The 56,191-nt window shown below is 28.4% G+C and overlaps 14 protein-coding genes, 1 long non-coding RNA gene and 1 other non-coding gene across 17 annotated transcripts; 6 read left to right on the forward strand and 10 right to left on the reverse strand.

The window, feature by feature from the left end:
- Nucleotides 1-3,329: 3,329 nt before the first annotated feature.
- LOC142646113 (uncharacterized) lies at nt 3,330-5,843 on the forward strand. Its single transcript, XM_075824223.1, has 2 exons — nt 3,330-5,127; nt 5,310-5,843. Exons 1-2 carry the CDS (start codon nt 5,039-5,041, stop codon nt 5,524-5,526), a joined length of 306 nt encoding a protein of 101 aa, XP_075680338.1. The 5' UTR covers nt 3,330-5,038; the 3' UTR covers nt 5,527-5,843.
- A 3,292-nt stretch (nt 5,844-9,135) lies between these two features.
- Nucleotides 9,136-13,143, reverse strand: LOC113795300 (glutamate receptor ionotropic, kainate 2-like). Its single transcript, XM_027345498.2, has 2 exons — nt 10,561-13,143; nt 9,136-10,471 (listed from the first exon to the last, which is right to left on the reverse strand). The coding sequence occupies exons 1-2, from the start codon at nt 13,039-13,041 to the stop codon at nt 9,224-9,226; spliced, it is 3,729 nt and encodes a 1,242-aa protein (XP_027201299.2). The 5' UTR covers nt 13,042-13,143; the 3' UTR covers nt 9,136-9,223.
- A 167-nt stretch (nt 13,144-13,310) lies between these two features.
- On the reverse strand, nt 13,311-16,435 carry LOC113795248 (uncharacterized). Its single transcript, XM_027345443.2, has one exon. It carries the CDS (start codon nt 15,905-15,907, stop codon nt 13,400-13,402), a length of 2,508 nt encoding a protein of 835 aa, XP_027201244.2. The 5' UTR covers nt 15,908-16,435; the 3' UTR covers nt 13,311-13,399.
- A 764-nt stretch (nt 16,436-17,199) lies between these two features.
- TRNAP-UGG (transfer RNA proline (anticodon UGG)) lies at nt 17,200-17,376 on the reverse strand. Its single transcript has 2 exons — nt 17,341-17,376; nt 17,200-17,235 (listed from the first exon to the last, which is right to left on the reverse strand). It is a non-coding gene; the product is annotated as a tRNA-Pro (tRNA).
- A 197-nt stretch (nt 17,377-17,573) lies between these two features.
- Nucleotides 17,574-19,219, reverse strand: LOC113795406 (uncharacterized). The gene is made up of 2 exons (XM_027345590.2): nt 18,904-19,219; nt 17,574-18,823 (listed from the first exon to the last, which is right to left on the reverse strand). Exon 2 carries the CDS (start codon nt 18,794-18,796, stop codon nt 17,615-17,617), a length of 1,182 nt encoding a protein of 393 aa, XP_027201391.2. The 5' UTR covers nt 18,797-18,823; nt 18,904-19,219; the 3' UTR covers nt 17,574-17,614.
- Nucleotides 19,220-19,336: 117 nt separating this feature from the next.
- Oscillin (glucosamine-6-phosphate isomerase Oscillin) lies at nt 19,337-20,675 on the forward strand. Its single transcript, XM_027345601.2, has 2 exons — nt 19,337-19,632; nt 19,689-20,675. Exons 1-2 carry the CDS (start codon nt 19,463-19,465, stop codon nt 20,398-20,400), a joined length of 882 nt encoding a protein of 293 aa, XP_027201402.1. The 5' UTR covers nt 19,337-19,462; the 3' UTR covers nt 20,401-20,675.
- Nucleotides 20,676-20,991: 316 nt separating this feature from the next.
- fzr (fizzy and cell division cycle 20 related) lies at nt 20,992-23,562 on the forward strand. Of its 2 annotated transcripts, XM_075824220.1 has the most exons (5): nt 20,992-21,122; nt 21,249-22,006; nt 22,087-22,404; nt 22,467-23,090; nt 23,165-23,562. In XM_075824220.1, the coding sequence occupies exons 2-5, from the start codon at nt 21,356-21,358 to the stop codon at nt 23,297-23,299; spliced, it is 1,728 nt and encodes a 575-aa protein (XP_075680335.1). In that variant the 5' UTR covers nt 20,992-21,122; nt 21,249-21,355; the 3' UTR covers nt 23,300-23,562. The 2 variants fall into 2 exon arrangements, with proteins under 2 accessions (XP_075680335.1, XP_027201347.1); XM_027345546.2 differs by lacking the exon at nt 20,992-21,122 and having other exon boundaries at nt 21,159-22,006.
- Nucleotides 23,563-23,691: 129 nt separating this feature from the next.
- Nucleotides 23,692-26,220, reverse strand: LOC113795336 (uncharacterized). Its single transcript, XM_027345535.2, has 2 exons — nt 25,126-26,220; nt 23,692-25,064 (listed from the first exon to the last, which is right to left on the reverse strand). Exons 1-2 carry the CDS (start codon nt 26,104-26,106, stop codon nt 23,838-23,840), a joined length of 2,208 nt encoding a protein of 735 aa, XP_027201336.2. The 5' UTR covers nt 26,107-26,220; the 3' UTR covers nt 23,692-23,837.
- A 227-nt stretch (nt 26,221-26,447) lies between these two features.
- Nucleotides 26,448-28,696, forward strand: LOC113795358 (uncharacterized). Its single transcript, XM_075824218.1, has 2 exons — nt 26,448-26,743; nt 26,810-28,696. Exons 1-2 carry the CDS (start codon nt 26,578-26,580, stop codon nt 28,495-28,497), a joined length of 1,854 nt encoding a protein of 617 aa, XP_075680333.1. The 5' UTR covers nt 26,448-26,577; the 3' UTR covers nt 28,498-28,696.
- Nucleotides 28,697-28,994: 298 nt separating this feature from the next.
- Nucleotides 28,995-29,654, forward strand: LOC142646111 (uncharacterized). The gene is made up of 3 exons (XM_075824212.1): nt 28,995-29,064; nt 29,127-29,375; nt 29,639-29,654. Exons 1-3 carry the CDS (start codon nt 29,018-29,020, stop codon nt 29,652-29,654), a joined length of 312 nt encoding a protein of 103 aa, XP_075680327.1. The 5' UTR covers nt 28,995-29,017.
- Nucleotides 29,655-34,414: 4,760 nt separating this feature from the next.
- LOC142646114 (uncharacterized) lies at nt 34,415-35,673 on the reverse strand. The gene is made up of 3 exons (XR_012847109.1): nt 34,921-35,673; nt 34,760-34,865; nt 34,415-34,484 (listed from the first exon to the last, which is right to left on the reverse strand). It is a non-coding gene; the product is annotated as an uncharacterized LOC142646114 (long non-coding RNA).
- A 2,113-nt stretch (nt 35,674-37,786) lies between these two features.
- LOC113795438 (ankyrin repeat domain-containing protein 49-like) lies at nt 37,787-38,619 on the reverse strand. Its single transcript, XM_027345623.2, has one exon. The coding sequence runs from the start codon at nt 38,519-38,521 to the stop codon at nt 37,895-37,897; it is 627 nt and encodes a 208-aa protein (XP_027201424.2). The 5' UTR covers nt 38,522-38,619; the 3' UTR covers nt 37,787-37,894.
- A 57-nt stretch (nt 38,620-38,676) lies between these two features.
- On the forward strand, nt 38,677-41,583 carry LOC113795427 (uncharacterized). The gene is made up of 3 exons (XM_027345612.2): nt 38,677-39,053; nt 39,115-39,237; nt 39,302-41,583. The coding sequence occupies exons 1-3, from the start codon at nt 38,756-38,758 to the stop codon at nt 39,514-39,516; spliced, it is 636 nt and encodes a 211-aa protein (XP_027201413.1). The 5' UTR covers nt 38,677-38,755; the 3' UTR covers nt 39,517-41,583.
- On the reverse strand, nt 39,505-41,344 carry Gabat (4-aminobutyrate aminotransferase). The gene is made up of 3 exons (XM_027345577.2): nt 40,819-41,344; nt 40,572-40,725; nt 39,505-40,487 (listed from the first exon to the last, which is right to left on the reverse strand). Exons 1-3 carry the CDS (start codon nt 41,342-41,344, stop codon nt 39,656-39,658), a joined length of 1,512 nt encoding a protein of 503 aa, XP_027201378.2. The 3' UTR covers nt 39,505-39,655.
- A 344-nt stretch (nt 41,584-41,927) lies between the features above and the next one.
- Nucleotides 41,928-44,100, reverse strand: LOC113795369 (putative methylmalonate-semialdehyde/malonate-semialdehyde dehydrogenase [acylating], mitochondrial). The gene is made up of 5 exons (XM_027345566.2): nt 43,841-44,100; nt 43,540-43,776; nt 42,387-43,467; nt 42,240-42,313; nt 41,928-42,172 (listed from the first exon to the last, which is right to left on the reverse strand). The coding sequence occupies exons 1-5, from the start codon at nt 43,952-43,954 to the stop codon at nt 42,071-42,073; spliced, it is 1,608 nt and encodes a 535-aa protein (XP_027201367.2). The 5' UTR covers nt 43,955-44,100; the 3' UTR covers nt 41,928-42,070.
- Nucleotides 44,101-44,228: 128 nt separating this feature from the next.
- On the reverse strand, nt 44,229-45,828 carry LOC113795237 (protein-lysine N-methyltransferase SMYD4-like). Its single transcript, XM_075824221.1, has 2 exons — nt 45,795-45,828; nt 44,229-45,701 (listed from the first exon to the last, which is right to left on the reverse strand). The coding sequence occupies exons 1-2, from the start codon at nt 45,811-45,813 to the stop codon at nt 44,239-44,241; spliced, it is 1,482 nt and encodes a 493-aa protein (XP_075680336.1). The 5' UTR covers nt 45,814-45,828; the 3' UTR covers nt 44,229-44,238.
- Nucleotides 45,829-56,191: the final 10,363 nt, after the last annotated feature.

Consider the following 56,191-nt stretch of genomic DNA (forward strand, 5'->3'; position numbering starts at 1 on the left):
CACAGAAAAATAAAGTCGTAAAATATACGGCAAAATTCATAACATTTTTGGGTTTTAACGTCATCCACAAAATGTTATGGTTTTTTCTTTTTTGTATTTCTGGGCAAAATCCATGAAATATTGAGGCAAAAACTCAAATATTTTTGGCCAAAAAATCATGAAATATTCTGGAAAAGACCTAATATTTCTTGGAAAAATCCATGAAATATTCTGGAAAAGACTGAATATTTTTGGACAAAAAATCATGAAATATTCTGGTTAAAAATATTTTTATTTACAAAAAAATGCGAAATAAAAGAGAAAAGAAAGATAAATTTAGCCGACTAAGGTGGCATAAAGATCATTTTTAAATTCATAAACAAAAAGTAAACAAGTTAATCAGTGAATAAAATGATAAAAAATTAAGATTATTGGCCAAGGATAGATTGAAATTCTCCGATTTGTTTGCTTTATTTTCCAGATTATCGCTCAAATCATGGCTATGTGATTTCTAATAATTTCCCATGAATGGATGAATCTTCCTTGGTTGCCCTCAGTTCACCACTGATGCTTGCTTGAGTTCCATATCGCTTCCGATTTCTCGTTCGACCGTTGGAGATTTCCTTATCCAGCCACAACGCTTTCTATTGTTTTTTCCATGCTTTGAGCCGTTACACGAAATAATATTTTCGGATTCGAAAAATAGTCAAATGGCAAACGAAAAACAAAAACTTCGTTTAAAAACAAAAATGCTGGATTCGAATTATTTCATTTGTTTAATTGAATTATTAACAATGTTTCGAATGTTAGCGAATTGTTTCAAATTTCAAGTTCAATTGTTATGGCTCAATCGAACAAACATCGATTTACCAAATCTTTTCATGAATCGATCATGAATCCAATCTGATATTGAAAAGCAATTTTAGGTTATAAGTTGTTTACGAAGCCAGCGTGGACAACAGCCACTAGTTTTGGCTTCATGATCAAATTGCCACATCTGACCCCTTCATATTTTTTAACCAAATTAGATATTAGTCAATTCGATTGGAACTCATCGTAGACAAATGGAGGAAGATCCAATCCAAATGAAGGAAGATCCAATCCAATACCTTCTTCTTTAGCCCTATTGAAAAAAATTTGCTTAGGAAACATCCATTTTGTCTGTATGATTATTCTGTCCGGAAGATAGGATAGGATAGGATTCCATTCTCATTGAAACGTGGTTTCAAATCAATCATTTTTTGTAGATCCAACTTCGCAAATTCATTGCAAACGCGATATGTTTGGCCGAGTGTCAAATTGTACATATTTTATTATGAAATTTTGATTAATCCAAAAATGAAAAAATTTTCTAAGTCCAGAAATTTTTCATGAAATATTGAGGCTAGCAAAAAATCCATGAAATATTGAGGCAAAACAAAAAATCCATGAAATATTGGGACAAAACAAAAAATCCATGAAATGTTTGGGCAAAACAAAAATCCATGAAATGTTTGGGCTGAGTATAAGATTGGCCAAAAATCATGAAATATTCTGGAAAAAAATCCTAATATTTCACGATTTCAGTTTTCCATAAAATATTGAGGAAAAAACCATAACATTTTGTGGATGACGTTAAAACCCAAAAATGTTATGGTTTTTTGGCAAAAAATCGAACTATTTTACGTTTCATTTTTCTGTGTGTAGCATAATCACGGAATAGCAACGAAATTCTAATTGTTTTGGTTGACAAAAAAATGGAAAAATGAAAATTCCATTAAACTTTTCAAGAGAAGAATCTTCTTGTTGAAGAATCGTCTTATGTAAAGTATCCAGAATGAATCCAAATGAGTAAAAAAAGGTGAATGATCCATTCATGATGAATGTTTTTCCGCCATCGACTATTGTTACATTTCTCAATTGATGATGATCATTATTCATCTTTTAAAAAATAATAATGATGGATAACAATCATCATAATCGTTGTTTACCGTATGTGAATGATGATGATACATTCATTTTGTTTGTTTGTTTGTTTGTCTGGTTGGTTGATGCACTTTGCATAATTATATTTTTTTAGGTGAGGAGTTTCAAAACTGAAATGAATGTTTCATGTTTCTATGAAACATGCATCCTTATTGTTTGTTTGTCCATTGTGTTTTGTTTGCTTGTTGCTGGGAACTTTCTCCAGTTTTTTGCTGTTGTTGCTGTTCCTTGATCTTTCTATACTTGCTTGTTCAATGATTAAGATTGAATTTGCTAACGAATTCTTGGAAATCTAATGTTGAATTGGGTAGACGAAGAAACTTGCAAAAAAATTTTCCAAGTTTGTTGTTGTTGTTTTCATGGATTTTAAATTTTAACAACAACAATTGAAAAATCAAATTTTAAAAACTTTTTTTTCCACCCAAGCTTAATTTCGATCTTTTTTGTATATTCCAAACAAAAATTTCCGGAAAATTTAAGAAATTTCCCGTAATCATTATTGTCACTCATAACTTTAACTTAATCAATTTTACTTTTTTGTTTCGATAATTCCTGTTTAATGAGGAACATTGTTTTTGTTTTGTTTTGTTGGAAAATTTCTTCATTTTTTTCTCGTTCTTATGATTTTGTTTACCCAACAAATAATAATGATGATGATGATGATGAATTCATTTGCATAATCGAATGGAAAACAACAACAACAAAAACAAAGAAATAAAACTTTTTTTTTAAACCAAAAAGTATCTAATTGGGGGGAAGGGAATGGAAGGGTAGAAAACTTCTAAAAATTCTGTTTTTTAACTAACTAGTTTGCTGTTTTGTTTGGTTTTTTGATTTTTCTGGGGAAGATTCTCCAATCATTTGAGAGATTTGAAAACTTATTGAAATTCTCATCATTCTGTGGATATAATCTCTCTCTCTCTCTCTCTCTCTCTCTCTCTCTCTCTCTCTCTCTCTCTCTATGTCTCCCCTCTTGTTCACAGATTCACATTGTAGATTCTAAAACTGGAAAGAATTTACGAAAATATTTCCCCAGAGATAAATTTTCAACACACAGGAACAATAATAATGATGATTATGATCATGATGATGATGATGATGATTTGAAATCAAAGTGATCGAACTTTTATCTATTTTTTTATCATTGATTTTGTAACTTGAATGGAAAAACAATAAGTTTGAAAAAATAAAATCCAAGAAATTTTCCCGGAAACTACAGAATTATTCAAATAGTACGTATTATGTAAAATTTGGAATTTTTTTCTGAGTTCAGCCTGAATAATCCTATTAAAAACTTTCGAAAATTTTTCCTGGCAAATTTCTCAATATTTTGTTTTTTTTTCATTGTTGTTGAAATCTTCCTGGTTATTTTTGGAAAAAACTAGTTAAAATCCATTCATTCAACAACAAAAAAGAACAAAAAAACGAAAATCCAGGTTCATTCATAGTTCAATCAACGGGGTCATTCATAGATTGACAACAACCGCAACAACAACAAAAACGCTCTTTTTTCAAAAATCTTTTCAAGCTTTTTAAGTCAAACTAAGTCAAAAACAACCATCGATTGACCAAGAGAGAGAAGAGAAAGAGTTGTAATGCAAGGTTTTTTAAATCTTGAATTAAAACTGGATTTAAAAATGGATGTATGGTGGTGTTGATGGATTGAATTGAATCTTCTCTCAAACCAAAATTCAGATAAAATCTTTTCTAAATCAAGTTCAAGTTTTTCTTCATGGTGGTTGTATTGGACTTTGAATTGTCCATCTTTCTCTCTCACACACTCTAAGTCACCAAAATAAAGGTTCAACGACCTTTGTATTCGTGAATGAACGAACTGGTCGTTCACAAATACAAACACACACACACACCCGGGTGACTTGTAGACCCAATTACCAAAAAATGAAAAAAAAATCTAGCCATCATTATTATGCAAAGTTGTAATACTACCGGGATGATAATTATTTCAAATCCAGGTCAAATGGTGATTTTTTTTCTTCGTCTTGATCGTAAGAGAGAGAGAGAGAGAGAGAGAGAGAGAGAAGGACCAAACCAAAAAACAACAGTTAAGGGGAAAAAGTTTTACAGAAAAAACCCGGAAAAAAATCAATCGGGACCCGAATAATATCTTTTCATATTTTCTTCTATGAAAATGTTGATGATGACCAGAAAGTAAAAGTTCAATAATCTTTAGAACCGACGATCAAATCAAAATCAAACCAACCAGACAACCGGACACAGGGGGATGTGAATGGGTGGGTGGTTGTTTTGCTACGACGACAAAATAAACAAAAATGTAAAAATCGACCCTATTTCTACTCCAAACACCATATATTGGGTCGGTCTTGGTCGCGTCATTTGACCTACAAACACGATTCTTTTTTGGTTTGGATCAATCAAGGCTTATAAGCTTGATGATGATAATAATTTCGATGAACTTTGACCTCGTTTTTTCTACTCGTCTAACCAATCAACCATTCAGCAACAACAACAACAAACCTACCGTCTAAGTTATTGCCCCACCACCACCACCACCAACCACCACTATCATCATAATCATGCCATCAATGCCATTGCCACCAAAATCAAACCAAACCAAACCAAACCAACAATCATCATCATTATAATCATCATCATAGCCAGAACAAACTTGACCTGAAACTTGAATATATTTTTTGATATAAACCATTTTGGTTGATAAAGAAAAAAAAATCTTTTTTTTTCCACGAAAAAGAGAAAGAGAGAGAGGCAAATAGTCAGTATACGGTGGGGAAGTTCAATCACAGAAAAAAAACAACAACAACAAAATCCAGCCAACAAAAATCTGTTATAAAATAACAACGAATCATCAGATATTTCGGATACAAATCGAAAACAGACATACCTGGCGTAACTTGGTGCTAGAAACAATCATCAAATTTTTCATTTTTCAGTTGTTGAACTTAGATTATTTTTTTCCTGTTATTTCCAAAAAATCGCTACAAATTTTCGAAATTTGATCCAAATCATCTTTATTCCCGACAAACAAAAACTCCACTTTGATCATCATTCAAGAATCGCTTTGATAAAAGGCAAAATCAAAAACAAAACGAAAAAAATGTCTTTATTTGGTTCAAATAATTTATATCTAACATTATTTGTTGCTATGAATCAAGATTCAAAAATTGTCAACAATACATTAAATAGGTAAGTAACAGTACAGTAACCCTTTTCATATTCGGGAAAGTTTCCCAGAAAATTTCCAAATAACAAAAAAAATATTGATAACCACCATATCTTATCAATATTGCCATAAATTTTCGTTTTTTTTCTTTAATTTTTAAAATTATTTTTTCTCCTTCTCTCTATCCCCTCCATCTCCTCCGTAGTTTTCCATCGTCAAATTCAGCAACAACAACAACAAAGAATGGAACCAATTCATCAAATGAAAATAATAATCAGAATCAAAATTCAAATAAAATGATGATTCATAAACAAAAATCGAAAATAATCGATTGTTTATCTAGTTGTTGTTGTTGTAGTTGTCGTTGTCAAAATAGTTGTCATCAAAAAAATAGTCGAAAAAAATATTCAAAGCATTTTTGAAATTGAAATTCCGTAAATTCAACCATAATTTGACACAAAAAAAACCTGATTGCGCACGCTCAAATCGAATTCTTATCATCAAATTATTTTTCACATGCATATTTACGACGACAAAAACAACCTTGAAGATCAAAGAATTTTAAATTCATAAATCGAATCGATAACGGAAAAAATAGACAAAACAAAACACACACACTGAATGGCCATTAAATTTAATTAAATTTTTTTCAAAAAAAAATAAAAATTCCATCACCCAACAACAACATCTTATTCTCTGCTCTGCTCTACTCGGTTATCATGAAGGGAGAGGGGGAGAGGGGGAGAGAAACAAAACAAGACAAGGTCCAGGACTCTTGGAACATCTCTCTCTCTCTCTCTCTCTCTCTCTCTCTCTCTCTCTCTCTCTCTCTCTCTCTCTCTCTCTCTCTCTCTCTCTCTCTCATAACAACCATTGTTGTTTTTGAAAATTCTGCTGCTGCTGTTGTTTGTTTTTGTTATCGTTGTTTTTTTTCTTCCGAAAAAATTCATTGCCTTTTTTATCCACTTTTCATTTGCATTTTGTAAATAATTTTCGTTTGTTTCCTTGGTATAGACTGAAATTAATAAATTGATAATAAATTTTAAATTTTAATTTTTTTAAAATTTTTTCAAATAAATTTACAAAATTAATTCATTCTGTCAAAAGGTAATATCAAAAAAAAGTAATGCGCATGCCCATTGCAATATGTATCCAATTTTTTTGATTCGTCGTGGTCGTCGTCATTGGCTACAGTATCGATTTTGAAACACATTTTTTTTGAAGGAAGGAAACTTTCCAAAGAAAAAAGCCTGTTGTTTTTGTTTCTGGAATATTCCAAATGTGTCAATATTTGGCGCCACCACCATCATTTTGAATTTCATTCATAAATCATACACAATTTAGTTATTTAGTTTAATTTTTTTCTAAAACTTGAAAAAAACTCGAAAATTTGCAATGAATTTTGTTTGAAAATTAGAAAAATTGAAATTTTTTAAACAAAATAAACAAAAAAACCCTTTTGTAATTCTGTTGAGTTATTTCTTCCAAATAATTAATTAACAAAACAGAAAACATTCATAGAACCGGAAAATGTTTATATTTACACTCATCAACAACGCTAAACGTTCCATTTGTTTTTTTTTATTTGGAATTTTCAAAAATCCAAAATAAAATTCAAATCACGAAATAAATAAATATAAAAAAAAAATTCAGTCATCGTTAATTAAATTCAATAACAAAAACAAAAACAAAATTAGTGAAAAAAACGCATAGAAAGATAAAAATTGTCATTAAAAATTCTTAGCAAACAACAACAACGTATTCAGATTCAGATTGTTGTTTTATGTTTCTTTAATTTTTTTTTCGAAAAATTCTATTCCGGTCGGTGGATGGCCAGGTTGTTCTTTTCCCAGGTTGATTTTTTTGGCAAAAGAAAATCCACAAAGAAAAACTTTTAAAAATTTTAAAAAATCACGTAATCAAGACAAGGCTAATTTCTTTGCAAACTTTGAACAAAACATAAACAAAACAAAAACCTTGTACGTGAAAATTGATGAAAAATTCAACAAGCCTTAAAGGCAAAACAAAAAAAATGATAAAAAATTTTGATTGCATCCACATTATTCAATCAAATGTGAATTTTTTGATTTTTAAATCCGAAAAAAAATCTCTGAATTTCTTGATGAACATCCCATTTACACCTTGAAGCAGTTATCATTTTTTGAAAAGTCTTTTCGAAAAAAATTTCGGTCAAATCATATGATAATGAGAACAAGAATGAATGAACTGAATTTTTCTTTTTTTTCACAATGAAAATCAATCATTTGGAAAAGAGAATTAAGTTGGAAAAAAAAATTCTGTGAAACGTGTTTGTTGTTGTTGTTTGTTGTGAATAAAACTTATTCAATTCCATTAGCTTTATTGAAATGTGAATGTGAATGAATATAGTTGGATGTTTAGATGAAAAGAAGGGCAAATAACTATAGTGGGTAGAAAAAAAAATTCATCTCATAAATTGATGAAAAAGGTCGAAAATCTTTTTTTTTTTTGGTGCAAACATGTGTAGTGAATACAAACTTACATCACACACACAATGATCATCATATGTGAATCCATAAATTATTTTCTTGTTGAATGTTTTTCTTATTTATAACAATGATAATGTGGATGATGATAATACAATTTGACATTCAATGATTATCATTGTTTGTTTGTTGTAGAAAAAGAATTCGTGCCTAAAAAACATTCCTAATTCTTCATTTTTTTTTTATAGACGGATGAGTGGATGTTTTTTTCGAAAACAACCATTTTCAGTACATAATTTCTGTTAAGAATCCATAATCAAATTGAAAAAAACAATAACAGAAAAAGTTTGGATTTTATCAAAATTTGATTAGGAAAAAAATTAATTTTTTGGTATCGATTATCGATTGAATCAAACTTTTTTGGAAATGAAATAAGAGTCCAGATCACATGATTCAATTATCAATTATGTTTCCATTTGTTTTTCTTTCAACTTTTCTGTTCGAGTTTCATTGATCTATTGGGAGAAGAAAGAAAAATGAAAGAAAAGAAATTAGTTAATTATCTTACCTTGTTTGATTATCGTTGTTTTTTTTTGAATTTTGGTAAATATCGTGTCGCCATCTAATGGCAGTATTTTTCAAGAAAAAAAATCCAAGATTTTCTTTTTGATTTTAATAAACTTGATTTGAATTGAAATGATAACTGGACGAAAAATTCATTGGAATTCAACAATGAGGATCATGAATATTCAAAACGAAATGATAATGATGATAATCAGTTAATTGGAAGAAAAAAATTGATTGATGATTATTAATGATAAATTTCTTCTTCGTTTTTCTGATGCAGTTCTTTTCGGAATGATAAATTCAATTGATGATGATTTTATTGCTTTTTTGTTTGCCAATTGATTTGATTTTCGCAGAGATACATTGTATCTAATTCGATCATGTAATAATAATGTCTAGACATTAATTTTGTTGTTATTATTATTGTCAATTTGTCAATTAAAATATCCGGTGTCGATGAACTACTCTACTTGTTGGTAGAGTTTTTCAATACACAAAAAATACATTGTATCAATATTATCATTTTTGTTGCTGGTTGTTGTTGGTTGATGATTATTGTTGAATGTTTCATATATAAATCGAAAAACATTTGGTCATCAAAATATCATTTATCGTTTGTTGATTGATTTGATTTTTGACTGAACAAACCACAAGCAGCTAAATTTCATATGATGAATAGTAATCGTAGCAACAGTTCGTTCAATGATAATCGGTCAACGAATAATCGTTCACAACAGCAACCAAATGGACAACAGCAACGAAATGGTCAACCACAACAGCAACAACGTTTATCAAATCAACGATCAAACGATTCGATGACTAATCATGGTGGATCAACTAGAAATCAACATCAACGTAATGATAGAACCAATAATGATGAAATTTTTTTCCGTATGACCGAAGGTACATGGCCAAGACGTAAATGATTTGATGATTCGAACAATCAAAAAACGTTCGAATCGATTGTTCGATATCGAACAATCGATATCCGATATCCGAAGGAAATTCAAATTTTTTTTATTCCAAATCAAATTTTTTTTAAAAGCCAAAAACAAAAACAAACGATTAAAAGAATTTTTTCATTATCTCAATACATATTATATGGTTGTTGTGATTTGAATGATGTTGGTGATCCAAATGCCATTTTACTATTATTTTGATTATTATTTAATTTATTTAATGATTTTGTTGAATTCATCGATATTAATGGTGACATTATTGATGGTGAATCTGGATTCATTGTTTTATTACGACGATTTGATGTTGGTCGCATACGTAAGGGTGATCCATAATCAGAGTTTGGTTGACCAACATTATCAATATTTTCAGTAATAGCTGTTGGTGATGGTAGATAATAATTATTATTATCAAATTGTGCCATTGAATTCGATGTAAATGATGATGTTTTTGAAAATGGTCTTGTACGTTGATGTTGATGATATGTTGATAATCTTGGTGAATCATCATTATCATTATCATTTTGATTTGAATTTGGTTGATCCAATGTAGTCATATTGATTGTTGATGATGATGGTTGAAATGCAGGACGTGATGATCCACCACCCGTGCAAATACGAAACATTTCCAACCAGATTAATTTCCCAATTGATTCACGTTCATCACGTGCAATTTTTAATGATTTCCATACAAATTCAATAAAACCACACGATAAACCAATAGCAACACCAACAGTTAGTACAAGAAAAACACCACCAAGATTTTCAATTTCTAATTCAGCAGCCGATGTAAATATAACATCATCAGTACAAAGACCACCACCTTTTTCAACCCACCAACGTTTTTTCAGTTGATACAATGTACCACGATCCTGTAATACTGTGATTGCATTCGAAATTGGTGTACGATATGGTGAATCAGGTGGTGTTGCAATTCCATAACCTTTATTATCCAACCAATTACCAACCTGTATTAAATCACAACGTCGTTGAATAAGATATTCGATTGTTGATGATTCAGCTAAATATGCATAACCACCTTTACGTACACGTTCAATAGCATCGGTAACTTTATTAATATAAACTTCAGGATTAGCTTCCATCGTGTTAAACATTCGTTGATAAATAGTATTATTTGATTGTGCAAAAAATTCCCATGTTGAACCACCTTTACGACAACCATAAAGAATTGATGTTTGTTTAGCTAGATCTTCAACCGATGATATTGCAGGTGCCATTCTTGACAATGTTAATGATGCAGCTAAATTAGCTGTATAAGATGATATAATGATTAATGTAAAAAACCACCAAATTGTTGCTAAACAACGTGTTGATAATGCTTTTGGTCCTAAATCTGAACCTTGTTGCATAAGTGAACCCTATTTTCGTTGTTTTTGGAAATAAAGAAAAAACCGGGTTAAACAGGGAATTATTCAAATTCATTTTGCTTTTGCAATAATACACTTACAATTGTAAACCAAAGACTATTACCAATTGAAAATTGATTACATAATTCAATCGGGTCAGGATCACAACCATGTGGTGCTTCCCATTCATATGGTGATATTCTTGACATTATCCACAACATTAATGATATACCTAAAAATGCACTTGCTAAATATAACCAAACTTCAACGGAAAATGGTTTTAAAAATGAAAACATTTCCGGTTCAGGTGCACTTGGTTTTTTAAACAATATTGCAATACCCAGATTCATAAATGGCATTGTAAAATCAACTGCTGTTTCACGAAGATAGGTGGCAGTTAAATCGGCTATAGCTAAATCTGCTTGATGACGAATCAATTCACCAAACATACCATTCCATTCACCAGTTTCTTTATCCGGACGACCATATTGTCCATCTTGTGATATTTGTATAACATATTTAAAATCACTTTGAAAATCTTGTCGAAATACTTGTGCAATTTCTTGTAAAAGATCAACACAAAAACCATAAAATTTATCATTACCAGAATAATTTTCATGATCTTCACGTAATGATACATATGGTATTGATGATGGTGGTACGGTTATTAATAATTCTTTAAATTTCATTGCTTCTAATATTTCACGATATGAATCATAAAATGTATAATTCGATAGTGAAACAATTCCACCTGAACGTGTCCATTTAGCAACCGTTTTCAAACCATCAGGTTTTAATTGTAAAACATCCAATGTAAAATTAACCCTTAAACCTTGATCATTAAACATTATTGATCCGGTTACACCACGACTACGTAAATTTTTCATATAATCAATAATATGTATACCTAATGGCCATGGTTGTTGATAATATCGATCTTGATTATTATTATCATCATTAACACTTGAACTAGAAGGAGAATTATTTGTTAATAAATCACATTCAACAAATGGTTCAACAATCAATTCTGGTTGTGATCGATCTAAATCATCTAATGCACGTGCAAATAATGTCATTGCATCATAGATTAATGCTTCATCTGTGCTTAGTTTTTTCGTCGTACGTAATCCATTATTACCGGTAGCCAATGATAATGATGGATAAAAATCACCTCCACCACCACGTGCAAACAGTTCATCAGTTGTACCTAAATTTATTTCCTGTCCTTGTGCACTGACCACCGATAATGCTGTTATATTTGGTAATGGTTCAAGATTTTGAAATTCATTTAAATCATACATATGCAAATCCATTGTAATAACGAAATAATTATCATATTCACTCATTCTTTTCATTTTTCTTGCTTCACGTAATATATCTAGTACACGATCAAAACGTAAACTTAATATAAAATTATGTTCCGATGATTTTATTTCTTTCCATAATTTCATATAAACATATTGTTGCATTTGTTGTTCTAAATCATCTAAATTTATTGACCATTTTTGTTGTTGTTGTTGTTGTTGCCGTTGTCGTTGTTGATAATGTAATAATTGATCTTGTTTCATTGGATTATATGGACGATAACGATTACGATGATAATATGATGCACCACGATTTATATTATCGTTGATTGTTGTTTGATTATCTTGTCGACTACGACGACGACGTTTTTGTTGTTGTTGTTGTTGTAACATTTTTGTTTGTAATCTTGCCATTGCATCAAATTCAACAAAATTCAATACAGATATTTTCATTTTTGGCCGTCCTGGTTTGGATTGATTAGCTAATGTCAGAAGATCTTTACAACGTATTAATGCATCATCACTATCATAAATTAATGTAAATGATTTCCATGAACGTGTTTCAACAAAATCTTTTAACGCTTCAGATAATTCGGTTGCATCTGGATAAATATTCAATGTTAAATGATGAATATTTGTTATTGTTTTTTGTTGTTGATAATTTGATGTTGGTTGTCGTTGTCGATAGGTTTGTTGTTTTTTTGCTGAAGATGATGAAAAACGAAAACCAGTTTCAGCATTACCCGATACGAATGGATCCATATAGAAACCACCATTTGGACCACGTATCAACATTGATGCTGGATCATCAAAAATCAATGATGATGATGATGAATCTGGTTTTTGATTATTTGGTTGTTGTTGAAAATTTATATTATCAATATAAGCAGAACGATAATCCCATTGTATCGATAGATGTGGTATATGTAACATATCCGCAGTTGAACGTGCAAAACGATTTGCCGAATCGGAACGTGATGTTAATATTAGCCATACTTTTTCTTTTAACATTTGACATGTCAATTTTGCAGCACGTAAACTATCTCTTGATTGAATAAATTGTGATTTTATCGTCAAGTTTGTACGTGGTAGAATTTTTTTATCATTATTAATACGATCAATAATATCGTGTAAAGCTTTCAGTAGATGATGATCATCTTTTTTAAATATAGCACCAATATTAATTTGTGGTGGTAATGCTGATGTTGATTCGATTTTATCGATTTTTATGAAAATATTTACCGATAATAACAGCAACGAAATCAAACGTAAATCCATTTTTTTTTGTTCAACAAAACACTTTAACCATCATGATGTCCTGAATCGCAAAAAGAATCAAAACAAACAACCAAAAACAAACGAAGCCAAGAATATTTTTTTTAACCTCCGAAATGATGATGGCATTCTATTTTTACCCAAACATGTTTTACGAACGAATGATTTTTGTTTTCACTCTCGATTCCTTTCATGGTTTTTTTCGTGGATTCTATTTTTAGAATCCGAAATTTCGAAACAAAACAAAAAAAGTAAGTCAATTCTACCAATGATTCATACAATGTTTTTAATGATTCTTTTCTTTTATTTATTTAAATGTTAATAAAATAAGAATAGAAATTTTGTACAAATCCTGAGTTTCCTAACACATTTTTCCATTCGAATCTGATGATGGCGGTGATGGCGATGATAATAATGATGTTAATTCAATTGTTGTACATGTCGATGGATGATGTTTTGTAATTTGGTTGGCAGTTCCATTTGTAATAATGATATCACCATTTGTATCATTATCATCAATATTTGTTACTTCTTGATATGATCCGGATAATGATGAATTTATTGATGAACATTTTGATTTTACTGGAATGGATTTATTTTCCTTGGTGATTGTTTTCGATAATTTTTTCCAAACAAATTTCACGGTTCGATTTAATGGTTTGGTGAATGAATATCTGATTATCGATGCTAATAATAAACTTATTAGAAGATTAAGTAAAAATTCTTCAAACATTTTCCAATGATTGAATACAATTGATTGACGACGTTTTGAATCACGTACCATAATCACTAGATAATGTATTAGATATGATTGAATCGATAATGATTTTAACCATTGAAATATATTGGATTTTGATGGAAAAAATTTTCCAATTACATTTGAATTGCCGAGAAAAATGATCAAAATAATTAACCATATTGACCAAATAAAACGATAAAAACCAAGTATAATACTTGCTGCAAATGGTTTCCAATGTAATGATTGATTGAAAATTATGACAAATGAAATCGATATGCTCATAATCAATATGATTGCCATTGAAATTTTAATTCTTCGCGAAAGATTTGGCCATTTATTATCATTCGAATCATCATCACCAGTATTCATTGTTAACCAATAACCAAATAGTATTCCAAATAGATATGGACAAAGATAAAATAATGGTGAAATATTTAATGAGAAAAGATTTTCCTGAAAATCCAATTCCGAATGCATTGTACCAAGAATCATTTGTTGAATATTTTCATTATATTGATAATAAAATGATGATATTATTGTACATGTTGTAATCATTGTAATCGAAACAATACTGATTATAATTTTGGATGATAATTTTATTCGTTGAATCAAATATATAAACGGTATGATAAGTAAAAATAGTTGAAATTCAACAGCAAAAATCCATAAATGCGATAAACATTTATTTTGTGGATTTAAATTCATTATAAATAATAATATTTGCCACCATTCATTACGACATTCATTCAGTTGATCCGTTGATAAAAATGATTGTGGTCCATTTGAAATCGAAGGAATTATTGTAAACATTATGATTAATAACGTAGCTAAATTTAACCATCTTTTTATAAAATGATAAAAAAATTGTTGAAAATTTATTCGAGAATTTTTATTAGATGAACGAAACAATCGATATGATAAACGCAATGATTCCAGAAACAGCATCGATTCCATTAATGGCCAACCAATTAACATTAATTGTATTGGTGATAATTTATTGAAAATTTCAAATAATTTTAATGATAAACGTATTGATGATTTCCATGTAAATATATAAGTATGCCAATAAATGATTAGAATAATATTAATCAAACGAATTGTATCGATAATTGATTCAATTCGATCATTTTGTTGATTGTTTGTAATATTTTGTCGAAAATATCGTCGATCAATGATAATCAAAATGATGATTACAATGGCAAAACTGGTAATGAATATTGATTGTCGAATGGAATCACCATCATTATCATCACCTGAATGATGACAATTTTTAACTTTGGCCAATAATTTTCGATCATCAATTAAATATTGAATATCTTTTGATGTACATTGTGATGGAATACAAAGACTAATGTACCAACGTGCTGCTGGTAATAATCGTTGATTTTTTTCCAAATTCATCCAAATTGTTTCATTTGATTGATTTAATGAAGAATCATTCGCTTCTACTAATTTAGATTGGTGCTTGTTCATCATTGATGATGATCGTGATAATCTTGTTTCAATCATACAATATTGTCCACGAATTTTACCCGTATCAATTGCTAAACATTGATCATATGAACCAAAATTTGATAATGGTCCGGATAACAATCCAGAATTCGGTATAAAACCATTTGAATCAAACATTTGAAATGCCCATAATTGTTGTTCATTTAATGAATTTAACCATTCAATTAATGACCATTCACATTGTTCAGATAGATCATATTGTAGTTTAATTAAAATCCTTAATAAACCATTTAATGGTTTGGTAATTTGTTTGAAAATTTCTTGATAACCATCATATTTATGATGATCATCATGTTGTTGTTGTTGTTGTCGTCGGTTAATAGTTGAAAATTCACGAAATATTTTCGAACGTAATAATTCCATTTCATATGATATTGATAAAACATGGCTGGATATTGATTCTTCTTCGTCGTCATCCTCGTCTTCTTCATCATCATCGATGTCTTCATGATTTTTACCATCAACACTTGATGGTGATTTATCCATGATAATATTGGATCGATGTTGTTTATCATCATCATGATGATGATCAATGGAATTTGTTTGTTTCACTGAAAAAGAATTTTCTTGACCATTGACAACAAGCACTAACCAAATGAAAACTATTAGGATTTTCATCGTTAATTTTTCGTTGAAGAAACGCTGTTTTACATGAAACTTTCAAATATGGCACACAAAGGTAACTAAAATTCAATTTTTTAAAAAAAACTTGACCAGCAATCAAATCAGATTACCGGATTTGATGATGATGATGAAATAAAGATGGGAAAAAACCAAATGTTGTAATCAAAAATTGAAGCAAGATTTTTTTTTAACCAGCCAACCAACAGGTTGTATGAATGATTAAATTGAATTGGAAAGAAAAAATATATTTGTATTTTTCTTGATCGAGGAAAAAATAAAGTTTAGATGATGATGATGATAAGTAAATAAAAATGATCATCATTATGAACATCAGGATTTTTTTTCTTTTTTCATCATCTGCGATCATAATCAAAGTTTTGCCATAGTTATGCCAAAGTCGTGTATTCGTCTTCGTTTTCGCGGTTGTAAACGATCGATTTTGTTCATATTTTTTTTTTTTTTTTGCTAGAAGTTTCTCTTTCTCTCTCTTATCGCGAATTTCTTCTCAAATTCGACACTTTTCAATTAATTTGCAACTTTTTTTTTCGAAAACAACAAAAAAAAATTGAAAAATTTCACAAAAAAGGTTGAATTTTATCTTGAATTTTATCTCGAATTCTTCAAACGAACGAATTTTCAACGAACAAAAAACAAAATCAAAATCAACCTGTCAATACCAATCATCATCATTCAAATTGCCCAAAATTTGATTTTTGATTTTTGATTTTCCATATTTATTTGTTTTTTGTTGTTGTTGTTGTTTATGTACTTACTTACCTTATACTTATAATTATCATAATTATCATCATCATGAATTACGTCAAAACATTTCAATTCAAAATTTGAAATTTTTGATTTTTTGATTTTTCATTGAAAAACAAAACAATTTTTCTGTTTTTTTTTCAATTAAATCAATTCTTCGATCAATTTTTCAATCAAAATGAAATGTTTACCTCGTCATTCATTCATTCATTCATTCAATTACCATCCTTGATGTTTGTGCTGTGATTGAAAATCTGATGCTTAAATGATTATGATGATGATGATTTGAAATATGGAAATTTTGATGATTAATTAATGTATATCGTTAATTAATTCATAATATGAAAACCGTTATCAATCCGACAATCTTTTTTTCCTAATCTTTTGATCTTTGCAATGAAAAAAAAAAATTCATTCGAATTTTTATTACCTTTGAAATTTTTCCATAAGAAATTCATTGAAAATGATGCTAGAAATGCAATCAAAAAGAATCAAAAGGTAACCAAAAAAATATATAAACCAAGGGGCCCAGCCGGGATTTGAACCCGGGACCTCGCGCATATTTGATGGATCCAAATCTTCAATGGTCAGTTTTCCGGTCATTCATCAATCATTCGATTGAGAATCAAGAGAAACCAAGACTTTTGAAGAGAATCACATTGTTGCCCAAAGCGCAAATCATACCCCTAGACCACTGGGCCCTACACGATATTGATGACGCCTTCATCAGAATATTTATTCAGCCAATTATCGATCGAAACGAAAAAGAGAAAAAATCAATCGAAGAGAGAGAGAGAAAGCATCAATCGAAGAGAGAAAAGTTCAATCAAAATATCATCATTTTGCTGTCGTCAGCGTATTTGCTGCAACCAACCCAAACAAAAAAGAGAAAAATTGATTTTGGAAAAAAATGATAAAAATTTTATTTCTTTTTTTGGTTTATTTTTGTGTTGAAATAAATTTTCGTATAGCATCTATTAAACGAATAGGTATCATTGATGTTGGTAAATGTTGTTGTTGTTGTGTTAATGATTGTGGTGGTACTATACAAGCCGGTTTTTGTCTTAAACAACGTAAACGTAAATTACTTGGACCTGAACTATTATGATTATTACATAATGATGGACAACGTGGATAACATTTAAATAATTGTTCAGTTTCACGATGATAATTTAAATATTGATGTTGATGTTGTTGATGATGTTGATTATCATAATCATCATTGATATCATAATTATCGATAATTGAAAAAAATCTCATTAATCTTTGATGTGATAATGGTGGTTGTAATAACGGTAGTGGTGGTGGTGGAGGTGATGCTTGGGTTTTTGGTTGTATTGGTTTTGGTAAATGACGATTAAATAATTTTACCGTTGAAGATGATCGTTTTCTTGATTCATTTGGTTGTTGTTGTTGAGATGATTGTTGTTGTTGTTGCGTTTGTTGTTGCGGTTGTCGTTTATAAATATGAACATAATCATCAGGTGCAATATAAACTGTTGGTAAATTATCAACAGCATCGACTTGATCGTTATTAATTATCGGTGATGGCGTTGGTGGTGGTTGCGATTGTTGTTGTTGTTGTTGTTGTGATTGCGTTTGCGGTTGACGTTTATAAATATGAATATAATCATCAGGTGCAATATAAACTGTAGGTAAATTATCTACAGCATCGACTGGATCATTATTTAATATTGGTGGTGGCGTTGGTGGTGGTGGTGGCAATAATGGTGGGGGTGGAGGTTGTTGTTGTTGTCCAGTTTGTTTATGATAAATATGTTGATAATCATCAGGTGCAATATAAACAGTAGGTAAATCTTGTAATAAATCTTGTTTGTGATCAATTTGATGTTGTTGTTGTTGTTGTTGATGTCTTAAATGACTTATTGATTTAGTTCGACGATTATTTTGTTCAATCAAACGTGATGATGTATGTTGTCGTCTTAATGATTGTCTTGGTTGTCTTAAATGTTGTTGTTGTTGTTTTGTTTTTGGTGTTATTATTGGCGGTTGTTGTTGTTGTTGATGATGATGATGATTACTTGTATGTGCTGATTTTTGACAATTACGATGGCTATGACAACGATGATTATTACAATTACCTCCTACACCTAAAGGCATTTGGGTGTTATTGAAATATCTGATTTTCTATATTCAGAAAAAAATCAAAATCAAAATCAATTGATTACACACACAAATCTCAATCAAATTGTATATGGTTGATTTACCGAATTTATAAATAAATCTTATCCAATTGTTTCGATTTTCGAACCAAAAATTAATTACATAATGTAATTAAGTAAAGAATTTCCGAAAAAAAAATCCATTCAGATACGGGATTCATTTGAACTTTGATTCAATAAGTGTGTGTGTCATTGAATCCATTGAACAAACAAACAAACAAAGAGAGATTTGTTGTCTTGCCAAATACAAAACCTTATCAATTGATTGATTGATTGATCGATCGATTGATTGATTAATTTGATTAAAACATTGAATGACACTTGTTGTTGTTGTTGTTTTTCTCTATATTCAAAAAAATATTTATTGCTTTGTTGATGAAGATAATGATGATGAGCAGTAATGGCAAAAAAAAACCAGATTTACGACCACCAGTACACAATGTTAAAATCAAAAAAAAAAAAAAAATGATAAACAAATTTAATGAGGATGTTTTTCATCCAAAAAAATTGAATCCAGTTGTTTGTTGATTTTCGATTTCTTTTGATTGAGTTAATTTGAGTTGTTTTCCCTGTGAGAAATAAAGAAAAACAAAACATTAAAAAAATGAAATTAATTATTCAGGATAATTATGATTTGGTTTCAGAATGGGCAGCCAAATATATTCGTAAACGTATTCGACTATTTCAACCGGGTCCAAATCGTTTGTTTACACTTGGCCTGCCTACCGGTTCAACACCATTAGGAACATATCGTAAATTGATTGAATTTTACAAGTAAGTTTTTTACGTAAATCTTTTTTGACAATTTTCTTAACTAATTGAAAAAAAAGACAAGGAACAATATCATTTAAATATGTTGTTACATTTAATATGGATGAATATGTTCATTTACCACGTGATCATCCTGAATCATATCATTCATTTATGTATGAAAATTTTTTCAAACATATCGATATACAACCGGAAAATGCACATATTTTAGATGGAAATGCTAAAGATTTAGATGAAGAATGTGAAAAATTTGAAGAAAAAATAAAAAAACATGGTGGTATTGAATTATTTATCGGTGGTATTGGACCGGATGGTCATATTGCATTTAATGAACCTGGTTCAAGTTTAGCATCACGTACACGTGTAAAAACATTAGCATTGGATACAATTGTTGCTAATGCACGTTTTTTTCAAAATGATTTATCCAAAGTACCTGGACAAGCATTAACAGTTGGTGTTGGTACTGTAATGGATTCACGTGAAGTAATTATATTGATTACAGGTGTACATAAAGCATTAGCATTATCAAAAGCAATCGAAGAAGGTGTTAATCATATGTGGACAGTATCAGCATTTCAATTACATCCAAAAACATTGTTTATTTGTGATGAAGATGCAACACAAGAATTACGTATTAAAACTGTTAAATATTTTAAAGGATTAATGCGTGTACACAATAAATTGATTGAAGATGATGATATTATCGATGATGATAATCAAAAAGGACCACGAAAATCATCAACATCAATACAAACACCAGTGGAAAAATAAGAATTTATACAAAATTGCAAAAACAAAAGGAAAACAACAAAAAATCCATCCATTTCATTCGAATTCCAAAAATAACTATCGATAGTGTAATCGATACATCGAGTGTTCATCACATCTATCGATAGTTGTATGTTTATTCCGGTAGAATTTCTGTATCCGACGAAAGAATTCTAAATTTTTTTTTCTTCAAAATTTTCTCTAAATTTCCTAATCCAATTCCAATAAATTTTCAATTCAAAAAAAAAATTAAATCCCAGCATCATTTAGATTCAAAACTTTGTGTGCATCCTCAATCAATTTATTATTCAACGAAAATAAATAAAGGCGTGGTCTGGGATTTATTTCAACGGAAAATCATCTCGCCAATCAATATCCATCCATGGATGGATATTCATCATTGAATCATTGGACTCGACCAACAAAAAAAAATCCACTACTTTTTACATAGTAGTAGCAAAAAAAATAAGTTGATTAAAAACCACCAATCTCACAAGCTAACTAAATAAAAGACCACTAGTTAAAATGTTCGTTAGAATTTTTTTTCAAAGCAAAAAAAAAACAAACATTTAAATCCCGAAATCTGAGAAACAAAATCGAATTGCGCATGCGATCATTCAACATTCGATAATGCCACTACTTTCTGTTATGTGATAATCCATCATGATAATGATGATTCGGCGTGTGTTATGCGTTATGCGTAAATTGATGAGTGTTTTGATCTGGTAATTCTGTTATTTTTGTTTTGTTTATTTTTGATTTTTTTTTGCGTAATCTTTGATTCAATCTATTGATTGTATGTGTGTGTGTGTATTTCGTTAATATTTTTCTCTAATTTTCCATTTGATTAGTTTATTTAGATAATAAAATTTGTGATGATTCATTGATATTCTTCGAAAATGCAAAATATTAACTGACAATTTTTGAATTTCGAAACGTAAAAAATCATTTGAGCATCATGGATACCGTTATAAAATCGGCATCAACATCGCAACAATCAAAATATGATTGTGATCCATATATAATATCAACAATAATTTCACCAACATCATCATCATTATCAACGGATACAACAACAATGAGATCAGTATTTACACCACCATCGATATTATATTCACCACCATTAAAATCACCCACACAATATTATCGTTATCGAACAACACCTGAATGTTCGGATCGTTTTATACCAATACGTGAACCACATAATTGGAATTTACGTTATAATATGATAAAAGAAACAACAAGAACATCAATGATGCGTTATAAACAAAAAGATTCATCATCACAATCATCATCATCATCACCAACAGGCCCAGCAGCAACAACAACAACAGCAACAATGAATGGTCAAACAGCAACAACAACAAATACTGTTGGACAAGGAAATGTTGTTGGCCATAATGGAACGGGTAATAATATCGGTACGGTTCCTGGCAGTAATAATAACAACAATAGTTCAGGTCAATCAGATATGTTTCGTAATGGTCTTGCATATCAATGTTTATTGAAAAATGAATTATTAGGAGCTGAAATTGAAGATATTAATGAATATAAACAGATTGAAGAACGTAAAGTATTAACACCATTAATGAATCGCAATGTTTTTCGGGTAAGTAATGTTTTTTTTCAAATAATAAAAAATGAATGATCGTTATTATTTTCTGTTTCTGCTTTTTTTAAAAAATAAAGTTTCGTACACGTGAAATACGTAGCGAACCAACAAGTCCTTATTCATTATCACCAATAAGTCCAAAAAGTCAAAAAATGTTACGATCACCAAGAAAAACAGCAAGAAAAATATCTAAAATGCCATTTAAAATATTGGATGCACCTGAATTACAAGATGATTTTTATTTAAATCTTGTTGATTGGTCATCAACAAATATATTAAGTGTTGGTCTTGGTTTTAGTGTTTATTTATGGAGTGCATGTACAAGTCAAGTAACACGTTTATGCGATTTTTCATCAACCGGTAATTCAATCACATCAGTCTCATGGTCCGAAAGGGTAAATAATTAATTAACGAATTTAGTTTCTTTTTTCAATTGAAAAATTCTAATTATCATTAGGGACATTTGGTCGCTGTCGGTACACAACGCGGGTTCGTGCAAATTTGGGATGTAGCTGCATTAAAATGTATCAAACAATTTGATGGTCATTCATCACGTGTTGGTTGTTTAGCATGGAATGGTGATTCATTATCAAGTGGTTCACGTGATCGTTATATAATTCAAAGAGATATTCGTTCATCATTATTAGCTGAACGTAAATTACTTAGCCATCGACAAGAAGTTTGTGGTTTAAAATGGTCACCAGATAATCAACTATTAGCATCTGGTGGTAATGATAATCGAATATTTATATGGAATCAATCATCAAATCAGCCGGTTCAAACATATACTGAACATTTGGCTGCTGTAAAAGCAATTGCATGGTCACCACATCATCATGGTTTATTAGCAAGTGGTGGTGGTACTTCAGATCGTCATATTAGATTTTGGAATACATTAACCGGACAGCCAATACAATGTGTTGATACTGGTTCACAAGTTTGCAATCTAGCATGGTCAAAACATGCATCCGAATTAGTTTCAACACATGGATATTCACAGAATCAAATTCTTGTTTGGAAATATCCATCATTAGTTCAGTTGGCTAAATTAACTGGCCATACATATCGTGTTTTATATCTTGTAAGTCATTTTTTTGTTGTTGTTATAATTGAAAATCAATAATCATTTTTTTTCACCAACTTTTCCATATTTAGGCAATGTCACCGGATGGTGAATCGATTGTGACCGGTGCCGGTGATGAAACATTACGTTTTTGGAATGTATTCTCAAAAGCACGATCACAAAAAGAAACAAAATCAGCATTGGATTTATTTTCAACTATTCGTTAATTAAGAAGAATAACAACAAAAGAAGAAAAAATAATATATATTTTTAGCATAAAAATCATCGTTATCGGTTAAATCAAATCATATATTATATAATACACATTGTCTCTAGTTTCCAACAAAAACAAAAACAAGCACACACACATTTGATGATATTCTTTAATATATATTGTCTAAAAACTTTCTTTTTTTTCGATTCAAAAAAATTTTCAAAACAAAAAAAAATATCAAATTAAATAATGATTCAATCAAAATTTTATTCTAAAGCTATTTTGTATATATTTGGGTTCAATGTTTGTCACTATAGTGATTCGAAGTCTCGCTCGCTTAGCACGGGTAATATTATAGTCATTCTTCAGATGATCAAAGTTGGTTATTGATCAGGATAACAAGGATTCAAGAATTTTTCAATCGTTTCCTTTATTTAGAATTATTTTAATAATGAAATATGATTATGAATGAAACAAATTTTTTCAAAATTGATTAAATAAAACAAATTATTATGCAAATTTTTGTTAGAATTTTTTTATCATCATTGATTTCATAATCGAGTATGTTTGGATGTTATACGCATTGAATTTGATGAACGTTTTGGTGTTGGATGACGAATTGTGTTTGTCGATGTTGTTGTCGTCGATGATGATGATGGACGTTGATTAGATTCGATTCGAACTAATGGTTTTTTTGTATAAACCGATGTTAATGATACATAATCAGAAAGATTATCATCATCGTCGTTATCATCATCATTCGAATTGGTAACAATTGAACGATTTGATGATATTGATCTATTAATGATTGGTATTCGTGATTGTTTATTACCAGTTGTTGTTGTTGAATTTTGATTCTGTAATGAAATTAATTGTTCATATACTGATGCTAAATATTTTACACGTTTTCGACGTATATTTTCATCATCATCTTTATCATCTTCATTAGCTTGATCATCATTATCATCATTGTTGTTGTTGTAATTACGCAACGGCGTTGGTAATGATCGTATCATTTTCATTGGTAATCGAACATCAGTATTATTAGCATTATTATTTCGATGATTTTCTTTGCCATCAATACGTTCCGGTATTGTTGTCATTGGAGCTTGTGTATGATAAGCACGTGATAACAATGTAGATGATATGATTGAATTGGAACATGAACGAATTGGTGTCGGAAGACGTGGTTTTTTCTCTTGATGATCATGATTTTCCAATTTTGACGCAACAGTAGTTGTAGGTGTAACAATAGCAATCGGTAATTTTGTCTGATGAAATGTTTGACTTGGTCGTCGTTTAAAAATTAATGTCGATTTTGAATTATTACGTCCAATTGGTGATACAGGCAATTCGGAAATTGTTTTTTCATCCAACGGAACAATTGATCGTGGTGACATTGAATTATCATCAACTGATTTTTTGGAAGTTTTTGGTGTACTATTTGGTGCAGTAGTAGTAATAACAGGTGTTATCGATGATGATTCGGATACAGATGATGGCGATGATGATGATGAAACGCGACGTTTACGTTCACTATTTGGTGTCATCATTATTTTTTTAAACAATGATTTTAATCCTTTATCCGTTGATTTTTTAATCGATGCTGATTTTTTTAATGATTGTTTAATAAGTTCTTGTTGTTTTTTATCACGTTTTAATAGATTTTTTGGTGTGGTAGCCGCCGATGTTTTAAGATGATTAAATTTTTTCAATTTTTTCTGTATCGATGGTGATTGTGATGCCATTGATTGCATTTGTGCATATAATTCGGCCAACTATTAATCGGAAATTTTGGTTAAAGATAAAATTACAATTTAGAAAAAGAAACAAACAAACCTGTCGTTCAGTATAATCTTTAGCTGAATAATGTTGTTCAGTTGTTGCACAGAATTTGGTTGTTGGAAGTGCCGATAAATTTGTTACACTAATCATATTCTCCGGTCCAGACGTTCGTTTTTGTAGACGAATATGATTGGAAAGATAAATTACAGCATCGTTGATTAATTTTTCAGGTGGTTCAAAAATTAGCCGTACATTTTGTATCATAATCGATAAACATTGTATTGATTCTTGATTGGCAAGAAGCATATTTTGTACAGTATTTGATTGTTGATGTGAAGAATTTGTCGATGATGATGATAATGATTTTGATGTTGTTGTCATTGACCATTGACAACGAAAAATAGATGGTGAAAATATTGTTGCCAAATTTTCAATATTCATACGATTTTGATTCGAATGTTTAGCAATATTATCGAATAATGTTAATAATTCATAAAGAAAATTACGATTCGGTGCCGGTAATAATAATATTAATAAACGTATTGTATCCAATTGTTTTTGTCCGGATTCTAATCGTAATGATTGTAGAAAAAATTTCTGCAATTCATTTGTCAATATTGATTGTGGTAATTCGGATACAAATCTTTTCAATAGATCACAACAATCATGAACAGAATATTTTTGACAATCAATTTCGATTGTTTGTCCGGATGAAATCATTGTACGTAATTCTTGTTGCCGGGATCGTACACCAGATTTACGAAATAAACCTTCTTCAATAATTTGATCTGGTTTGGAAATATAATCAATCAATTGACTAATCGAACATATACCTTCGAATGTAAGTGTAGCACCGAATATTGTAGCCGATTTATCATTATTATTTGAATTATTATTATCATTATCGTCATGATCGATAAAATTCAATTTAAAATCAGCATTTAGTAAACGTGCCAATTCGGTTGCTATCATCGACCGATAAGCAACTACGGATATTGATGATACTTTTTGTAATGTTGGATGTAGATTGATCATCTTTGATGGATTTTTAATTCTGGCAAAAAAAATATTGATTGATTTTTAGACGAGCAAACAAACCAAACAAACCAAAAAGAAAAAAGCTTGCTGAATACGGTTTGAAAATGACGAAACGAGGCAACGAGGAGGAGGAGGATAGATAATTTTTTTTTTTGTTTCATTTAAAAAATCCAAACCGTTTTACACATGCGTAAATCGAAACAATTTTTTTTAGCGCGCGCTCGCGCGCGTTTTTTTTTCTGCTATATTTCGATTTTTATGGCAGCACATAGGCGGCAAATTTTTCAACGGTCAAAAAAAAAAAAGAAAAAATCTTCTGTCTGTCTCTGTCTGTGTGTATGTTTGATTTGTGTTTTTTGAAGCCGTTTTGGAAATTCGTTTTTTTTTTCTATTTTCATTTTGACTTGATCATCGTTATTTTTTGGACGTTAAAGAATTGATTATTGATTGATCTACTGAAAATTAATCATGGCCGAAATTCAAGATAATGAATTGGATTCAACAATTATGAATGATGATAATGATAATGATGATGGATTGAAATCGAATGTTTGGGAATATGAAGCACCACATTATTTTGATTTTAATAAAATGGATAATCAACAATCGAATGATGGTGATGATAATTATTTTTGTAAGTTTGTAAATTGATTTTGTTGTTTTGTAACTAATTTTTTCTTTTTTTTTCGGATACAAAAAGTGGTCAATCACGAATACAATGATGATAATGATCATAATGCCGAATCAAAAGAAAATGTTATGGATGAATCATCACAATCATTTTATCAAACACCGGATTTAAAATTGGCCAAAACAATGTCAAATGTTGTATATGAATTACGACAAACACCATTACGCCGATTACATCAAAATGGTAATCTACCATATCGGGAAACACGGTCAAATGTTGGTGAATTTAATAAACGAAAAAGTTATTCACATCGAAAATCAATGAAAACTATTCGATTTGATAAAGAATTCGAAACACAAACATTTGATTTTTCACAAATGTCTGAAGTATTGGATGGCGTAACAAATGATAATGGTGATAGTGGTCAATTGTCAAATCAAGAAAAGATTACAACAGATACTGTTGATGATAAACAAAATTTATCGGCAAATAACGATGAAACAATAGCTGACAAACCAGATACCAATGGTGCTATTAATGAAGATTTATTGTCCGAAAATGAAGATTTATTATCCGAAAATGAAGAACCGGAAGATAATTTCCATGAAATATCTACTGATGATTTGGAACAGCCAAAATCTTCGATCGTTGATAATGTTAATGAACGATCTGAGATTGATTTAAATCCTGATCAATCATTCAAACGACAATCATATTTGGTTACAAGTCCGGTTGTTCGTATTGTAATTGCTGATAATGAAAAAGAATGTTTACCCGAAAATATAGAATCGACTGATATAATGAAAACACCATCACCAATGAATGAAGCTGAACAAAGAAAATTAAAGATTAAAAATCGTAAACCAACACCAATGTTTGGTATTTTACGTAATAAGAAAAATACCGAAACTACAACGAAAAAAATGGTAACAATAGACAATGATCGTTCACAAAAATATTGGAAAAGATTTTCACGTACATTGAATCAAGATGATGATGGTGGTAATACGAATGATAAAACAGCTATTGATGAACAATCTGATGAAAATGAAAAACCAAAAAATGTTGCTGCTGTTGTTGATGGTAAAGAAAATCGTAAACAAGGTACAATCGAAGATTCGAAGAAAGATGTTACTCCACAACCAAAAAAATCATTGACCACTAATAATATTTCACGTAAATCGTTATCAATGGCTACAATAAATCGATTATCAACATTACCACAACGTATTCTTAGTGAACGTAAATCACAACGTTATATGTCGATGGCCGAACAAACACAACGTTTTTTACATTCAGCCAGACAATATCAACCAAAAGGTGTTTGGCAACGAAATAAATTAACCAAACCACGACCACCACGTTTGTTAACTGCAATTCGTTCTGAATGTCGTCGTAAAATTGAAGCTGAATCAAATCGTATTGCAACATTAACATCATCATCATCGATTGAAACAACTGATTCGGAAGCAACAATTAAATCAGCCAAGCCAATTCCACCGAAAATTCCATCCATCCAACAACAATTAAAAAAACCAATTAAACGTCAATTGACTAAAGCTCGTACACCGATTTTTTGTACTGATTATCGTTCAAAAATCTATCAACTAAAACATCGTAATGATCAACAGGATGGTAATCAACCTGCAGGACAATTTCGTGCACGTCCAATGCCGGATTTTAAAAAAATTCAAGCTCGTGCTGCTGCTGCTGTTGCTGCTCAAGCCATTAATAAAAACAAGAATAACAAAGTGTAATACTGATTTTTCTCGTATCCATCAATCAAATTGGATTTTTTCTGGACTTTTTATAAATTTCTCTATTTCGTCGTTTAATTATCACTTTTCGGGACTTTTTATCTTCCACAATGGACATTTCTTATTGTAATATTAATGAAATTAACAACTTTTTCTAAAAATCATTTTCTACTTTTGACAATAAAAATTTAAAGAGTTTTTTTTCTTGAAAATTTTAAAAATTTTTCTTTTTCATTTCGGTATTTTCCGGTTTGTTTGTTTGTTTGTTTTCATTCGCTACTGGATGGCAGCACTAGTCCAACGTTTTTTTTTCGGAATTTCCTTCGATCGAAATTTTGTCAAACAAAAATGCAAAATTATCAATTTAATTAATTGATTCCTAATCGATTGATTGATTAATTAATCAAAAATCGATAATAGAAAGATGAATTGAATTGAATTGTCAATGGATTCATTCATTTCAATTTCAATTTCAATTTCAGGATTGTCCACCAATTCGAATGTTTTGTTTTTCTCAACGATGAACATTCGAATATTTAGTCTTCGAATCTTTGTCAACTATTTTGAGTAAGAATTCCTTGTTTGTTTACGAATTTTAAAATTATCTTTTTTTGTTCTTGTTTCCATAGATTGATTGGATTTACATTTGGCCGTTTAGATTGGCAACATCGTTATTCATTGATCAAAAGTACGATTCTAATCATATTGTTCATCTATTCATATAGACTCATCTATCAATCATATCAAAATGAATATGATCGACAAGAAATATCGAAAATTACACCAAATTTATTTGGTAAAATGATCGAACAAATCAATGATACATTATTTTTTATATTATTTTTATCATTCTATATATTCTATATGATAAATGGAAAGCGATTAATTCAATTATTTAATTCATCATTATTCGAAGATGTTTATTATCGATCGAACAATAATAATTTCCATCATCAATTCATATCGATTGTGTTTTTGATTGTTTGCAATCTAAATAGTTTATCCATTTATTGGGCATGTAGTCCACAGAATAATAATACAATCATGATGATGAAAGAATTTCAAATAATAACCATATCAAAATGTTTAGAATTTTATACATTAATCATGATCCTAATGAATGAATCATTAACATATTTAGTGGTTGTTTATTATAAATTTGCCATACGGCAAACAATTCAAAAAATATTGAAACAAATTCAATCCAATATTATTGATGAACGAGAATGTTTATCAAGAATTCGATCATTAACAACAATCAACGAAAAATTTAATCAAATTTGGAGCTATCCAATGATTACATTTGTGATTGGTGAAACATTTTATCTAATAATGACACCATTAAGTTATTATTTAAAACAAATATCATTCGCACAATTTATTGTATCAAGTTTACATTTTATTGGTGGTTTTTTTTGGATTTATTTCGATCTAAATATTCGATCATTATTCATTGAGCTTGGTAATGTTTTTCGTTCGAAAAATCATCATCGTCAAGATCAGATAATGATGACAACATTCAGATCAAAAACAATGAAAAAATTATTGAATCAATTAAATCAATCGATGGATAATGATGAAACATCAATGATACGGATTATCGATCAAATTTCCTCACTATGGCAACGATCAAAAATTACCAAACAAATTTATCATTATGAAATGATTGAAATTTATAGTGAATATTTTCATTTACAAATATATAATATTTGTATATTTGATTGGAAATTTTTTCATACAATCATATTGTTTGCATTCAGTTATTTCGTTTTGATCATACAGACAAATTGATTTTTCTTTTTCTTCTTCTTCTTCAAATTTTTTCCAGATGTTTGAAAAAACAAAATCATAATTCAATCTTTTCATGTCCGAAAAAGAACAAGAAAAAAGCCTTTTTTCAATCGAAATTCATAAATCGCAAATCACACAGTGAAAAAAAACCTGAAAATCTGTTTTCGATTTTTCGTTCGAGTCGAACCTCGAACCAAACAAATACCGAATGTAAATCATTAACAAATGTCCATCTGTGTGTCCAAACATGATAATTTCTTTCTTTTTTTTTGTGTGCTGGCCACACCAGTCAAAATTCATTCGAAACGAAATAATAATAAAATATTGATCATATTTGTTTGCATGTTGCTTTTTCTCGAAAATTTACGACAAGAAAAATCAGAAAAAAAAACCAAACGTTCCATCCATCCATCACACCAACGATTGATCAATGGGGAAAAACTCTTTTGTTGTTGCTTGCAATGATTATATTTCCTTACAGGTAAAGATAGAAAAGTAATCATAATAATAGCCAGCAGGTAAAAAAAACGAAAAAAACTTTCAGGTAAAATTTTCAGGTAAGATGATGGACCATAAACACACCATACACCAACCATTTCAACACAAACAAACCTAACTACCTACCTACCAACCAAAAACGTTCGATTCGAACACAAAAGAAAAAGAATTATCCATTATGATCAACAACAACAATGGTCAAGGTTCAAGGTTTTCTTCTTCTTATGCTTCTTGTTTTTTCGTTTTCTAATTTGATTTCGTTTTTTTTTGTCTATCAAACAACAACAATTCTGTCATTTTTTTTCGAATATGAATTGGAAAATTATAATCTTCTTTTCTCGTTTTTAAAGGCGAGAAAAAAAATTGAAATTCTTTTTTTTTTGTTGTTGTTGTTGTGTGTGTTTTATTTCTGGTTGTTGTAAATCGAATTGAATCCGATCATAAATGAAAATGAATCACAAGGTTTTTATTGATTTTTTTAAAAATGATTTTATGATAGCTTTTTTCACCGGCGGGGTGTGCTAATTATCATTAATTTTAGGTCAAATGAATTTGAAACAAAGTTTTAAACAAAATTCTTCAAGAATTTTTGAAATTCGAGAACAACACAAAAGAGTTGTGCCGATTTTTAGTGGCCAAAAATAAAGCTAGCGCAATTTCTGTTTTCGACAAAAATCATTCAATGTCATATTCTCATCATCATCATCAGCTTTTCGGGCGATATAGAGAACACACACCGAAAGAAGAAACAACAAATTATACCAATTTGTTGAATGAATGACACACACACACCATCATCAAAACCAGCAACCAGAAGAACCTATAACGAAAAAAAAATCAGAACCATATTTATGAAAAATTTATGGTAAACTAAATTCATCAAGGACACATCACATGATGATGACATGATGACATTAATTTTATCAAAAAAAAAACCAACGAAATATTCAAACGATGCATATTTCCGACAATATAGGGTTGTTCGTGGAAGAAAAAATGAAAAACAACTTGATCGATATGAAGAATGATGATGATAATATTCCATTCAAGGAATGAATCTGAAGAACTTTGTTTTTTGTTTTTGTTGGATGGGGAAAAAAGGTTGAAGGGTGACTTTTCTTTTCTTTTCTCTTGGCATTTAAACATCTCTGATTGGTTTGGATGTTTTGGAAAAGGAAAAAAAAGGGGATGGCATTCAATGTTTTGATATGCGGTTTTTTAAACAAATTTTTTTTTCGTTGTTTATCATTTTTACCCGCAAATGTCTATGTTTATGTTTGAAATGTTGGTGGTGCTATAGTTCAAACCCGGCTTTTTTTCCCCATAGTTAATAGTTGGTCGGTTACCGCCCGAATTTTTCTTTTTCGTAATCTGAAAAACCCAAAAAAAAAAAAACATTATGGCTGCCAATTTGATGATCAGAAAAAAAAACATTTGACCTTGGACATTCTGACTGATCATGGTGATTGTGCTGATCATGTGCTTTTTTTTCGTTGGCGAAGACCATTCGGCGCATTCGCTGATCCATTATTGACGATGATGATGACCCTTTCCCTCTGCATTTTAATGTTTTCTGTACTGCATTCTGACCGTTTTTTTTTGTCTTCCAAAACACAATATTCTATTTGCTGCTGTTGTTCGGTTTGCTTGCTGTAATAGTAAATTTTCGAGTCGAAGGTTGGCTGGCTTGGTTTGTTTCAATGCTTTGCCTGATGGCTTGTTGTTGTTATTTCCCAAAAAACAAAATTATCGTTCAAGGTTAAATGTAGACAAAAAAACGAAACGAAATTACACTTTTCTTAGGTTTGTTTTTATGATGGACAGAAAAAGCAAAAATTTTTGCTTTTTTTCGGTTGGCAACGGTTCCTCTCTATGCTTGCATGATGAATACACTTTTCACAAAAAATGGCGTGTTTCGTTCGGAGGCCTTCAAATGTTTTACTTTGACTTCAAAATTCAGCTTGTTGTTTTGTTGAAATTTACGAAATTTCGTTCATCAATTTGATTTGTTTACTGTTTTTTTTTTGTTGGTTGGATTGGATTGGGTCGCAAACATATTCTGAGGGAAGATAAGAGGGAATAGAAAGGCAATTTGCAGCCTTTTTGGCAATGATGATGACCGATTTGTCTATAGACAGAAAAGAAATTTTTTTTTGAATGAAAATTTGTTCATTCCGAATTGATGATTTTTCTTTTCGTTTTGGCGGGCTAAAAATCTGAAAAACCAAAAAGAAAAAAGATTTTACATTAATGTCACATGTTTGATGGTAGTGATTTGAGTAAAGTAAAAAACGTTTCAAGGTTTTACCTTTGTTTTTTCTTCTTTGGTTACCACCGTTAACTTTTTTTCTTCTTTTTGTGGAATAATAATTATCATCTGCTGTTTCAAAACGGTCATTGTATTTAATGATGATGATCAAACACCGCGCAACAGATCATCTTCAGTTATCTTGGCAATAATTTTGTAGAAGAAAAAAAAACCATCTGCCATCATGAATGAACAAAGAGAGGAAAGCAAAACTTTTTTCCGGTTACACAAACAAGACCAAAAAAAAACCAATTGAAAATTTTTACCTGAAAAACCTTGATTGAGATTTGAGAAGTTTTTCGTTCGAATTCGAATTCAAACGAAAACAAAAAACTATTTCAACACACCCACAACCGGTTGTCGTTGATTATATTTAGGGTTAAAATGGTTATTATTTTACTCAAGTTTTTGTTTTGGATCCAGAAAAAAAATTTTCAAATTTTTCATTTAAAACAAAATTAATGGCCAAACCCAAACCCAATGAAAAAAATCAATCAAGATTCCCTGTTGTTTTGTTAGATTTGAAATTGAGATTTTCTGATCTGATTTGCATTTTTCAGTTTGGGTCGAGATTCGGGTGTGCAAATGTAAACATACCATAAAAATGTGTGATTTTTATAAGGACAAACAAATGTCAACAAATTTTCATTTTGCCAAATCTGAATTTTGATTACCCCACCACCAAACAAACCAAATGAAAAAAAAAGAACGGTTTGAATAAACCACCGATGATAATGGCCACCACCGTCATTTTTCCAACAAAAAACAAATGTCGGTGTTTCAGGAACATTGCACCACCACTATAATCACACACACAATAAGGTCACATTTTATCAAGGTAATAAGGATCAATATTGGAAAATAGAAAAAGTACAGGATCGGGATTTGACCGATTCAATGATTTTTTTTTCTTTTTAAAAAAAGTTTTTCAAGGATTTTTTCTCGTTATGTGAACAACAATAGCCACGCAATCTTTGGCAAAAATACCCTTCTCCTTTCCTTTCTTTAGTATGGGTTTCTTTAGTTTAGTAAACATTGTGTGTGGAACGATCAACGCTGCGCTTGTTGTATGTTGTTGAGCTTGTTTTCTTTGTTCGAAAATGAAATTCATTCTTTTTTTTTGGAACAATGAAAAAATGCTTTCACACACCAAAATGAGCCAGGTAGCTTGCGCGGTTTTTTTTTGTTGCTGTTGAACAGAAGGAAAACCAAAGTTGAACCGGAACCTATTTATATTTTGGAGAAAAACTATTTCAACAGTTTTCCGAGCAGAACTATTTCGATACAATTAGCTTTGTCAAAAAAAAGGATACATTTGGATTTTGGAAAAAAAAATTGGAATGTTTATTTCGATTTTTCTTTGGTTAAAAATTCATTTGAAAAAAATCACCTAAAAAAAGAAAAAAATAAAAAGATTTTTCGATGATTCAATTCAACTCTAAACAGGCCGGGACTAGTGCAATATTATCGTCTTGTTTTAGAATTATTGCATAATTTTTTTCCTTGCTTTTCTTTCTCAAAATGTTTATATTGATTTCAGATATTTTTCTCGATCGTCATCATCAATGAGAGGATGCAATGAAAGAGAAAAATATTTGAAATTTTCTAAACAAGAAATGGATGGAAAAAAATTTTCTAATCAGAAATATCGCCACTTGTCCAGACCTGCTTATGAGTATCGTAATAAACGATGATAATCAAGATGGTGATGATAAATCAATTTGGATTTTGGAGAATTTTATGCTGTTGTTGTTGTTGCAAGGAGAAAATTCTAAAGAAAAAAAAACACAGAAAAAATTAGAATTGAAATCAAACAAGATGCTTACCTTTCTTTTCTTGGCTGAAAAACTTTGTGTGAAAAAGATTGAACAATGGACAATTGTGAAATGAATCACAGCAATTATTATCATCATCATCGTACTGACGATGGTTGTTTGTCGTCGTCGACGACGTTTGATGGTACAATTTTTTTCTTCTGCACACAACGATCATCGATCGATGATGATTTTTGAAAAGAAAATGAGACATTCGTCATCATCATGGCCATTATATCGTCATAACTTTTATGTTTCTCGTTGGTTATTATTATTGTTTTTTTTTGTCTGCGTGTGTGTAATATGGATGGGGAACTTGTTGCTTGCTTTATTACAAAATGAAGGAAAAAAGTTGAAAAAATTGAATTTTTAAAATTAAAAACTTGAAGAAAAAATCGTAAAAAAACTTCCGGTCAAATGTGAACGGTGATGATGACATTTTGGAAGAATTTTTGATGGCGAAAAAAAAATTCTTGACGAAAAAATCACAGCAAAACAACAATCATCATCGATGATGACAAATGTTGGCCATAAAAAAAAAAATATTCAAAGTGTTGACCTGATGATCAATGTGTGAGAACATGATGATCAACCAACAACCGAATTGATGATGATGATCAAATCGTATTTCGAGGTTAAATTTATATACTTTTTTTTTCTCTCGTCAAAAAAAGAATCGAGACCACCACCACCACCACCATACAATGTAAAAAAAAAAAAGTAAAACACAATTCAAAATTCCATCAATCCCTCCCTCTACCTCTCTCTCTCTCTATCTATCTCTTTGTTGTTGTTGTAAGAAGAAAACCAACAGATCGACCAACGAAAAAATGAATTCACTAAGCGCGCGCGATTTTGCTGTTGTTGTTGTTGTTGAGCACACACATGTGTTTCTTTCTTTCACACTGCGTTGATTATCAATGATCTGCATGCGCAACAATGATTTTAAATACACACAGCATGCATTGAAAATGAAATGAACAAAACAAAAAAACAAAAAATTGATTATTCAGCAAGCCAACCGACAATTTTTTTTTGCTGGATGGCCATGAACAAACTGAAGAGGGAGATGAACAAAAAAAAATGAAAATTTGTATGTTTTATGCGCAACACAGTGCAAGGAGGGTGAGAGAGAGAGAAATTACAATGCTGATTGGAAATTGTGTTTGAGATTTTTTTTTTTTGGCGAACCAAAAAAAATAGCGCAAGTTCTTCTTCTTTTGCCCCGTTTTTTTCGCTATTTTTGTAACAGAAAGGAACAGAGAATTTGTTTTCCCGCTTTTTTTTGTTCGTTTCATTTCAAACAGCAGTTGATGATGATGATTAATACAAGAAAAATATATAACGTCCTATAGACGTTAAGATGGTTCATTTGTTCGTTATTATTTGTTGGCTGCGGTTGTTGTTGTTATTGTTGTCACAATTTTGCAAAGAGAGGAGGGGGTAGTGGTGGATTGTTGTCCAAAAAAAATGCTCGTAAATCGTTGGTGCATATTACAACAAAGAGGTGGGAGGATGGCCAAACACAAAAAAAAAAAGTATTATATGCGTTTTTCTTTTCTTTTCTTTTTTGGTTGTTAAACACAAAAAAATCTCAAAAAAAAAGCTTGCAGGATTTTTTTTTTTCTTTCGATGATTGTGTTGGATTATTTTTCTCGTTGTTTTTCTTTTCAAACTAAGTCAAAATTCAAAATACATAGAATGTTGGCCATGACACAATAGAAAGACTTTTCTTTGATTCCTTCTCTCGAGAGAGAGAATATTCAGGTGTCCAGAAAACGAAGAAATTTTTTTTTAAAGGATTATTTCTCATTTTCGAATGATAATCTGAATCTAAATATTCGATAATTATCTTTCAGGAGAAAGAAAAAAATTGGTAATAAAGGGTAAATCAGGCGAAAAAATCCTGGAACGTTTTTTTTTTTGAAAAATAATAATGATGAAATACTTGGCTGGTTGATTATAACACAAAGAATGTTTACCTTGATTTTTTAAACGATACGACGACGTCGATGATGATAAGTTCGATGAACAATCATTATCATCAACCATTTGAATATCATGATCATGGGAAAGTTTTTTTCTTCTAAAAACATCATCATCGAAATACACATTTATTAAATAGCTAAGAAGAAAAGGAGAAAAGATTTTAGCATCGTCACTTTTTTCTTTTGGTTTTATTATAACCATGTTTCTTTATATAAATTTTACATCTTTATCATTACCATCATTCAGCATTCATCACACCGGAAACTTAGTGATGATGATGATTTAAATAAAACATGTTTTAAAAGGATCAAGCAAAATTGTCTTTAACATCTTTCTCGAACAAGTTACCTTGATTTAAAAAACACACATCTTGATGATGATTCAAACAAAATGTGAATTTTCATGTTTCACAAATGTTAATTAACAAATTCAACACACACACACACACCCATTGCGAAAGATTTATATCAAAATTCATATCATGATTTATTTTCTTTCTTTAAACATTTTATTTTTACAAAAAAACATTGATTTTGATAAGGAAAATCATTGTTTCCTGTGTGTTATGTGGATGTTACATTCGAATTCGAATTCAAATGTAACCACAAAAAACCTTTAGGGTAAAAATAGTTTTTCTGTTTGTTTTGTTGATAATGATTTAATTTTGTGGTTAAAACATTCGATGATAATGATCATACAAATCAGAGAATTGAGATGGCTGATTAAGAAAAAGACTAATGATCATTGACAATGATCATACTTCAAAGGTGATCATCATCCGGTAAAAATGATTATGTTTTTTTTATGATCATTTTGTCCTTGATGGTTAAATAAATGATTGAATTGGATTTTGGCTAACTTTATTTATTTAATTTATTTAAAACAAAAACAAAAAATATCATCAGCATTTTGAAAGGTAAATTATTTACAGGAATGCATTTAGTTTAGTTTAGTTATATTTTTGATTAACAAATAAAAGTAAAGAAAATGAAATTTTCTACAAAAGATCCCATAATTTATAAAGCATTGAATTTCGTTTACAAATATCATATGCAGTATCATTAGCATTATTCAATAAACTATGATCAACATCCGGATGATATAATAAATATTCAATTAATTTTTGATTAGAATTTGCACGTGTTACAGCTAAATGTAATGGTGTATTACCACCATTTGTTTGTACATTGATTTTAGCACCATAAGCTAATAATATTCGAAGGATTTTCGTTCGTCCCCATTGTGCAGCCGAATGTATTGGTTGCCATTGATCATTAGTTAATGCCGAAATATTTGCACCATTCTTTATTAACCATTTAACCATTTGGATTTGATTTTGATAACAAGCACGATGTAATGGTGTATAACCATCAGCATCTTTTGCATTGATTAAATCCGGGTCAATTTTTTGAAATTGTTTCATTAATTTTATTGAACCTTTTTCAGCTGTTTCGAATACATTCAACATTTGACCATCGCAATCACCATCATCATAATTTGGTAAACGTAATTGATAAATAGGATCATCTAAATTTTCATTCGAATCATTTGGATCAATTTTACTATCAAAATCTTCATCATCAATATTATAATCTTTTTCACCAAGATCAAATGCTCCAAGCATATTTTTATTTATTTTTGTTTTTTAAAATTCAAATGGATTCCACAATCGAATGTTTTTGTTATTGTTGTTGATACATGCGAGAAATATTCTGTAAATCAATTCTTTTTTCGGAGAAAAACTTTCCAAGAAATCGAAAAAAGGTCGAATCCTTGTTTTGATTTTTTTTTTTGTTTTGTTTTGTCTTCGTTGTTGTTCGGATTTTTTTTTCTGATTTTTTTTGAAGTCTTAATCAAAATGCTCGATATACCGGACATTCGTTTCGATGTTAATCATCTACCATTTCGATCATTCATACCACAGATTCAAAAAGAATATATTAAAGATCCGGAAAATTATAATAAAAAACGTGATTTTCTAATCAATTATTTCTATTCAAAACCAGATTATGCTGTACCGCATGAAAAATTATTTTATAGTACATGTTTTGGTTTAAAAGCTGGTACTATTTATGGTACATTTGAAGTTTGTGCCGCTGAATTAGGACGATGGAAACCATCGATCATAATGTTTGCTAAACGTGTATCATTGCTTAGTATGTATTTGAAATTTCTTTTCTTTTTTTTAATGTCAATTTTTTAAAAAATCAATGTTAGCTGCATATTTTGCAACGTATGGTGCTGTATCAAATGCAGCGGCTAATTTACGTGGCCAAAAAGATGATCTTCTTAATCATGCTATCGGTGGTGGATCACTTGGTTTTATCTATGGTTATATGGGTAAGTTTTGTTTTGTTTGTTTCTGGATCAAATTATTAATTTTTTTTGTTGGAATTTTAAACAGCAAAATCATCTGCAGCCGGATCAATAGCCGGTGTTAGTTGTGCATTAATAGCAATGGCATGTAAAACATTTTCACAAAGCAATAGTTATATATTTCATCCGGATATGGAAAAACTTCAAGAACGTGGTAGTATTTATGGTAATCCTGATTTAAGATTTTTCCATGATCAAGAATTAAAAGAACGAAGACAACATTATCTACTCGAAGATGCATAGAAAAGTTTATTATTTCAATCAAACATTATTAATCAATTCATTCAATGAAACAAGCAAACAAACATTGCAATTTTAAAAATTTTAGATGAGAAAATAAAATGAAAAATTTCAATCGATTGATTTTTATTTTTTGGCTGTTTTATTGCTTCGATAATGATCGTAATGTTCGATCAAAACGTTCAACAAATTGATCAACATGACGATTTTCAAATGTTAATGTTGTACGAAAACGTAATGTAGCCGTACCGCTACCACCACAATGTACACCATTTTGATGTAATTTACGAATTGCTTGATCTCGTAATTCCGGTGTTGAAAAATCAATTGCACAAAATGTTCCCACACCTCTTGCATTCATCAATATTGATGGATATTGATTTTGTATTTGTTCCAAATGTTTTAAAAGATAATCACCCGTTTCTTCAATACGTTTTAATAGATTTTCTTTTCGTACAACTTTTACCACTTGATCTAAAAGTAATAATTTTGATGGATCACCAAGCCATGTATTAAATATACGATATGGTTTATCCGGACGAAACATTGGTCGATAATAAAAACCACCAATCAACATTTTTTTACTAAATGTAACAATATCAGGTGGTTGTTCCATTTCAAAATGTTCATGTGCCCAATATTTACCGGTTGGACCACCACCAGTTTGTACTTCATCAATAACCATTGCAACATTATATTTTGTACAGATTTTTCTTAATTGTTGAAAAAAATATTTTGAACCATGATAATCACCACCTTCACTTTGTATTGGTTCAATAATCATACCGGCAACCGGTTTACCATTATGGCTATATTTTTCAATTAGATCTTCAACCATTGTTAAACAACGATCATCTTCACGTTGATTATAATCTAAATAATCATTTAATGGATATTTATAACGTGGAAAATTTGCAATTGGCCAATCAAATGCAGGTATATCTACTTTATGTATTGCTTTTGAATGTGTACAACTTTTTTTTTGTTGAAAAAAGAAAAACAAAACAAAAATTGATTTATGAATTTTGATTATAAAAATCAATCAAAGAAAAAATTACCTCAAAGCTCCGAATGTACGTCCATGAAAACCACCCATAAATGACATGATACTTAATTTTGGACTTCCTGGTTGTTCATTTGTCATACAGGTACGCATATCTTCTTCGGTTGGTGGTTGACCACGTTGCCATGTTCGATAATAAAAACAAACAACTGGATAAATGATTTTCGAACGGCAAAAAAAAAAAATATCGATGCAATTAAATTTTGGGAAAAAATGATAATGATATGGTTGACTATTTTTACCTTTTAATGCATTTTCAACCGAACAACTACCACATGCCATTGTTTGAATTTCATTTAAACCTTTTGGTGCAATTGAAAGTAATGCTGAATGTAATTGATCATTGAATGTTTTCGGTGGTAGTATACCGAGTGCAGGACGATTAATAAATGATGATATATTTTTTGGATCTTTAACCGCTTCGATCAATGCTGGATGATTATAACCAAGCGGTATTGATGATATTTGACTATAAATATCCAAATAAGTATTACCATCAACATCAACTAGATAATTTCCAATGGATTTTTCATAATCAACAAACAATTGTATAGCACCTGCATTTTGAATTTTATTTAAATCATCAATTAATTTTCGTGATTTTGGGCCAGGTATTTCATTGGTTATGATTTTTGGTTCGTTTGGTTCATTTAGTACATAATTTGTTGTCGTCGATGATGATGATGATGATAATAATCGTTGAATTATTGATCGTTGATGACCATTGAACATCGAACGAAGTGATCGTTGAATCGAAGGATGATACATTTGTGTGTGTTTGTGTGTGCGTGCGTTTTCAAACGGAAGACAAATGAATCAATTTGGCAGAATCTATGTTTTTGGGCAAACCAAAAACCCGAAAATAATGATGATGATGGAGCAAATATAAAACGTAGACAAAAAAAACGGTCACCTTGATTTATTCAAATTGATTTGAGAATTGCGTCTGAGTATTTTTTTTCGACAAGGTTCCAGAGAACTGTGTCCGTGAATCAAAAATGTGAAAATGACAGAAAACAGTTGGATAACCAGCAAGACAGAAACAAAAAATCGATGCTATATAATCCAAGAGATGCTGATATGATATGATATGAACCAAACAAACAGACACGCGCTCATTCACTGATTTATCTTACTGATTTACTTTGTATTATCATCAAAACAAAACGTGATGAATAAATTAAAATGTGTAGAAAAATGAAACATTTTTTTCTTAATCGATTTGATGCTAAAACGAAATTTGAGCCACACTTCAATCAATCCAATTATCATATAAGCGTAAACATTGAAGATGGTGAAGAAAATTTCCCAAAAAAATCACACCATCATATACAATGGTGATGATAAAATCTTTCCGATAAAAGTTTATTTTTCTTTATTCATTTTATATTCAAGTTCAAGGATATAAAATTGTTGTTGTTGCTATTCATTGCCATTGGATTTTGATTGCCATTGATCATTGGAAGAATTTTTTTTCTTTTCGAGAAAAAAAAATTATTTCATTGTTGGAAAATTAGTTGCCGATACAAAACCCGTTGAATCTTGTTCACGCCATAATTGTGTTATGGTTTTCCATTGTGTATAGAAATGAATTCCCTGAAACAAAAAACAAAATTAGAAAACAAAAATTAAAGGTGGAAACCAGAAAAAAACAAATACTAACAGCTTTCCCCGAAAAATTTAAATCACCCAAAAATGATCCACGTGAACCGGTAAATGAAAACATTGATAATGGAACTATTTAGTAGGACCACAAAAAACAATTAGAAAGAAATTATCGAATGATGAGCGTAATTAGTTTTAGCTTTACCTGGAATTGGTACATTAATTCCAACTTGTCCAACATCAATTTCATTTGTAAATTTTCTTGCTGTTGCACCATTATTTGTAAAAATAGCTGTACCATTTCCATATGGATTACGATTAATTAAATCGATTGCTTCATCCAATGTATCGACAGTTAAAACAACTAAAACTGGACCAAATATTTCTTCACGATAACATTTCATTGATGTTTTTACATCGGATAATATTGTTGGTCCAACAAAATTTCCTTGTTCAAAATTTGGTACTTGAATTTGTCGGCCATCAAGTAATAATTGAGCACCTTCATCAACACCACTTTGTACCAATGAACAAATTCGTTGTTTAGCTTGTGGTGATATAACTGGTCCAAGATCAGCTTCTGGATCCATACCATTACTAACTTTTAATTTTTTTGCTCGTTCAACTAAATCTGGTAACCATTCACGAGATTTTCCAACAAAAACAGCCGTCGACAATGCCATACAACGTTGACCAGCAGCACCGAATGCAGCACCAATCAATTGATTTAATGTATGTTCTTTATTAGCATCGGGCATTATAACACCATGATTTTTGGCACCCATATTTGATTGAACACGTTTACCATTACGACAACCACGTTCATAGATATATTTTCCGGCTTGATCTGAACCAACAAATGATATGGCACGTATATCTGGATGATCGCAAATAAAATCCACAGCTTGATGTTGTCCATGAATAATATTGACAACACCTGGTGGTATACCAGCTTCTTCCATCATTTCCATCAATATCATACATGCACCTGGATCACGTTCCGATGGTTTAATAACACAAGTATTACCACAAACTATTGCCAATGGTATCATCCATAATGGTATCATTGCAGGAAAATTAAATGGTGTAATACCGGCAACAACACCCAATGGTATACGATATGAATATGTATCCATATCACGACTAATTGATGGCATTGTTTCACCTTGTAATAAACTTGTTACACTACAAGCATGTTCAACAACTTGAAGACCACGCAATACATCACCTTCAGCATCTTTCATTGTTTTACCTTGTTCATGTACAATACTTTCAACTAAACGTTTCTAAATGTTTCAAAAAATCAAACCAAAATTAGTTCAAGGATTGATTATTCAAAAAAACAAAACAAAACTTACAGTATTTTTCTGTATAAGATTCTGTAAACGAAACATTGTTTGTTGCCTGGTTAGAATCGATGTTTGTGACCATGTTTTAAATGCTTGTCGTGCAGCATTAACAGCTGCATTCATTTCATCAAGTGTTGATTTTGGTACCTGTGTTATTACTTGATTTGTAGCCGGATCATGTAAATCGATCCATTCTTTTGATTTGGAATCAATAAATTTTCCATCAATGAATAATTTTGTTTTTGGCTATTTGAATTCCATAAGAAAAAATTGTTAGTTTTTTTTCTGTAAAAAATAATTCTTTACTTACAATCGATGATGAAAGTGAACGATGAATATTCAATGATAATGATGATCTAATCGAATCATTTTGTAAATGTTGACGAAGTAATGAATTACCAATAATTAATCGACGATATGACATTTTAAATTTTAAATTTTTAAATGATTTTTTTGAATAAAATTCTTAATAGTGAATCAAACGAAAGAAATTATTGCCATTCGAAAAAAAAGTGACATTGATATTTGATGATCGTTATTTTATGGCCTGATCAGTTTTTTTTCGATTGAAATCAATCAATTGAATTCAACAAGAAACATCCAAAATCAGGTTTTTTTGATGATTCCGACTTGTGTTTATCTTATCAAAAATGTAGTTTTTCTGTCATGGATTAAGGTTGCCATCTAACGGTCATTTGAATCTTTATTTTATAATTTAAAATCTTTTGATTCATTTTTACAAATTTGACATTTACAATGGAAAAAATATTGATCCAATAATAATTGTTGTCGTTGTTTGTAATCAGCCGAACGATAATTAATTCCATAACAATTAAAAATTTGTTCATTCGAACGAATCGTTCGATTCGAACGTATGAAACATTCGATTCCATTTTTAAAGATAATTTGAATATTTGGATCACAGCTATGATTTAATAAAGATAATGATGGATAAAAAGCTGTTGCTATCGGAATAGAACAATCATTAGAATCGGGAATCATTATGGTATGTGAATTAAAAATCGTTTGACAAAGATGACGAAAACAAACATCGATAAGAATTTGTTTTAAATGTTTGATTTTCAATGTTTGATATCGATTTTTTCGAAATAATAATTCAATAATTAATGTTGCTGTCATACGATAGAAAAAAATATCTACAGGATTCATTTGATTTTGATGAGTTTTTAATGAAAATAATGCATGATATGTTGATTTGCTGGTGGATGATGATGGCTGTAAAAATGGTTGCAAATTTTGTTCAATTTCTTTTGATGATTTATTCAGCGAATCTTGATAAATATCAAGAATTAAATCGACATCAGTTTTGGCCATCAAACAATAAACCAAATGACCGATACCAAATTGCCAAAGAAATGGTAGGAATGAACATTCATATTGATGATATTGTTGCCAGGAATTTTTTCGACATTCATTACTACAATATGCAATAATTGAACATTTTGAACAACATTCAAATTGATCAATTGTTGATAATTGACGACAACAATGATGACAATATTTACATTCAAAATGTGGTAATAAAACATGAACATATGGATGTTCAATAAGAATTAATTCATTCGATTCAATTGATTTATTGTTGCCTGCTCGAACATAACGACCATAATGATTATCGTACGAAAGACAAACTTTTGATGAAAATAAACCAATTTTTTCGGGGATTTTTTCATTTTCACTGCTTGCAATCGGTTTTTCTGTCGAATCAAAAATCTTTGGTTTTGAAAATTCAATTCCAAACATATCGGATATTTGTCGAGCATCATCCAAACGATTCAATCGTAACAAACATTCAATCTGTCGATTTCGTAATTTTGTTTCAGATTTATAATTTCCATAACCATTATCGATTGCCATCTGTATATCCAATATGGATAATTCATATCGTTCAAGTTGAAAATTTACTGCCGAACGATTTCCATATGCCAATGGTAATGAATCATCATTGGAAACTGGTGCATATTGCAATGATTGGCTATACAGATAAAGACATTTATTCCATAAACCACGAACATAACATTCATTTCCTTTCAAACGATATTCATAAGATTTTTTCGAATTTTTTCGATTAATTTTCAAACATTTTTCAATCAATTTACTATTGTCGATATAATCATGACAGATTTTAATCATATGATCGGGATTTCGATCTGTATCAAATAATTTATCATTATTTAAATTGATTTTACATTCATTTTGGAAAAATTCTTTTTCAAAAAATGTTTGGACAAAATAAAACCAACCAAAATTTTCATCGTTCATTATCGGTTTCGAATAAAACAAATAAAGATTCGATTCTGTTTCAACACATGTTACATGAATGTGTTAAAACAACAATAAAAAAAATGACAAACATGTAACGTATGAAAACGGCATTTTTTTCTAAAGAATTCGAATATTTTGGAAAAAAATTTGTTCGAATTTTTCTAAAATTTAATTAAATTGATTTTTGGATTTAAATATGAAGAAAGTTTTGAGTGAATTTTGTGTTTTCAAAATTTTTTTTTTTTGTTGTGTTTCTTTTTGCGAATATTTTGAGTTTTTCCCAATCGCTACATTTGTTTCCGAACACCATGCATCATCAAATAATCAACATTATTATAATGTTTATAATTATCGATCAATGTACAAAAACATTACAAAATCCAGATGTTAAATCACAATTAATATCATGTGGTAATAAATATTTAGAACAAACAATTGGTCTATCGTTAACTGAAAATCATTTATATCAATTCCTATATATTAATGATACAATCAAAATTATTCAATATAATTATAGAAAATTGATTAAAAATAATGATAAATATGATTATAAATTAAATATAATTGATGGTCATATAATGTTAAATGGATTATATGATATAATACCCACAAATATTGTTGAAAAATTAATGTCAATAATACAATGGAATGGTAATAATACTAATGAAACTACAAAACCATTATTAAGTATATCAATGTCTATAAATAAAAATGGTAAAATACATATTTATCTATTAAAATCATATGATCAATTAAATTATCTAATTGGTGATTATAATCAAAATATTAATAAAAATAAAATAGAAATATTTTATGCTAAACATTCAAAAAAATTACAAATAATGGGTACAATATCTGATCATAATCATGGTATAATAGCATTTTATTATTCAAATTTATCCTATCTGTTACGATTATTTAAATTATCCGAAGATTCATATGCAAGTGTAAATTATGAATGGAATGTTTTATTAACATTGGATCAAAAAATAAATTATATTTATCAATTGAATGAAAAACCAACAAATAAACAACAAAAACAACAATTATCAAAATCATTTCAACGTATATTCAATGATAATCATATGTTTACATATGGTTTTGTTGATATAAATATTAAACAAATATTTTTATTTTCAAATCTAAATGAAAAATTATTAACATTTTCGATGGATATTTTTAAAGGAAAAACTAATGAAAAATTTACATATCAATTAAAAATATATAGAAATTTTTTCTATTGTCAACAAGATGAAACAAATAATGAAAATGAAGAAGAAGAATTTGATGATTTTTTTACTGTACAAAGATTATCAACAATAACATCCAAATCGATAACTACATCCGAAATTGATGATATTATTCATATAAATAACGATGACAATCATCATCATCATAATAAAAAAAATGAAACGAAAAAAAATCAATCAAAAAATTTACTTAGTCAATCATTAACACGTTTATTGTTTATAACGATTATAATAACAATATTTGGTCCATTATCAATCATAACAATGGTTGTTTGTTATCGTAATTGTAAATATTATTATTTTCATAAAGATATTGTAAAAAGAATTGATTTACAAAAATCCAATCGTTCATATCCAATATATCAACAATATTTTTTTTCAAAAAAATTATCACCTAAAAAACCTAAAAAACAAAAACATCATCATCATCAACAACAACAACAACAACAACAACCAGGACCATTTCAACAACAACAACAACAACAACTTGATGATGTTCAACAAAGACGATTACCATATTCACCATCAGCATTATCAACACAAACATCTGATTCATTAAATAGATTGTATTAGAAAAATGAATGAATAAATAAATTCGAAAATTAAATTTGTTTTATAATTTTATTAATTTTGTAATTTTTTTCATTACATTAAATTTATTTGTTCGGACATTTGATTTAAATATGAATGAAAAATACAAGTTCAAATTGTGTTTTATCTTTAATTTGTTTTTGCTTTTGTGTTTGGCCCGATGTATAATAATATCATCATTATAACCATAATAATGTTAATAATTGAAACATTACAAAAATCAAATGTTCAAAAAAGACAATCACAAACAACAATCATTAAATGTGGTAATGAATATTTAAATGAAACAATTGGCCTTTCATTAACTGATGATTATTTATATCAATTTTTATTTGTAAATAACACGTTACAAATTATTCGATATGATTATCAAAAATTAATTAGAAATAACAGTAATAATAAAAATGATTATAAATTGAATTTAATTGATGGTCAATTAATGTCGAATGGATTAAATGATTTAATACCTGGAAATATGGTTGAAAGTATAATGTCAATAATACAATGGATTGATAATGAATCAAAAATTAATAATAATGATGAAAAACCAATTATAAGTATTTCAATGTCTATAAATAAGATTAATGGAATGATACATATTTATTGTTTAAAATCCTATGATCAATTAATCTATATTATTGGTGATTATAATCAGGAAATTGATTCAAATAGAATGCATACATTTTATATAAAATATAATAAAATGCAACATATTATGGGTACGATATCCGATCGACAAAATGAAGGAATAATAACATTTTTCTATAATAAATTATCATATTATTTTCAAATGAAAAAATTATCATCAAAACATTATGGTAGTACAAATTTTGAATGGACAAAATCATTGATTATTGATTCAAATTCAGATTATCTATTTCAATCAAACAATAATAATATCGATGATGATGATGATAATGATTATTTTGATAATGAAAAAGAATTATTATTTAAAAAATCATTTCAAAAAATATTTGATACAAACAATAGTTTATTTACATATGGTTTTATTGATAATAATCAATTATATTTATTTACAAATTTGAATGAAAAAATATTAACATTTTCAATGAATATTATTGAAAATCAATTTAAAAAATATTCATTACAATCAAAATTATATGAAGAATTTTTTAATTGTCAACGAAAAAATGAAACACATCATCATAGTGATAATGATAATTTTAGTAATAATGATGATGATGAATTTGATGATTTTTTTACTGTAGAAAGATTATCAACAATAACATCAAAATCAATAACTACATCCGATATTGATAATATCATTCATCACAATCCTAATAATAATAATAATAATAATAATCAAAAAAATGATACAAAAAATTTTACAAAAAATTTTTTCAATCCATCATTAATACGTTTATTGTTTATAATGATTGCATTAACAATATTTGGCCCATTAACAATCATAACAATGATTGTTTGTTTTCGTAATTGTAAATATTATTATTTTCATAAAGAAATGGTTAAAAAAATTGAATTACAAAAATCTAATCGTTCATATCCAATATATCCACAATATTTTTTTACAAAAAGATTGAAAAAAATGCCTAAAAAATATAATCATTATTTTTATCAACGACCGCAACAATTTAATGTTCCAAGACGATTACAATATCAACCAATTACAATAACAACAACAACAACAACAACAACAATGTCATAAACATCTATGTTTCCATTTAACTAATTAATAAATTAAAAGTGTAAAAAAAAATAAATTCAAAAATTACAATTTTTATAATTTTATTAATTCAATTCGATTCGATTGAATGGCATTTGATATAAATATGAATGAAAATTCGAGTGAAAATTTTGTGTTTTTAATTTTCTTGATTTTGTTGTTTTTTGTTTTTGTTTGTTTGTTTGTTTGGCTCCATGTATAAGATCATTATAATAACCATAATTATGTTGATAATTATTATTCATCAAATATCATTTTATCAATGTGCTAAAACATTAAAAAAATCAAATGTTCAAAAAAGACAAAGACAAACATTCATTAAATGTGGTAATAAATATTTAAAAGAAACAATTGGCCTATCGTTAATTGATGATTATTTATATCAATTTTTATTTGTAAATAAAAATTTACAAATTATTCGTTATAATTATCAAAAATTAATTAGAAATAATGATAATGAAAATGTTTATAAATTGGATTTAATTGATGGTCATATGATGTTGAATGGATTAAATGATTTAATACCGGAAAATATTGCTGAAGGTATAATGTCAATAATACAATGGATTGGTAATGAATCAAGAATTAATAATGAAAAACCAATTATAAGTATTTCAATGTCTATAAATAAGATGAATGGAAAAATACATATTTATTGTTTAAAATCCTATGATCAATTCACCTACATTGTTGGTGATTATAATCAGGAAATCAGTGTGAATGAAATGCAAACATTTTATATAACCAATAATAAAATGAAACATATTATGGGTACGATATCTGATCGACAAAATGAAGGAATAATAACATTTTTCTATGATCGATCATATAATTTTCAAATGGAAAAATTATCATCAAAAGATTATGGTATTGAAAATTTTGAATGGACAAAATCATTAAGTATTGATTTGAATTCGGATTATATATCTCAATCAGAAAATATTATTGAAATGTATAATGAAAAAGAAAAAAAACAATTATTAAAATCATTTCAACGAATATTTGGTACAAATTTATTTACATATGGTTTTATTGATAATAATCAATTATATTTATTTACAAATCTAAATGAAATATTATTAACATTTTCAATGGATGTTATTGAAAATAAATTTGTAAAATATCCATTTCAATTAAAATATTATCAAAATTTTTTCTATTGTCAACAGGAAGAAGGAAATTTTGATGATTTTTTTACTATACAAATATTATCAACAATTAAAAGTATCGATAATAATGACAACAACAACAACAACAACAACAACAACGACAACAATAACAACAAAAGAAATTGTAATGACAAAAACAACAACAAAAGAAATTGTAATAATGATAATGATAATGATAATTCAAATGAAAGTAAATTTTTTGATCAATCCGTATTACGTATAGGTATTATAGTAATATCAACATTAGTATTAGGACCATTATTAATATTATTAATAATTGTTTTTTATCGTAATTGTAAATATTATTATTTTCATACAAATTTTGTTGAACGTATTGAATTACAAAAATCAATATTACGAATAAAAACATTTCCAACTGTTAATCAAAAGATGAATTATCAGGATTCTTATTATGCAAAACGACTAAAGAGACATCATCAGCAAAATTATTATCAACCAAAACCACAACAACAACAACCGAAACAACAACTTTTTACCAATGCTCCAACACTATTAACATATCCAATAACAACAACAACAATGACAACAACAACAACAAGAACAAGAACCGAATCTGAATAAATTATGTTAATTTTTCTTTTTTTTTCCTGAATAAATAAAAAATATTCGAAAATTCAATTATTCAGTTTGTTGAAAATTTCATTTAAATTGTAAACATTTTTTCTCGATTTGAATTTTGTCGTTGAAAAGAATGAATTTTTCTTCGTTTACATCGATTATCATCATCCTCATAACCCTGATGATGATTGAACAGCAACAAAATTTTCAATTAAATCAATCGATTAATGAATCGATTAAATGTGGTATGAAATATTTAGATCAAACCATTGGTATTACCATACAGAATGATCAAATTTATCAGATAATTAAAGAAAAAACAAATGATGGAAAAGTTGATTTGAAAATTATCATCTATAAACGTGTAAGGAAAAAATTTACATTAAAAAATTATCGTTTAAATTTAATCGATGGCCGAAAATATGATTTGGAACAAATTTTTTTAAAAGAACCATCATTAAAAAAATTGATTGAAAATGATATTTTCAATTGGCAACAACAACAACAACAACCATCAGGATCATTTGTAAAACCAAAATTATTCAGTGCAACGTTGATTCAACAAGTGACGGAAAATCAGTTACAAAACAATCAATCAGCATATCGTTTTTATTGTTTTAAATCATTTGATGGGAAATATTATAAATTTAGTGATTATAATTTACAAAAACAACAAAAAATCATCATTATTAAATAATTTTGATTATCATTTTGATCAAACAACACATTTAACAATTGTAACGGATAATTTAGAAAATATTTATCAAATTCAATATACAATCGATCAAGATGATGGTGATAATAATGGCTTAAAATCAAAAGTAATTGTTTATAAATTAAAATCAGATTTAATTACAAATTATAATAATTTAACTGATTATTATAAAAATTATGAATTTATAACAAATCTTTATGTATTTGAATATAATGAAACAACAACATCAACAACAAAAAAGATGAACAATAATAATAATAAACAATATCGATTAATATCGATAAAACAATCGATACCAATGAATTGTGAACAATCAAAATTAATAAATCAATTAACAAAAAGATTATTTAATGAAATGTTTACATATGGTTTTATTGATAATGATTTTTATAATTATAAACATGAAAGAATATTTTTAATATCAAATCAAAATAAACGTATTGTTACATTTGATAAACGTGTATTGACAATTGATTATAAAAAAGACAATAATTTACTTTATAATAATGAATTAAGTTCATTTTCATTAAAATTAATAACATTTCAGAAATTTTTTCATTGTAAAAAGGAAAAAATTACAAATAATAATCAGTGAAAATAATCGATGATGATAATAATGAGAATTCAGAGGATAGAAATAATGGAATATTATCATTATTACAAAAAAAATTATTTCGAAATATTATTTACATTTCAATAATAATAATATTATTATTAATATTAATACAATTAATATTATTAAATTTTGGTTATGAATGTTTTATTTGTTCATTATTATATTGTAAAAAAGATTCAACATCGACAACAACAAAAACAAAATCTAAATTACAAAATTATTATCTAAGAATAACATCGAAAACATCATTACCAATAACATCAGAATCGATTAGTGTGAAAGAAACAACAACGAAAAAAAGATCAAAATCACCAAAAAATGAGTCAAAATCGCCAAAAAATGAATCAAAATCACCAAAGAAGAGATCGAAATCACCAAAGGAAAGATCGAAATCACCAAAGAAGAGATCGAAATCGCCCAAAAATGAATCAGAATCCCCCACAGAATCGTAAATCAAAATTGATTCGATTTGTAAAAGAAGAAAATTACAAAACCAAAAAAATTCTAATTAAAATTAATAAAATTAATTTCAATTATAAATAAACATTATAAATGAATGGAAAAAAATGTGATTGAAAATTTGAAAAGTGTGTGTGTTTGTGTGCTGTGAAGTGGTGTTATATAGATGAAATTATCATCATCATCATTCACATTTTCAATATTAACAACATTGATCATAATGAATAATACATTGAATGTTTATGGACAAATGAATCGATCAAAAATTATCAATTGTGGTATTGAATATCTATCGAATACAATCGGTATATCGATAATTGATGATCAAATTTATCAAATTTTCTATGAAAATGATAATTTTCATATAATAATCTATAATAATAAACAAAAAAGATTTAATAAAACAACAACCGATAATGAAATTATCGAATATGAAATGGATCTATCAAATGGTCATCTACATCAATTTGATGATATAATTCAATCAGAATTGATTCGTGAACAATTATTGAATATATTTCATTTAGCACAACAACAAAAATCAAATGAAAATGTTGAAAAATCTCCTAATAATGTTGATGATGATGATGATAATAAGAAAAAAATGCAAGCATTAATAATGAAAAACAAGAAGGAAAAAAATCAAATAAAATTTATATTATATGAAACAACATATTTATTAAATCATTTTATTGCCATTTATAATGATTATTATAATGAAAATTTACAATTAATGGAAATTGGTTTTGAAGAATTGACCAAAATTATAATGATCAGTGATGATGATGATGATGAACAATTAAAATTTATAACATATGAAATGGATGGTGATTCGATTAATATAAATAATGAAAAATTATCATTAAATTATTATTTATTTATAAATTTAAATAAACCAAATGAATTTATATCGACAGAACGAAAATACAAACAACAATTAAATTCACAACAATTAGAATATTCAAGACAAAAAATTCGTGAAAATTTTGTACAATATCGTTATCGGTTTGGTTTTATATTGAGACAGAAATTTCATTCAATCAAAGAGGGGGAAGAAGAAGACCAAGAAGAAGAAGAAGAAATTTTATTTTTATTTTCAAACAAAATGAAACAAGTTTTATCATTTAATATTGGTAATATATTTAAAAATAAAACAACAGCTATACCATTTCAACAACAAGATTATCAAAAATTTTTTAATTGTAAATATTTTCAAAATAATGATAGTATTAATAATAATAACGATGATAATAATAAAGAAAAAAGAATAACAGACAATGATTTGGAAGTAAAATCAAAATTATCGATAAAATTTCTAATTATAATACCATTAATTATAATAATTATAATAATATTACCATTATTTAGTATAGTAACAATGATTTGTTATCAACATGGTTATTGTCAATATAATTTATGTCATCAATATTTTGATCGTAATTATTATTTACAAAAAAAATTACAAAAATTACAACAAGAACAACGTAAAGAAACAAAAAGATTAAAAAAATTATTAAAAAAAACAATAAAATCAAAAAGAATTAACAAGAAAAAAAAATTACAAACATCGATTCTACCATCAAGATCAAAATCCAAATTCAATTCCAAATCCAAATCATCAACATCAACAACATCAAAATCATCATCAAGATCATCAATATTATCGATATTGACAGCCGAAATAAGTTTTGCTTAATTTAATTTAAAAAAACCACACTTTATTTACAAAAAAAAAAAAATAATAAAAATAAAAATCTTTTACAAAAAAAAAAAACATAAACAAACCTTGCGCAAAATTTTGATTCTTGTGTTTTTCATTCGATTTAACGAATCTGTTGGAGTCGACAGAATTCGATTCTTGTAACAATTCGAATTTGTAACCAAAAAGTTCTATTAATTTTAATATAAATATCGCAGTAAAGTTGTAAAACATATTTGTAAAAAAACCTTTGTTTATGTGCGATTGCTTAAAACGATGAAATTATTATTATCAACATTATTGATATTATTATCATTGATTTGTGGACATCAATCATCATCATCCGCAGCAAAAATTATTGATTGTGGTATTGATTATTTAGATATTACAATCGGTTTATCAATGGTTGATAATAAAATTTATCAAATATTATTAGAAAATAATACAATAAAAATAATTATTTATGAAAATAAAGAAAAACGTTTAAAATTACGTACAACTGAAATTGAAAATAATAATGATGATAGTCAAGAATTTGATAAATTTTATTATCAATTAAATTTATTAGATGGTTATTATAATGATTTTGATGAAATAATTAAATCAAAATTAGTACGTTCAAGAATAATTGAAACATTTCATTATAAACATAGTGATGATGGAAAATTAATACGCAATAATAATATATTTTATAAACATATTAATGCAATTATAACTAATGATAATAATATGGGTATTACATTTATAACATATGAAACATCATATCAAACAAATCATTTTATTGCATTTTGTTATGAAAATATGTCTGAAGATAGAATACAATTAACAGTTTATAATCCAAAACAACCAGCTGAAATGATTATTGTAAGTGATGGTAAACAATTTATACAAATAACATATAAATGGGATGATGATTGTATTAAAATTGGTACATTTAATGAAAAACAATATAAAAGTTATTATTTATATTTAAAATTAACAAATCCATTAAAATTTTATTCATCATCATTCGAAAGGTATACAGATATTGAACCCGAACAATCTGAACATTCAAGACAAAAAATTAGACAAATATTTATACAATATCAATTTCGTTATGGTTTCATACAATTATGTAATATTACAAATCATCCACTTTATTTATATAATAAAAGTGAAAAAATATTATTTTTATTTTCAAATCAACGTAAACATGTTTTATCAATTAATATTGGTGATATATTTTCCAATGTAAAATATATTTCATATGAACAATTAAGTTATGAACAATTTTTTAAATGTAAACAATCATCAACAACCGATGATAAAGTAATTACAAAACCACCTTATAAAAAAACAACAACAACAACTACAATAGAAACAACAACAGATGATGATTATTATGAATCAACAACAACAACAACCGAACAACCAACATCAAAATCATTATCATTAATTTATTTAATATTTATAATATCATCTATATTGATAATTTGTCCATTAATAGCCATAATAATAATGATTTCATATAAAAATGGCTGCTGTCGTTATAATATTTGTTTTTGTTGTTGTTGTTGTTGTCGTCGTCGTAAAAGTAAATCACAACAACAACA

The sequence above is a fragment of the Dermatophagoides pteronyssinus genome, unplaced genomic scaffold (genome assembly GCF_027571235.1).
Source record: "Dermatophagoides pteronyssinus isolate colony J.1.1.1.1 unplaced genomic scaffold, Derpt_VIB-CSIC_2022.12 sq0056, whole genome shotgun sequence".
Classification (NCBI taxonomy): Eukaryota; Metazoa; Arthropoda; class Arachnida; order Sarcoptiformes; family Pyroglyphidae; genus Dermatophagoides; species Dermatophagoides pteronyssinus.

Coding starts and splice junctions, on each gene's coding strand:
- LOC142646113 (XM_075824223.1), top strand. CDS start 5,039: ATGTCTTTATTTGGTTCAAATAATTTATATCTAACATTATTTGTTGCT. Junction 5,128..5,309: donor GTCAACAATACATTAAATAG/GTAAGTAACAGT, acceptor TCTCCTCCGTAG/TTTTCCATCGTCAAATTCAG.
- LOC113795300 (XM_027345498.2), bottom strand. CDS start 13,041: ATGGATTTACGTTTGATTTCGTTGCTGTTATTATCGGTAAATATTTTC. Junction 10,472..10,560: donor ATAGTCTTTGGTTTACAATT/GTAAGTGTATTA, acceptor CAACGAAAATAG/GGTTCACTTATGCAACAAGG.
- LOC113795248 (XM_027345443.2), bottom strand. CDS start 15,907: ATGAAAATCCTAATAGTTTTCATTTGGTTAGTGCTTGTTGTCAATGGT.
- LOC113795406 (XM_027345590.2), bottom strand. CDS start 18,796: ATGCCTTTAGGTGTAGGAGGTAATTGTAATAATCATCGTTGTCATAGC.
- Oscillin (XM_027345601.2), top strand. CDS start 19,463: ATGAAATTAATTATTCAGGATAATTATGATTTGGTTTCAGAATGGGCA. Junction 19,633..19,688: donor AAATTGATTGAATTTTACAA/GTAAGTTTTTTA, acceptor TTGAAAAAAAAG/ACAAGGAACAATATCATTTA.
- fzr (XM_075824220.1), top strand. CDS start 21,356: ATGGATACCGTTATAAAATCGGCATCAACATCGCAACAATCAAAATAT. Junction 22,405..22,466: donor CAGTCTCATGGTCCGAAAGG/GTAAATAATTAA, acceptor AATTATCATTAG/GGACATTTGGTCGCTGTCGG. Junction 23,091..23,164: donor CATATCGTGTTTTATATCTT/GTAAGTCATTTT, acceptor TTCCATATTTAG/GCAATGTCACCGGATGGTGA.
- LOC113795336 (XM_027345535.2), bottom strand. CDS start 26,106: ATGATCAATCTACATCCAACATTACAAAAAGTATCATCAATATCCGTA. Junction 25,065..25,125: donor AAGATTATACTGAACGACAG/GTTTGTTTGTTT, acceptor TCCGATTAATAG/TTGGCCGAATTATATGCACA.
- LOC113795358 (XM_075824218.1), top strand. CDS start 26,578: ATGGCCGAAATTCAAGATAATGAATTGGATTCAACAATTATGAATGAT. Junction 26,744..26,809: donor TGGTGATGATAATTATTTTT/GTAAGTTTGTAA, acceptor GGATACAAAAAG/TGGTCAATCACGAATACAAT.
- LOC142646111 (XM_075824212.1), top strand. CDS start 29,018: ATGAACATTCGAATATTTAGTCTTCGAATCTTTGTCAACTATTTTGA. Junction 29,065..29,126: donor ATCTTTGTCAACTATTTTGA/GTAAGAATTCCT, acceptor TTGTTTCCATAG/ATTGATTGGATTTACATTTG.
- LOC113795438 (XM_027345623.2), bottom strand. CDS start 38,521: ATGCTTGGAGCATTTGATCTTGGTGAAAAAGATTATAATATTGATGAT.
- LOC113795427 (XM_027345612.2), top strand. CDS start 38,756: ATGCTCGATATACCGGACATTCGTTTCGATGTTAATCATCTACCATTT. Junction 39,054..39,114: donor TAAACGTGTATCATTGCTTA/GTATGTATTTGA, acceptor AATCAATGTTAG/CTGCATATTTTGCAACGTAT. Junction 39,238..39,301: donor TTTTATCTATGGTTATATGG/GTAAGTTTTGTT, acceptor AATTTTAAACAG/CAAAATCATCTGCAGCCGGA.
- Gabat (XM_027345577.2), bottom strand. CDS start 41,344: ATGTATCATCCTTCGATTCAACGATCACTTCGTTCGATGTTCAATGGT. Junction 40,726..40,818: donor GGTTGAAAATGCATTAAAAG/GTAAAAATAGTC, acceptor TCATTTATCCAG/TTGTTTGTTTTTATTATCGA. Junction 40,488..40,571: donor CGTACATTCGGAGCTTTGAG/GTAATTTTTTCT, acceptor ACAAAAAAAAAG/TTGTACACATTCAAAAGCAA.
- LOC113795369 (XM_027345566.2), bottom strand. CDS start 43,954: ATGTCATATCGTCGATTAATTATTGGTAATTCATTACTTCGTCAACAT. Junction 43,777..43,840: donor GTTCACTTTCATCATCGATT/GTAAGTAAAGAA, acceptor GAATTCAAATAG/CCAAAAACAAAATTATTCAT. Junction 43,468..43,539: donor ATCTTATACAGAAAAATACT/GTAAGTTTTGTT, acceptor TGAAACATTTAG/AAACGTTTAGTTGAAAGTAT.